This window comes from Giraffa tippelskirchi, chromosome X, assembly GCF_054371585.1.
Source record: "Giraffa tippelskirchi isolate mGirTip1 chromosome X, T2T-mGirTip1v1.2.pri, whole genome shotgun sequence".
Lineage (NCBI taxonomy): Eukaryota > Metazoa > Chordata > Mammalia > Artiodactyla > Giraffidae > Giraffa > Giraffa tippelskirchi.
This window is the reverse complement of record NC_137289.1, coordinates 74,534,486-74,606,574: the sequence shown is the minus strand read 5'-3', so window position 1 is coordinate 74,606,574 and position 72,089 is coordinate 74,534,486.

Below are 72,089 nucleotides of genomic sequence, written 5' to 3'. Positions count from 1 at the left end.
CATATTCATGAAGAGACTCTTTAGTTCCTCTTCACTTTTTGCCATTAGAGTGGTATCATTGGCATATCTGAGTTTGCTGATATTCTTCCCATCAATCTTTCTTGAAGAATGTGCATCATTGAGCCTGGCTGACAGTACCCAGCATTGACATACTCCTTTCCAAATTTTGAACCAGTCCATTGTTCCATGTCTGGTTCTAGTTTCTTTACCTGCATTTAGGTTTCTCGGGAGACAGGTAAGGTGGTCTGGTGTCCACATCTCTTGAAGAATTTTACACAATTTGTTGTGATCCACACAGTAAAAGGCTTTAGCATAGCCAATGAAGCAGAAGTAGATGTTTTCCTGGAATTCCCTTGCTTTTTATATGATCCAGAAGATGTTGGCAATTTGATGTCTGATTCCTCTGCCTATATTAAATCCAGCTTGTACATCTGGAATTTCTCAGTTCATAATGTTGAAGCCTTGTTGTTTTTCAGCCACCTAGTCTTGGCTGACTTTTCACAACTCCATGGACTGCAGCAGGCCAGGCACCCCTGTCCCTCACTGTCTCCTGGAGTTTGCCCAAGTTCGTGTCCATTGAATCAGTGATGTAATCCAACTATCTTATCCTCTGTTGTCCTCTTCTTCTTCTGCCTTCAATCTTTCCCAGGATCAGGGTCGTTTCCAATGAGTCAGCTGTTCTCATCAGGTGGCCAAAGTATTGGAACTTTAGCTTCAGTATCAGTCCTTCCAAAGTGTATTCAGGGTCGATTCCTTTAAGATTTAACAGTTTGATCTCCCTACATTCCGAGGGACTCTCAAAAGTCTTCCAGGACCATAGTACTGTTAGGTAGTTAGAATAGGAAAAAGTAGTGAAAAATGAGGTGGCTAACAGTCAAAGGGAAAAGCCCATGAAAAGGGAAGAAAGGGAAAATCCACAGACCAGAGTGAGAATGTCAGGTGAAACAAACATGCTCCCTACATGGTTAGCCTTAATTTGCATAGGGCAGGCTCAAGGGTGAGGAGGCAAAACATATGAAAAGAGGGAGCTAAGATGGGTTGAGGCCTCTCCTTTGGGGTCGGCCTGCCCTCACGCCTCGAGGGTGTACTATCTGTTGTTTGCCAAACAAAACTCTGAGCTGTAACCAACCTGTAACACTGGTCTGCCATTTCAAATCTTCGTTGAGGTGAGACAGAACTTAGGAAATTACACACTCTCCAGACAGTTCAATAACATCAATTCTTCGGGCTCTGCCTTCTTTATTGTCCAGCTATCACATCCATGTGTTACTAGTGGAAACACTATAACTTTAAGGACGTTTGTTGCCAAAGTGATGTCTTTGCTTCTTAACACTCTGTCTATGTTTGTCATAGCTTTCCTGCTGAGAAGCAATGGTTTTCTAATTTTATGGCTGTAGTTACCATCTGCAGTAATTTTAGAGCACATGAAGAGGAAATCCGTCACTGTTTCTGTTTAGCTCCGTTCAGTCACTTAGTCATGTCTGAGTCTTTGTGACCCCATGGACTGCAGCACATCAGGCTTCCTTATCCATCACCAACTCCTGGAGCATGCTCAAACTCATGTTCATCAAGTCAGTGATGCAATCCAACCATCTCACCCTCTGTCATCCCCTTCTCCCTCTGTCTTCAATCTTTCCCAGCATCAGGGTCTTTTCCAGTGAGTCAGTTCTTCTCATCAGGTGGCCAAATTATTGGAGTTCAGTTTCAGCATCAGCCCTTTCAATGAATATTCAGGATGGATTTCTTTTTTTTTTTTTTAATAAATTTATTTATTTTAGTTGGGGGCTAATTACTTTACAATATTGTAATAGTTTCTGCCATACATTGACACGAACCAGCCATGGGTCTACATGTGTTCCCCCTCCTGGAGCCCCCACCCACCTCCCTCCCCATCCCATCCCTCTGGGTCATCCCATTGCCCCAGTCCTGAGCATCTGTCTCATGCATCGAACATGGAATGGTGCTCTGCTTCACATATGATAATATACATGTTTCAATGCTATTCTCCCAGAACGTCTCACCCTCCCCTTCTCCCTCAGAGTCCATAAGACTGTTCTATGTATCTGTGTCTCTTATTCTGTCTCGCATATAGGGTTATCGTTACCACAGGATGGATTTCTTTAGGATGGACTGGTTTGATCTCCTTGCAGTCCAAGGGACTCTCAAGAGTCTTCTCCAACACCACAGTTCAAAAGCATCAATTCTTCTGCACTCAGGTTTCTTTATGGTCCAACTCTCACATCCATACCTGACTGCTGGGAAAACCATAGCTTTGACTAGATGGATCTTTGTCAGCAAAGTAATGTCTCTGCTTTTTAAAATGTAGTCTATGGTTGTCATAGCTTTTCTTCCAAGGAGCAAGCATCTTTTAATTTCATAGCTGCAGCCACCATCTGCACTGATTTTGGAGCCTAAGAAAATAAAGTCTCTCACGGTTTCCATCATTTCCTCATCTATTTGCCATGAAGTGATGGGACCAGATGCCATGATCTTCGTTTTTGAATGTTGAATTTTAAGCCAGCTTTTCCACTCTCCTGTTTTACTTTCCTCAAGAAACTCTTTAATTCCTTTTCACTTTCTGCATTAAATGTGGTGTCATCTGCATATCTGAGGTTATTGATATTTCTCTGACTCTGTAACATGAAGGAAAAGAACAAGGCACAACTTTTGAAAAAAGAATTGATATAACCCAAGGATGCAACATAAACTAATTGGAATCAAATTGTCCAAGATGGCAGACAAGTCAACTTTGACTAGACCTTGATCCTCAATTAGAAAGATATATGACACACCCAGAGGTCTCATGACAGTTCCAAAGCACTGCTAAAAGACAGAGGAGTTGGTGGTGGTCTAATTCCTACAAATCTCCTTCCCTTCAAAATAGTTGGAATAATACTTCCACTCATTAGCAATTTCATAAAATTGCTGAGCCCATAAAACCTAACCACACCACATTTGACAGCTGTACTCAAGCTCTTTGATGGCCCCATCCTTTCTGTGGAGTGTGCTTCTCTCTGAATCTGACTAAATCCACTTCTTACCTATCACTTTGTCTCTCACTGAATTCTTTCTGCAATGAGACATAAAGAACCTGAGCTTCATTAGGTCCTGAAACCAGGTACCATGGATTTTGGCTAGGTTCAAGTCTTGGTCAGGTGGGTTAGAGTCTCAAACCGGGTTTTGGCTGAGCTTAAGTCCCAGCACTTAATTAGGGCTTACCTGATAGCTCAGTTGGTAAAGAATCTGCCTGCAATGCAGGAGACCCAGGTTCAATCCCTAGGTTGGGAAGATCCCCTGGAGAAGGGAAAGGTACCCACTCCAGTACTCTGGCCTGGAGAATTCCATGGACTGTATAGTCCGTGGGGTCACAAAGAGTTGGAAATGACTGAGTGACTTTCACTTTCAAGTCCCAGCAAATTGGTTCAAGTCCCAGTCTGAGGTAAATGGTTTCACTTTCACATTTTCCCCTTCTATTGGCCATGAAGAGATGGGACCAATTGCCATGATCTTAATTTTTTAAATAGTGAGTTTTAAGCTGGTTTTTTCACTCTCTTCCTTCACCTTCATCGAGAGGTCTTTAGTTCCCCTTCACTTTCTGCCATTATCCTCTGCATATCTGAGGCTGTTGATATTTCTCCCATCAATCTTGATTCTAGCTTGTAACTCATCCAGCACGGCATTTCACATGATGTGTTCTGTGTATAAATTAAATAAACAGGGTGACAATAAGCAGCCTTGTTATACTCCTTTCTCAATCCTGAGCCAGTCATTTGCTCCATACAGTGATCTAATTGTTGCTTCCCCTTGGTATCTCTAATGTTCTTGAAGAGATCTCTAGTCATTTCTATTCTTTTGTTTTCCTCTATTTCTTTGCATTGGTCACTGAGGAAGGCTTTCCTTTATCTCCCTGGTATTCTCTGGAACTCTGCAATCCGGTGGATGTATCTTTCCTTTTCTCCTTTGCTTTTAGCTTCTCTTCTTTTCTCAGCTGTTTGTAAGGCATCCTTAGACAACCATTTTGCCTTTTTGCATTTCATTTTCTTGGGGATGGTCTTGATCACCGCCTCCTACACAATGTCTCAAACATCCATCCATAGTGCTTCAGGCACTCTGTCTATCAAATCTAATCCCTTGAATCTGTTTGTCATTTCCACTGTAAGGGATTTGATTTAGGTCATACCTGAATGGTCTAGTGATTTTCCCTATTTCTTTCAACTTAAGTCAGGATTTTGCAATTAGGAGTTTATGACCTGAGACACAGTCAGTTTCCGGTCTTGTTTTTGCTGACCATATAGAACTTCTTCAATTTCAGCTGCAAAGAATATAATCAATCTGATTTCATTATTGACCATCAGGTGATGTCCATGTGTAGAGTCATCTCATGTTTTTGGACAAGGGTGTTTGCTATGATCAGTGCATTCTCCTGGAAAAATTCTCTTAGCCTTTGCCCTGCTTCATTTTGTACTCCTAAGCCAAACTTGCCTGTTACTCCAAGTATCTCTTGACTTCCTACTTTTGCATTCCAGTCCCCTATGATTAAAAGGACACCTTTTTTTGGTGTTAGTCCTAGAAGATCTTGTAGGTCTTTATAGAACCATTCAACTTTAGCTTCTTTGGCATTAGTTGTTGGGACATAGTCTTGGATTACTGTGATATTGTATGGTTTGCCTTGGAAATGAACAGAGATCATTCTGTCATTTTTGAGACTGCACGCAAGTACTATATTTCAGACTCTTTTGTTGACTATGGGGGCTACTCCATTTCTTCTAAGGGATTCTTGCCCACAGTACCATATACAATGGTCACCTGAATTAAATTCACCCACCCATTTTCTGGTCCACTTTAGCTCACTGATTCCTAAAATGTTGTTCACTCTTGCCATCTCCTTCCTCTCTGATCACTTTCAGTTTACCTTGATTCATGGACCTAACATTCCATGTTCCTATGCAATGTTGTTGTTTACCTATTACCTAGGGTCAAAGCCATTTCCACAGTTTTAAGTATTTGTTATAATAGTACACCACTTATTGGTATCAAAATCTGCATTATTTTACTAAGACTGCTGCAACAAAATTATTATAGACCAGATGGTTTAAATGACAGAAATACATTTTCTCTGAATAGAACTTCAGGGCAATATTTTGTCAAGATTGGTATCTTCTGACGTCTCAATCTTTGTTTTGTAAATGATCATTTTGTTCCTCTGTCTTCATATGGTCTTTCTTCTGTATATGCCTGCCACCAAATTTCCTCTGGTCCTTTGGACACTGGTCATGTTGGATTAGGGCTCACCCTAATGACATCATTGTACCTTAATCACATTTTGGAATTAAATTAAGTCACATTCTGAGGTACCAAGATTTAGGATCTACCATATGAATTTGTGGAACAACTTACCCCATTATACTCATCTTCTGTCTAGTTGGTCTGTCCATTGACAGATGTAGAGTATTGAAGTCTTTCAAGTTATTATTGTAGAACTATCTATCCCTTTGATTCTGTCAATTTTCTTTACATATATATGGGTCTGTTATTTAGTGCATATGTACATGTAATTCTTATATTGTCTTACTGTATGGTACTTTTTATTAATATATAATTTACTTCTTGGGGTATATATTTTCTTATTTAAAGTCAATTTTATAACCATTAAGCTTTGGTTTCTAGAATATCTTTTTTTCATCCTTTCAATCTCTTTGTGTTTTTGGAGCTATGATTTTTTTTTCTTTCTTTAAACCCTTTCTGCCAATTTGTATTTTGATTGAAGTGTTTAATTCATTTACATTAAGTAATTACTACTTCAGAGAAGGCAATGGCACCTCACTCCAGTACTCTTGCCTGGAAAATCCCATGGACGGAGGAGCCTGGTAGGCTGCAGTCCATGGGGTCGCTACGAGTTGGACACGACTGAGCGACTTCACTTTCACTTTTCACTTTCATGCATTGGAGAAGGAAATGGCAACCCACTCCAGTATTCTTGCCTGGAGAATCCCAGGGACGGCGGAGCCTGATGGGCTTCCATCTATGGGGTTGCAGAGAGTCGGACACGACTGAAGCGACTTAGCAGCAGCAGCAGCAGCAGCAATTACTACTTCCCTGGTGGCTTGGATGATGAAGAATCTGCATGAAATGCAGATTGTTTTGCTTGATGGCTCTGTTTAAATTTTATTAATTCTTTTTTTCCTCTATTCCTAAGACTCAACCATTTTGTATTTATATTTTCAAGTTCACTATTTCTTCCACTTGTTCAAGTCTACTTTTGAATTTCTCTGTTTTTAATATCAGTGATTTTATTTTCAGGTTCAGGATTACTTTTTGATTCTTTTTTATAATTGATATCTCTTTAATGATATTCTTATTTTGTCCATACATTATTTTACTGCCATGTTCATATCTCCATTTAGCTCTTTGATATACTTTGTGAAAGATGTTTTAAAGCCTTTAGTAAGTCCAGGGTCTGCGTTGTATCAGATGTGTTTTCAATTAATTTAATTCCTTTGAATTCACCATATTTCCCTGCTTTGTTTCAGAGCCTGTGATTTTCTTGTTGAAGCCTAGAGCTTTGAATTGTATAATGTAGTAACACTTAAAAAATCAGCTTCTCCCTTTCCCTAGAGTTTACTGTTTTATGGTTGTTGTTATTGGTGTTGTTTTTGTCTTTGTTGTGAGGTTTCTCTGTTCCAAGGATATGTCTTCATTGAATATTTCAGGCTTTCTCAAATCTTTTCTGATATTGGCTTCCTACATTCCCCTGTATATATATATATATATATATATATATATATATATATATATATATATATTTAATCTCAGTACAGTGCCCCTATATTTCCAGGGCAACATCCTATAATCCACAATGAGTCCAGCATGATGTGCCAGAAATTTGAGTTACTATTAAGAGAGTTCCCTGCCACTGTAATGGTGGATTGGGCATATGCAGCTTTCAGTGCACTGATGCCTGAAATGTACTGAAATTAATTGCAACTTACCAAACAAACTGTTCTCAGTAGCTTCAAGCATCCAAATAAACTATGTCCAAAATAAATATTTGGAAATCTTCCATCAACACAATTGATGTCAAGGTGGAAAATTTGATTCCTGGTGCTTTCTACTCTCTCTTTCTCTCATGATATGTTAGCAACATTCCACAAAAAGATATAGCAAGATAAGAAATTTTTCATAAAACAACATATATTTAATTTGAAGGAATATCTTTTACTCTGAAAATTTTGTACTTTGCTATTTAAAAAATGTAGTATGAAAAATTTCAGAAAAACAGCAATATAGAGGATAATATAATGAATTTACATAAACATATTTGACATACACTACAATTATCAAGATTTTTCCACTCTTGTTTGTATATCCATTTTTCTCCTCTTTCTAAATTTGAATATTTTAAACTCCTAAATATTATCTCATTTTACCCCTGTATACTTCATACTTCAGTCTGAATTTCTTAAAAGAACAGACATTTAGTACATAACCATGATGTCATTATCACAGTAAAAATTTATAGTAATTCCTCAACCACACAGAGACTTGATACACACTAAATCACATTAATTAAACTCATGCATAGTAAACTTTCACCATTTGTCTCAAAATTTTCTTTTTGCATTTAATTGATTCAAATCAGGATCCAAGCAAGTCCTTATATTTGTTTGTCATTATGTCAAGTCTCTTTTATTCTAGAATAATTTCTTCTTCCTTTAATTATTTATACTTGGATTTTATTTTCAGAGCAGTTTTATGTGTACACAAAAATTGAGCAAAGTAAGAGGAGAGCTCTTTCCTTAAATTTTCATTTTTTAAGTTGGAGAAATTAGGTCAATTAATCTATACAATGCCTTGCACTCTGGATGTGTCTCTTTGCTTTCTTCTACTGTCATTTAACTTATTCCTTAGCTTCTATAACTCCTGTAAAGTAGAAGTGATCTCTAAATTCTTAATTAGATTAAGAATACTTGGTTAGATTAGAACACTTCTGTTTATTTATTTATTTTATTTTTTTTTTGCTTGTTTGTTTTATTTAAAGCATGTTAATTTTTTTTTTATAAATTTATTTATTTTAGTTGGGGGCTAATTACTTTACAATATTGTAATAGTTTTTGCCATACATTGACATGAATCAGCCATGGGTTTACATGTGTTCCCCATCCTGGACCCTGTTTATTTATTATTGCATTACATCAGAAGGCATATCTATATGTCCCAATTTTAGTACTCTTAAGATTGCTCTATGAATTTGTTTGTGACAGCCTGATCCCATCTTTGTAAAGCCCCTCAGTTAAACTTCCATCTAATTATTTTAACCATTGATAATTTTTTCAAGTTAATTCCTTTACTAAGATGTGCAAAAAGTTTATTTCTAATTCTATAATTCTTTGAGTGGTAAACAATAAGTTGTTTTGACTTTGTAATCCCTTTCTTGCTTAAAAGCATGCCCATATATCACCACTTTGTATTTTTCTGGGGCTGGGATCCTGAGCACTTGCCTAGTGTCAGATAACAAGGAAACTTTAGTACTTCCTTGCTTACATTGCTTCTGTATTTGTATTTGTGTACTATTATTCCATACAAGACCCTCAAAATTTTATAAGCCACTCAAAACTAAAGAACAAAGTAACAGGAAATGGTTACTGTGTGTTTCATCCCTCAAACTGACTTCTGTATCTGGGGATTGTAGAAAAAGAAGAAATATGTGAATTTTTATGGTCCAGCTAACTTCAATTTATTGAAATGTATCCAACTTATCCAAATTAAATCTCACTCACCCCTTTGTAAAGCAGCTTGGATTCTAAAAGGATGAAGTGTTACTTTCTGTCAACCAACTCTGTATTCATAAAAAGTGATGCCTAACAACCAATGACAAACAGATTATCATTGTTGAGTATTTACACCAACTTTATGCCACAAATATTAATTAACAAATAGTAGAATTTTGGAGTTAGCCTAAAGAATAACTAGATAACATTTTTTTCTGTCAAAAATATGAACATTCTTGAGATGATCCTCTTGACTATTGTGTGATATTGTGAAATGTTAAGAAATATATATTTTGGTTTTAATCCTTGGCTTCTAGCCAAGCTCTGAAAAAACTTTGTGATTCTCTAGATTATTTAAATTATAGGAAGTTTTGATATTTGGTCCTTGATCCCAGCTTCTGACAAGGAGCTCCTTAATTCATTGCAATGAGGTGACTGTGGTGGGCTCCAATATACCTTCAGAATGGGAATTTTTCACCTGAAACACCAAGCCATAATTAATACAAATTTCTATAAGTACTTTATCTTGGGGAAAAAAAAAGATTGTTCCTGTGGTCCCCCACTAAAGAGTATGCTAAATTATAAACAGGACGCTAGCATAGAGAACTTCCTACAGTTAATAAGTAATTAGATTTTAGCCATTGTAATAGTCGACTAATTTTCTATTTATAATACCATGATGAATAAGTTGATAAATGCAATCAAAACAGATTTTTTTCTAGGTTTTCTAATTCCACTTTCTACCTCTTTAGATGCATTTTCTTATGTCAGTAATTAAAATCCATGCCCCAAATTCCATATGGGTATATGTTATCCAAATGTGTTTATTAGCATGAAAAAAATATGGTGGCAGTTTGATTTAGGGAAACTTTATAATGTGATTTATTTTCAAATGCATGATTTAAAAGTTTGCATTACAAATATTAGAATCTAATATTGACTTTGAACCATGGCCATTACCCCACATTGTTTTACTCACATTCAGTCCAGTTCAGTCACTCAGTCATGTCCAACTGTTTGCGATCCCATGAACTACAGCACACCAGGCCTCTCTGTCCATCACCAACTCCCAGAGTTTACTCAAACTCATGTTCATTGAGTAGGTGATGCCATCCAATGATCTCATCCTCTGTTGTCCCCTTCTCCTTCTGCCTTCAATCTTTCCCAGCATCAGGGTCTTACTCACATTGTTTTTCTTAATTAAATATTTTTGTCTGAACATAGGCCCATCATAAATTAAACTATTTTTTTAAACCCAGGTCAGCTTTTACTTCTTTATGATTTACATATTCTATAATCCAACTTGTACTATAGAAATTAACACTAAAATATAATACACACTTCATTGCTTACTATTTTCAACTGTATATTAGTCTTACCACCTAATCTGCATTGCTAATTCTCTGGAATCTCAACATCTCACAATTCTATTACTGAAAAGGATTTAGATGATTTAGGTTTGTAAACCAAAATATTTTATTAAAAGTTATCTATTCTAAAGTGAAATTCATTTGACATTTTCAACCTGAAAAAGGTTGGGGGAATAATTTTGATTATCATGTTGTTCATTTGGAGGTCAGTGTTAAAGTTCATGTAAGTACCCATGGGCCACTTATGAGAACTGATGATATATATAATTAAAAACTAACTTTTATACATTTAAAGAGTAGAAATAATGCAAGATATAGTACATGTCTGCATGAAATAATTCAGGAAAAAAATAGCAGAACTTGAGCAGAAAATGCTCGTCTCTTAGATATTAACTTTTTGTCTGTTTTTATTGATTGCTTTTTATCTTGTTTATAGGTAAATGGTTTTCTTATTTTTAGTCTAGCTAGTGAATTTTGATTGGATATTGGACATTGTGAATATTACTTTGTTCAGTGTCTGGTTATTGTTGCTTTCTTTTTGAGAATCAGGTTTTCTACTGGAAAATAGTTAAATTGCAGTGTAGTTTAATCCATCCAAACTTGTTTTTCAGATTTTTAGGGTGGTAATAGAATAGTCTTTACTCTGGTTATACTGTAACCCCATGACTCTGGTAAGATCTCTATTGAATGTCCTGGGTGAGTGATCACTGAGTACACTCCTCTCCAACCAGTGAAAATTCTCTAGATTTATGCCAGCTCTAGAAACTATAAAACATAATCTCCAAATTGTTTTGTGCCCAGTCATGTGGGATGTTATCATATATATTTTTTATCTTAATATTCAGTAAAGGATCAAAGGGAAAATAGATAGTTTTATGAAGATTCTTTTCTGAATGTCTTCCACTTTCTGTATCTATGTTCCATAGCATCATGCTATATCAAATATTTTAAACTCTTTCCCAGACTCAGCAACACTGTTATCTTCTACTTATAGTAGACTTCCAGGCTCTATGATCCAGAATATCTCCCCAGTAGAAAAAGAAAAAAATCCAGAAAAATAATGAGGTTCACATGATTTTTATTCATCCATCTGAATATCATAATATTGTGCTTCATATTGTCTAATGTGTGAACAGTTGACTAATACAGGGTAAGCTGTATTCTGGTTGCTTAAGGTAGGAAGGTATATTCAAATACTCTTTCTTCATCATGGGCAAATAACAAACCTCCTACTTGGAAGAAAGTTGACTAGAATTATACTTAAAGAAATATCATTGAATTATGTTCTTTAGAAACAAAAAAAAAAGAAAATAAATTAAGGAAATGAAGTACCCAAATTAAAAATAAGACAATAACAATGATAACTAAACCTGTGAAATGCAAAATAAAGGAAAAATGAAGGCAGAAGTTAACAAATCAGAAAAAATAAAAGCAGCCAAATTTTAAAATAAAACAAAAACTGGTTATTAAAAACTATTAATAGAATTATGGATTAAAACAAAACTAGCTAGCATGAATAAAATTAAAATGGAGACCTACAGAGTAGGTATAGAAAAAACATATCTTAACATAATACAATCTACATGTGACAAAACCACAGCTAAAATCATATTACTAGTAAAAAGCTGAAAGTTTTTCCTTTAAGATCAGGAACAAGACAAAGATGCTCAGCCTAATAACTTTCATTCAACATAGTATTGGAATTCTAGCCAGAGTAATTAGGCAAAAAAAAGAAAAGAAATAAAAGGCACTCAAATTAGAAAGAGAGAATTAAATTTCTCACTGCTTAAAGATGACATGATATTCTTTTTTTTTTACTTTTTTTAAATTTTAAATTAGTTTATTTATCTATTTTTTAACTTTACAATATTGTATTGGTTTTTCCATACATTGCCATGAATCCACCATGGGTGTACATGTTTTCCCCTTCCAGAATCCCCCTCCCACGTCCCTCCCCATCCCATCCCTCCGGGTCATCCTGGTTCACCAGCCCTGAGCGCCCTGTATCATGCATCGAACCTGGACTGGTGATTCGTTTCACATATGATAATGTACATGCTTCAATGCCATTCTCCCATATCATCTCACCTTCGCCCTCTCCCATAGAGTCCATAATACTGTTCTATTTATCTGTGTCTCTTTTGATGTCTCGCATACAGGGGTATCTTTACCGTTTAACTAAATACCGTATGTATGTGTTAGTATACTGTATTGGTGTTTTTCTTTCTGGCTTACTTCACTCTGTATAATAGGCTCCAGTTTCATGTACCTCATTAGAACTGATTCAAATGTATTCTTTTTAATGGCTGAGTAATATTCCATTGTGTATATGTACCACAGCTTCCTTATCCATTCGTCTGCTGATGGGCATCTTGGCTGCTTCCATATCCTGGCTATTATAAACAGTGCTGCAATGAACATTGGGGTACACATGTCTCTTTCAAGTCTGGTTTCCTCAGTGTGTATGCCCAGCAGTGGGATTGCTGGGTCATATGGCAGCTCTATTTCCAGTTTTTTGAAGAATCTCCACTATGTTCTCCATAGTGGCTGTACTAGTTTGCATTCCCACCAACAGTGTAAGAGGGTTCCCTCTTCTCCACACCCTCTCCAGCATTTATTGCTTGTGTTCTTCTGGATAGCAGCCATTCTGACTGGCATGAAATGGTACCTCATTGTGGTTTTGATTTGCATTTCTCTGATAATGAGTGATGGTGAGCATCTTTTCATGTGCTTGTTAGCCATCTGTATGTCTTCTTTGGAGAAATATCTGTTTAGTTCTTTGGCCCATTTTTTGATTGGGTCATTTATTTTTCTGGAATTGAGCTGCAGGAGTTGCCTGTATATTTTTGAGATTAACTGTTTGTCTGTTACTTCCTTTGCTATTATTTTCTCCCATTCTGAAGGCTGTCTTCTCACCTTGCTTATAGTTTCCTTTGTTGTGCAAAAGCTTTTAATTTTAATTAGGTAACATTTGTTTATTTTTGCTTTTATTTCCAATATTCTGGAAAGTGGGTCATAGAGGATCCTGCTGTGATTTATGGCGGAGAGTGTTTTGCCTAGATTTTCTTCTAGGAGTTTTATAGTTTCTGGTTTTACATTTAAACCTTTAATCCATTTTGAGTTTATTTTTGTGTATGGTGTTAGAAAGTGTTTGAGCTTCATTCTTTTACAAGTGGTTGACGAGTTTTCCCAGCACCACTTGTTAAAGAGATTTTCTTTTCTCCATTGTATATTCTTGCCTCCTTTGTCAAAGATAAGGTGTCCATAGGTTTGTGGATTTATCTCTGGGCTTTCTATTTTGTTCCGTTGATCTATATTTCTGTCCTTGTGCCAGTACCATACTGTCTTGAGGACTGTGGCTTTGTAGTAGAGCCTGAAGTCAGGCAGGTTGATTCCTCCAGTTCCATTCTTCTTTCTCAAGATTGCTTTGGCTATTTGAGGTTTTTTGTATTTCCATACAAATTGTGACATTATTTTTTTCTAGTTCTATGAAGAATACCGTTGGTAACTTGATAGGGATTTCATTGAATCTATAGATTGCTTTGGGTAGTATACTCATTTTCACTATATTGATTCTTCTGATCCATGAACACGGCATATTTCTCCATCTTTTTGTGTCTTCTTTGATTTCTTTCATCAGTGTTTTATAGTTTTCTATATATAGGTTTTTAGGTTTTTTGTTTCTTTAGGTAGATATATTCCTAAGTATTTTATTCTTTTCATTGCAATGGTGAATGGAATTGTTTCCTTAATTTCTCTTTCTGTTTTCTCGTTGTTAGTGTATAGGAAGGCAGGGAATTTCTCTGTGTTAATTTATATCCTGCAACTTTACTATATTCATTGATTAGCTCTAGTATTTTTCTGGTGAAGTTTTTAGAGTCTTCTATGTAGAGGATCATGTCATCTGCAAACAGTGAGAGGTTTACTTCTTCTTTTCCAATCTGTATTCCTTTTATTTCTTTTTCTGCTCTGATTGCCCTGCCCAAAACTTCCAAAAGTATGTTGAATAGTAGTGGTGAGAGTGGGCACCCTTGTCTTGTTCCTGACTTTAGGGGAAATGCTTTCAGTTTTTCACCATTTAGGATAATGTTTGCTGTGGGTTTGGATCACATGATATTCTATGTAGAAAATGCTAAAAGACTCCACCAAAAGTGTCAGAAACAATGATTTCAACAAAGTCACAAGATAAAAAACCAGTATAAAGCAATCTGTGGCATTTATTTTCTCTAACAACAAACTATGAGAAAGAGAAATTAAGGAAGTAATCAACTTAAAATTGCATCATAAATAATAAAATGCCTAGGAATAAATTTGCCATAGAGGTTAAAGACCTATTAACTGATAACTGAAAGACATTGATAAAATAATGGAAGAGAGGTTGAAGACCTATTAACTGATAACTAAAAGAGATTGATAAAATAATGGAAGAAGACAAAATTTAATAGAAAGATATTTCATGTTCATGGATTGTAAAAATTAATATTGTTAATAAAACCATATAAAGCAATCTACATATTCAGTGCATTTGTTATCCAAATTCCAATGGCATATTTCCAAATTTTGCAAGAAAACAAAAAGAGATCATGGATAGTTAAAGCAGTCTTGAGAAAGAAAAACAAATCTAGAGTTATCACACTCCCTGATTTCAAAGTATATTACAAAGCTATAGTAATCAAAACAATATGGTTCTGGAACTAAAACCTTCAGCTTACAGAGCAATAACTAGAATCACAGAAAGTTAGACAAAGTGAAATGTCATAGGATTATGTCCCAAGTGAAGGAACAGGATGAAATCCCAGAAAAACAACTAAGCGAAATGGAGAGAGAAAAAATAATTCAGAATAATATTAATGAGTATGATCCAGGATTTTAGAAAAAGAATGGAGGTAAGGATGGAGAAGATGCAATAAATGTTTAACAAAGGCCTAGAAGAACTAAAGAACAAACAGAGATGAACAATATGATGATTGAAATAAAAAATACATTGGAAGGAATCAATAGCAAAACAAATGAGGCAGAAAAACAGTTAAATGATCTGGAGGACAGAATGGTGAAAATCTCTGCTGCTGAAGAGAATAAATAAAAAAGAATGAAAAGAAATGAATACAGTATAAGAGATCTCTAGGAGAATATTAAATGCACCAACATTTGAATTATAGGGCATGTAGGAAAATAGAGAATGATCTGAAAAAATATTTGAAGAAATAATAGCTGAAACTTCCCTAACATGGGAAAGGAAACAGTCTCCCAACTCCACGAAGTAAAGGGATTCCAAGACAGAATAAACTAAGGAAGAACATGCTGAAATGCATAGCAATCAAATTATATATTTTTTTAAAAGACAATATTAAAAACAACACAGAAAAATTACAAATAACATACAAGGGAACTCTCAGAAGGTTATCAGCTAATTTATCAGCAGAAACTCTGCAGGCCAGAAGGGAGTGGCATGATATATTTAAAGTGATGAAAGGGAAGAACCTACAACCAAGAATACTGTACCCAGCAGAGCTCTCATTCAAATTTGAAGGAGAAATCAAATATTTTACAAAGAAGCAAAAATAATTCAGCACTGACAAATCAGCTTTGCAATAATTAAAGGAACAATTCTAAGTGGGAAAGAGACCAGCAGCTTAAAACAATCTTGTACAAATATAGAGTGCTATATAAAAACGTCATGAGAACAGCAAAAAAAAAAACAAACAAACAAACAAAAAAAGCAACCCAAACACAACTACAAAGATGGTGATCAAACCAATAGAGAACAAAAGAGGAAGAAGAGAATAAAGACCAACAAATACAAACCCCAAACAATTAAGAAAATGGCAATAGAAACATGCATATCGATAATTGCCATAATGGCTTCTGGTCCCATCACTTCATGGCAAATACATGGTGAAAAAATGAAAACAGTGGCAGACTTTATTTTCTAGGGCTCCAAAATCACTGCAGATGGTGACTGCAGCCATGAATTTAAAAGACACTTGCTCCTTGGAAGAAAAGCTATGACAAACCTAGACAGCATATTAAAAAGCAGAGACATAACTTTACTGACAAAGGTCCATCTAGTGAAAGCTAGTTTTTCCAGTAGCCACGTATGGATGTGAGAGTTGAGCCATAAAGAAAGCTGAGCACTGAAGAAGTGATGCTTTTGAACTGTGGTGTTGGAAAAGACTCTTAAGAGTCCTTTGGACTGCAAGGAGATCAAACCAGTCAATTCTAAGGGAAATCCATCCTGAATATTGATTGGAAGGACTGACTCTGAATCTGAAGCTCCAATACTTTGGCCATCTGATGCAAATAACTAACTCATTGGAAAAGACCATGATGCTGGGAAAGATTGAAGGCAGGAAGAGAAGGGGACAACAGAGGATGAGATGTTTAGATAGTATCACTGACTTGATGGAGAGGAGTTTCAGCATGCTCCAGGAGTTGATGATGGACAGAGAAGCCTGGCATGCTATAGTCCATGGGGTCACAAACAGTCTGACACCACTGAACTGAAATGCATTAAATGCACCAAGCAAAAGACACAGACTGGCTAAATGGATACAAAAACAAGAGCTATATACGTGATGTCTATCAGAGACCTACTTTAGACCTATTGACACCTACAAACTGAAAACAAGGAGATGATAAATGGTATTACATGCAAATGGAAGTCAAAGTAAAGCTACAGTTACAATATTCATATGAGAAAAATATCCAATTAAAAAAAAATCCTAGGAGACAATGAAGGCTACTACATAAAGAGCACAAAATCAATACAAGAGGAAAATATAAAATTTGTAAATATTCATGCACCCAGCATGGGAGCACTTCAATATATAAGGCAAGGTGGCACCAGTGGTAAGGAATCCACCTGCCAATGCATGAGACACAAAAGACATAGCTTTGATCCTTGGGTTGGGAAGATCCTCTGAAGTAGGAAACGGCAACCCAGTTCAGTATTCTTTCCTGGAAAATTCCATGGACAGAGGAGCCTGTTGGGTTACAGTCCATAAGAGTCGCAAAGAGTCGGACATGACTGAGCACGTACACAAACACACACAGCAATCATAAAGGGAGAAATCAAATGTAACACCACAATAGTGGGGGAATTTAACACCCTACTTGCATCAATAGACAGATGTTAGGGAGATTAAATAAATAGTCTTGTTTAGGCTTCAGAGACAAAGTAGAGCAGGCCTCTGATCTTGCTGCAAACTTGCCTGGACACTGCCCTGACTGTGAGTGCCCTGATTGCCTGCTATGAGTACAAGCCTTGCAGCACCATAGAAAAGATAGAGGATGAATCTTGAGACTGTTGAGCCCCTGGAGGGGGTCTTAAAAGCCAAGCCCCAGGCTTAACAATATTCCAAATTTTACAAGAATAAACAAACAGCATTAACATGAAATTAGAGCTGCAATTTGCTTACTGACTGTTGATGATATCAGTTTGCATCCTGGGATTATAAGTGGGAACCCAAAACTGTAATTTTTGAAGTCTCATCAATGGAGTGGACACGCTGCCTGGAACCTTGTCCTAACTGGTCTCCAGGTGTGCTGTGTCACAGGTCTTCCCAGCACTGTTTAAGTCTGGATGTTGGTTAAAACCCAATTTGGTGATGTATTCTCTGCTACTTCTATTTCTCCTTTCTTTTAATATTATTATTCCAAAGTTAGCTAGATAATTCTCTAATAAATGTTGGTATTGGTTTTTTTTTTTTTTGTATATAATGAGTGGTCTATTTTGTTAACATATCTTTTGAACCTGAGACAAAACTGAAAACTTTCTGCAAAACAACAGATCATCCAGACAGAAAATCAACGAGGAAATAAAAGCCTTAAATGACACATGGGACCAGATAGATTTAGTTGATACTCATAGAACATTTCCTCCAAAAGCAGCAGAATGCACATTTTTCTCACATGCATGCAGAGTATTATCTCATGATGATCAGATGCTGGGCCACAAAGCAAGCCTCGGTAAATTTAATAAAACTGAAATCATACCAAGCATCTTTTCTCACCACAACGCTATGAGAAAAGAAATAAACTATAAGAAAAAAAGAAACAAACTAAAAAACACAAACGTGTGGAGGCTAAACAGTATGCTACTAAGCAACGAAAGGATCACTGAAGAAATCAAAGAGGACATTAAAAAAAGTACCTAAAGACCAATGTAAATGTAAACACTATGATCTAAAACCAATGGAATACAGCAAAAGCTGTTCTTAGAGGAAAGTATATAGCAATAGAATCTTAACTCAGAAAAGTGAAAGTGAAAGTGAAAGCCACTAAATCTTGTCCAACTCTTTGCAACCCCATGGATTATACAGTCCATGGAATTTTCTAGGCCAGAATACTGGAGTGGGTAACCTTTCCCTTCTCCAAGGGATCTTTCCAATCCAGGGATCTGACCCAGGTCTGCCTTCATTGCATGCAGATTTTTTACCAGCTGAGCCACAAGGGAAGCCCTAACTCAGGAAGCAAAATCTCAAATAAACAACCTAATATTATACCTAAAGCAACTAGAGAAAGAAGAACAAACCTAAACAAAGCCTAAAGTTAATAGAAGGAAAAAAATCATAAAGATCAGAGCAGAAATAAATGAAATAGAGACAAAGAAACAATAGCACAGATGAATGAAATTAAAGCTGATTCTTTGAAGAGATAAGCAAAAATGATAAACCTTTAGCTAGACTCATCAAGGAAAAAAGACAACTAAAATCAAGAGAAGTAGAAATGAAAAATGAGTTACAACCAGCTCCAAAGAAATGCAAAAGTCACAAGAATCTACTACCAGGAACTGCATTCCAATAAATTGGACAACGTAGAAGCAACAGACCAATTCTTAGAATGGTACAATATCTGAAGGCTGAACCAGGAAGTTAAAGAAAATATGAATATATCAATCATAAGTACTGAAGTTGAAACTCAGTCAGTCACTTCAGTCGCTCAGTTGTGTCCGACTCTTTGCGACCCAATGAACCGAAGCATGCAAGGCCTCCCTGTCCATGACCAAATCCCGGAGTTTACCCAAATTCATGTCCATTGAGTCTGTGATGCCATCTAACCATCTCATCCTCTGTCATCCCCTTCTCTTCCTGACTTCAATCCTTCCCAACATCAGGGTCTTTTCAAATGAGTCAGCTCTTTGCATCAGGTGGTCAAGATATTGGAGTTGCAGCTTCAACATCAGTCCTTCCGAAGAACACCCAGAACTGATTTCCTTTAGGATAGACTGGTTGGATCTCCTTGTGGTCCAAGGGACTCTCAAGAGTCTTCTCCAACACCAGGGTTCAAAAGCATCAATTCTTTGGCACTCAGATTTCTTTATACTCCAACTCTCACAACCATACATGACTACTGGAAAAAACATAGTCTTGACTAGACGGACCTTTGTTGACAAAGTAATATCTCTGCTTTTTAATATGCTGTCTAGATTGGTCATAACTTTGCTTCCAAGGAGTAAGCATCTTTTAATTTCAAGGCTGCAATCACCATCAACAGTGATTGAAACTAATAAATAATTTTTTAAAAAACCCAACAAACTAATATCCAGGACCTGTTGGCTTCACAGGAGAATTCTGTCAACCATATAGAGAAGAGCTAACACATATCCTTCAATATTACAGAGGAAGTTAATCTCCCAAACTCATTTTGTGAGGCCAAATCAGCCTAATACCAAAACCAGAAAAAGATCCCCCCCACACACAAATTAAGGCCAATATCACCGATGAATAAAGACTCAAAAATCCTCAACAAATTCTAGCAGTCCAAAACAAACACTTTAATATGTCCATACACCATGATTAAGTGGGATTTATCCCATGGATGCAAGGATTCTTCGTTATCTGCAAATCAATCCATATGATACATCACATCAACAAGTTGAAGAATAAAAGTAAAATATAATCCTCATAATAAATGCAGAAAAACTTTTGACAAAATTCAGCACATTTTTTTAAATTGATTTATTTTAGTTGGGGGCTAATTACTTTACAATATTGTAGTGGTTTTTGCCATACATTGACATGAGTCAGCCATGGGTTTACATGTGTTCCCCATCCTGAACCCCCCTTCCACCTCCCTCCCCATCCCATCCTTCTGGGTCATCCCATTGCCCCAGCCCTGAGCATTTGTCTCATGCATCGAACCTGCAATGGTGTTCTGTTTCACTTATGATAATATACATGTTTCAACGCTATTCTCTCAGAACATCCCACCCTCACCTTCTCCCTCAGAGTCCATAAGACTGTTCTATGCATCTGTGTCTCTTATTCTGTCTCGCATATAGGGTTATCATTACCATCTTTCAAATTCCATATATATGTATTAGTATACTGTATTGGTGTTTTCCTTCCTGGCTTATGTATAACGGGCTCCAGTTTCATCCATCTCAATAGAACTGATTCAAATATATTCTTTTTAATGGCTGAGTAATATTCCATTGTATATATGTACCACAGCTTCCTTATCCATTCGTCTGATGATGGACATCATTCAGCACATATTTATGATAAAATATTTCCAGAATTTGGGCATGCAGGGAACATAATTCAACACAGTAAAAGCTATATATGACAAACTTACAGCTAATATTGTACACAACATTTAAAATATGAAAGCATTTCCTCAAAGATCAGGAATAAAACAAAGATGTTCACTATTGCCACATTTATTCAACATGTATTGGAAGTACTGGCTATGCCAATCAGAGAAGAAAAAAAAATAAATGGAGTCCAAATTGGAAAAGAAAAAGTAGAATTGTCATTCTTGGAGATGACATGATACCGAACACAGAAAATACTAAAGGCATGACCAGAAAACTGCTATATCTCATCAATGAATTTGACACAGTTGCAAATTACAAAATGAGTACACAGAAATCTGTTGCATTTCTATACACTAACAATGAAACATAAGAAAGAGAAATACAAAAAACAGTCCTATTTTCTATGACATCAAACATTATAAAATATCTAGGAATAACCCTACCCAAGGAGGCAAAAGACCTGTACTTCAAAAACTATAAGGTGATGGTGAAAGAAATCATAAACAAGAGAATCATATGGAATGATGTAAAAGTAAAAAGTATGGTGGAGTGAGTATATAAAAAGCACTGGGACATAATACAGCCAAAAGGTAGATTTTACATAATTGTTCTTAAAATGTATCTAATAAATTCTATAAACACAAAAACTTTTTTTTTTCTAAAATCAGGATGCATTGATCAATTTGCCTTCAGTTTATCCACCTTTTAAACCGCCCTTTTTAAGATGCTCAACATCACTCATTATTAGAGAAACGCAAATCAAAACCACAATGAGGTACCATTTCACACCAGTCAGAATGGCTGCTATCCAAAAGTCTACAAGCAACAAATGCTCGAGAGGGTGTGGAGAAAAGGGAACCCTCCTACACTGTTGGTGGGAATGCAAACTAGTACAGCCACTATGCAGAACAGTGTGGAGATTCCTTAAAAAACTGGGAATAGAACTGCCATATGACCCAGCAATCCCACTGCTGGGCATACACACCAAGGAAACCAGAATTGAAAGAGACACATGTACCCCAATGTTCATCGCAACACTGTTTACAATAGCCAGGACATGGAAGTAACCTAGATGTCCATCAGCAGATGAATGGATAAGGAAGCTGTGGTACATATACACAATGGAATATTACTCAACCATTAAAAAAAAAATACATTTGAATCAGTTCTATTGAGATGGATGAAACTGGAGCCCATAATACAGAGTGAAGTAAGCCAGAAAGAAAAACACCAATACAGTATACTAATGCATATATATGGAATTTGAAAAATGGTAACGATAACCCTATATGCGAGACAGAATAAGAGACACAGATGCATAGAACAATCTTATGGACTCTGAGGGAGAAGGTGAGGGTAGGACGTTCTGAGAGAATAGCATTGAAACATGTATATTGTATGTGAAACAGAACACCATTCCATGTTCGATGCATGAGACAAATGCTCAGGACCGGGGCAATGGGATGACTCAGAGGGATGGGATGGGGAGGGAGGTGGGAGGGGGGTCCAGGAAGGGGAACACATGTAAACCCATGGCTGATTCATGTCAATGTATGGCAAAAACTACTACAATATTGTAAAGTAATTAGCCCCCAACTAAAATAAAGAAATTTATTAAAAAAAATGCCCTTTTTAGTAAATGGCTAGTTTTAATAATAGGAGAAAATTTGCATAAAAAAGAGAGTTATCTCTTCTTGTAACAGGAGAGAAAACTGCAAAAAAATATGTTTTATTTATTTTCACAAAGTTATTAGAATAGGAGTTTCTGAAAAAATAAATTATAGCAAGCATTTATCCTCAGTTTAAGCAGAATAGCAAAGGGTGAAGTTGTGTAGATAATAAAGAACATTTTATATCTGTAAGTAAAAAACATCATAAGAGTTACTTTTAACTTGAACAAAAATGACTACTTAAAGATAAGTGATGACAGTTTGTGGGCCTTGGGGATTGAAATCTTTAGAACTTTCTCAAAGCAAGCTTTTACTGCTAGTGGTTAAGTAGTTGAACCACAAATCTACAAGTATTTAATTTATTTTTATATTGCAAGTGTATAGGTTGCAGTTTATCACAATGATGGCCAAATTTATCATCCTCTATTTAAAGCTATAACAAGTGTGTGCTCAAATCAATAAGACTTTCCTTCAGAGTAAGTCAACTGTAACTTGCCCTTGACCAGTCAAACAAATAAATAACAGCCTTCCTGTTAATATGCTGAAGATAAACAGTTTACTGTCTTTCATCTTTAGAGGGAGGATGTCAATAGTAACGATGCTTTTTATGCCACGTGCCTCAAGCAATGCCATCGTATTATTGCTCAACAGCTTAGTGAGATGTTAAGAAATGGCATACAATATACTTCTCTTATTCTCCTATTAATATGATATATGATTTTTTAACATTAAAACATTTCATGATTGAATTAGGAAATATATATTAAAAAGAAAATCAAATGCATGTCACCAAAGAAGGTAAAAACAACAACAACAAAATCAATGAAGGATACTTCTATGTGATTGAGAGATCTCGATCACTACTATTCTAAGCTATTTCCTATATCCAAACACACATACAAACACACAACATTTGCAGAAATTGTGAACATTTTAAAACAATCTCAGCATGATAGTTCAGAAACTGTAATTTTGCAATGTTTTGAGTACATGTTGAAAAGACAGGTAGACTCGAACAGATAAAGGAAAAGATAAAAGAAAGTAGGACAAACATTTTTGGCCTAAATATTTAAAAACCTTTAAAAGGATTTAAATCACTGTTTCCTTTTTAGTTTCTTAAGAAACTTCCATAGTGTTTTCCACAGTGACTGTACCAATTTACATTCCAACCAACAGTGTAAGAGGGTTCCCTTCTCTCCACATCCTCTTCAGCATTTACTGTTTGTAGATTTTTTGACTTGTGTAAGGTGATATCTCTTTGTACATTTTGATTTGCATTTCTCTAATAATTAGTAGTGTTGAACATCTTTTCATATGCCTGTTGTCCATCTCTACGTCTTCTTTGGAGAAATGTCTATCTAGGTCTTCTTTTTATTTTTTGCTTTTTTTTGTTGTTGTTGAGTCACATGAGCTATTTGTAAATTTTAGTGATCTACAAATTGTAAATCCCATGTCAGAATCATTGCTTGCAAATATTTTCTCCCATTCTGGGGTTGTCTTTTCATTTTGTTTATGATTTCTTTTGCTGTGCAAAAGCTTTTTAGTTTACTTAGGTCTCATTTGTTTACCTTTATTTCCATTATTTTGGGAGGCAAATTGAAAATGATATTGCTGAGATTTATGAAAAAAGATTGTTCTGCCTATGTTTACCTTTAAGATTTTTATAGTCTCTGTCCTATATTTAGTTCTTTAATCCAGTTTGAGTTTGTTTTTATGTATCATGTTAAAGAATGCTTGATCTAGCAATCCACTCCTGTGCATTTATCTGGAAAAACACATGGTTCAAAGGGATACATGCACCCAAATATTCTCTGCAGCATTGTTTACAATGCCCAAGACATGGAAGCAATCTAAATGTCCATTGACAGATGAATGGATAAAGAAGATGTGGTACATATATACAATGGAATATTACTCTGCCAATAAAGAATTAAATAATGCCAATTGCTGTGAAATGTATGAACCTGGAGGTTATCATACTAAGTGAACTAAGTTAGTGATATTGTTTATATGTGAAATCTAGAAGAAATAATATAAATGAACTTATTTACAAACCAGAGATAGACTCACAGACTTAGAGAATGAATTTATGGTTACTAGTACTGTGTGTGCTTTGTCACTCAGTTGTGTTTGACTCTTTGCAATCCTGTGGACTCTAGCCCGCCTGGCTCCGCTGTCCTTGGGAGTTTTCAGGCAAGAATAGTGGAGTGGTTTGCAATTTCCTCCTCCAAGCAATCTTCCTGACCCAGGAATCGAACCTGCGTCTCCTGTGTTTCCTGCACTGGAGGCAGATTCTTTACCCACTGAGCCATTGAGGAAGCCCGTTACAAAATATTGAGTTACTAGAGGGAATAGCTTGTGAGTTTGGGGTTGACATGTACTGCTATATTGAAAATAGATAACCAACAAAGACTTACTCTATAGCACAGGAAATGCTACTAAATATTTTGCAATAACCTAAATGAGAAAATAATTTGATAAAGGTTAGATAAATGTGTATATGTAACAATTACTTTATCGTATATCTGAAAGTCACACAACATTGCTAATCAACTACGCTCCAATGTAAAATATTAAAAAAAGAATCACTGTTTTAAATCCAAAGGCTGATTTTTCTGCAGTGGAAATATTAAATTAAAATCAGTGTATTCTTTTCTATCACTAAGTATAAATACTTGCTGATGCCAATGGACTTCAGTCTCTCTATAAGACTCTGGAGATAGATCACACGATGGACTCAATATAAGTATCTTTTATAAAAGTTTCAAGAAGTAACCCTAGCTAGTTAGGGAGTTCCTGGTACAAATATTGCTTTATGTTAGAAATTGAAATATTTGTTTATTCCATAGCTTGAACAAATGCCTGCTCGTTTTGATATGGCTCATGGGATACAAACCCTGTCCTAGGGCTTGTGAAATAAAGTACCTCCAGAACTTGCTATAGCCATATGATGTTTTCTAGATCTATTGATTTTTATACAGAAATTCATTGTCCAGCTAGTATTTTTTAGCATCATTTTCTGTTTATTATCAGACTTCCCTGATGGCTCAGATGGTAAAGAATCTGCCTGCTATGCAGGAGACCTGGGTTTGATCTCTTGGTCGAGAAGATTCCCTGGAGAAGGGAATGGCAACTCACTTCAGTATTTTTGCCTGGAGAATTCCATGGACAGAGGAGCCTGGCAGGCTACCATCCTTGGGGTCGCAAAGAGTCAGATATGACGGAGTGACTAACACACACATATACATATTTATTATTAAACAAAGAGAGTCAACAAATTGCCTCAGAAGTTTAACCTAGGATATATGAACTATGTACATATAATATGGCCTTTAAAGCTAAAAAGTTTTTACATATATGCAAGGCTGTTTTTTCTAAAATTGTTTTTAGCAGTTATTGCACAAATAGGTCACAAAACATTGGTTGCTACACTCTTACACAGTATTCTTGAGAAAGTTTAATAAGAAACAAATATTGTGGGTTTGTCCCTGTAAACTAAGAATGCATTTAGTACTACAAAAATGTAAGGCTTCTGGGAAGATATTCAGGAGCCATAAGGGCCTGAAACCCTGAGGTTGTATAATAGTAGGCATTCAGGACACTATTGTCAAATAGCTGAGATTAACTGGATATGTTATCAGATAGCTGGGATTTCAGAAACATTCAGATGATGGATTTTTTTTCATTTTTTATCAGTATGTTTAGACATAATCTTAATATCCTTAACAATTTATACTATTTTTTAAGTTCATTGCTTTTACATAAAAGAACCATTTCAGTTCTCTCTGTCCTCTTCATTATAAAAGCCTTAAAGGATAAATGATAATATTGGAAATAAATCACTAGCATCCCCAAGGCACAGAATAATGCACTAAAACCATAATGAATTTCTTTTACCTCATAATTTCAGTAAGATTAATTAAATCACAATTACATTTGTCTAAGCTTTCTGCTGAAATCTTTTCATAGTATCTTGAGTTTGTTTAGACCAATACTCAGGATGAAGTCTATGCTACCTGACCAGAACGCTCTGTATTTTTAGGTTATCCCATGGAACCAGTTTTGATGATTGAGCTATAGCATGAAGGTTAAATGGATTCTACTTTGCTTAATCCTTGGTTTTCAATTCTCAGCATTATTCTGTTCACAAATAAAATATTGTAAAGTTAAAAAATAGATAGATAAACTAATTAAAAAAATAACTGATTTCCAAAGTAGGGCCACATGTTGGTCTCTGGGGACTTGTTAGAATAACTGTTGTATTCTAAGACCACATTCTTGCACTTTTCAAGTGACAAATACTTAAGCTTTTTGTTTTCTTTAAACATTGACTGACACACAGCATAGTCATTTTTCATTCCTGGCTCTGAATGCATACTATACAGTATGGACAAGCAGAACAGAAAGAGAACCACAGATCTGTTGAGTATTGCTAAATAATGCATGTAACTTGAGTGAGATAGCTAATTCAAAGAGTGGCAAACCTTAAATCAAGCACATACTGGGTTTTCTTATTCAAATTAACTTTAAGCTGTACAAATCTTACCCCTCCTCCCTCCCCCCACCTCCTATCATACTTACCAAATAAGCACTCCTTGAAAGTGACCAATAAAAATGCTGACATATCTTATTATGCATTACTATTACTTGAATATCATCCATCACTTTGCATTACTTTGATGTAACACAGGATTTTAATGAAATTTGATGTGACAGCCACTGAACAATGTCATTTACAAAAAGTTTTCTCAGTTAAATCTCTTCATCTTAAACCTATTTTTGCATGATATAGCATCAAAACTTTAGCAATATTATTTAAAAATAAATGTATCTATTCCTCACTTACTGGAATATTTAAAGTGGCAGATTATATGTTCCATGAAATAGGATGGGTGGCTGACAGGGGCATAGATGTATTGCTATATAAATAGATTATAAATGCAACATTTTACAGCTGCTTCATCTCTATTCAGAATATTCAAAGGTTCCTGGGTCAACTGATTCCTATTTACTCAAATTTATATTGACTAGCTTCAGAAAGCAAATCTGACAAAGTGATTAATTAGACTTTATAGCTCATTGGCAGGCTGTAGTTTAATACAATTAGCAGAGCTCAAGTTCACCTTTAAATACCATTATGGTCTTCATATTAAAAATGTCAAATTATATTTTTCCATTGTTACAAAATCCAAGATGACTTACTTTCCAAACTTACAGCAATGACAATGAAAACTCAACAGGATACCTTATTTAATACAAAATTTTCACAGCAATAAAAATTTTTCAGAAACCTATTCAGTGGCTCCTGATGTATAAATTTGCATTTTAAACATAAAATGTTTCTGAATGCTCTATGATAATAAAACAAAATTATCAATGCAATACATTTATCTCCAAAAAACTGAAAAAAGTGATATAAAGAGCCAAAACTAAAAGTTACGTATATCTAACCTTTCTTATTGTACCAGATGTTTCCAAAAGTCTAAAGGAATATCTTGTATGACATATTATATTCATAATAATATCTGAGTTATATTCTTTTATGAATTCTTATAGCAAAACAAATTGGATTAAATATACACATGATGGTGTGATCACTCACCTATAGCCAGACATCCTGGAATGTGAAGTCAAGTGGGCCTTAGAAAGCATCACTACGAACAAAGCTAGTGGAGGTGATGGAATTCCAGTTGAGCTATTTCAAATCCTGAAAGATGATGATGTGAAAGTACTGCACTTATTATGCCAGCAAATTTGGAAAACTCAGCAGTGGCCACAGGACTGGAAAAGGTCAGTTTTCATCCCAATCCCAAAGAAAGGCAATACCAAAGAATGCTCAAACTACCGCACAGTTGCATTCATCTCACATGCTAGTTAAGTAATGCTCAAAATTCTCCAAGCCAGGCTTCAGCAATACGTGAACCGTGAACTTTCAGATGTTCAAGCTGGTTTTAGAAAAGGCAGAGGAACCAGAGATCAAATTGCCAACATCTGCTGGATCATTGAAAAAGCAAAAGAGTTCCAGAAAAACATCTATTTTTGCTTTATTGACTATGCCAAAGCCTTTGACTGTGTGGATCACAATAAACTGTGGAAAATTCTGAAAGAGATGGGAATACCAGACCACCTGACCTGCCTCTTGAGAAACCTGTAAGCAGGTTAGGAAGCAACAGTTAGAACTAGACATGGAAAAATAGTCTGGTTCTAAATAGGAAAAGGAGTACATCAAGGCTGTATATTGTCACCCTGCTTATTTAACTTATATGCAGAGAACATTATGAGAAATGTTGGGCTGGAAGAAGCACAAGCTGGAATCAAGATTGCTGGGAGAAATATCAATGACCTCAGATATGCAGATGACACCACCCTTATGGCAGAAAGTGAAGAGGAACTAAAATGTCTCTTGATGAAAGTGAGAGAGGAGAGTGAAAAAGTTGGCTTAAAGCTCAACATTCAGAAAACTAAGAGCATGGCATCTGGTCCCATCACTTCATGGGAAATAGATGGGGAAACAGTGGAAACAGTGTGAGACTTTATTCTTTTGGGCTCCAAAATCACTGCAGATTGTGACTGCAGCCATTAAATTAAAAGACACTTACCCCTTGGAGGGAAAGTTATGACCAACCTATACAGCATATTAAAAAACAGAGACATTACTTTGCCAACAAAGGTCCGTCTAGTCAAGGCTATGGCTTTTCCAGTGGTCATGTATGGATGTGAGAGTTGGACTGTGAAGAAAGCTGAGTGCCGAAGAATTGATGCTTTTGAACTGTGGTGTTGGAGAAGACTCTTGAGAGTCCCTTGGACTGCAAGGAGATCCAACCAGTCCATCCTAAAGGAGATTAGTCCTGGGTGTTCATTGGAAGGACTGATGTTGAAGCTGAAACTCCAATAGTTTGGCCACCTCATGTGAAGAGTTGACTCATTGGATAAGACCCTGATGCTGGAAAATATTGACGGCAGGGTAAGGGGACGACAGAGGATGAGATGGCTGGATGGCATCACCGACTCGATGGACATGAGTTTGGGTAAACTCCAGGAGTTGGTGATGGAGAGGGAGGCCTGGTGTGCTGCGATTCATGGGGTCACAAAGAGTCGGACACAACTGAGCGACTAAACTGAACTGAATGAAGTGATTCTTTATATCAGAGTGATAAAATCAATATATTTAATAGGCATCTTATATTAAGGATGGTCAAAACTGAATTCTTGATCTCTTTTTACCTTATAACTTACTTCTCCCACAACTTTCTACATCTCGTTTTATGATGACTCTGTCCTTCTCATTGCTCAGGCTGAGCATCTTTGTATCATTTTTGACTCTATTTTCTTTCACATTAGTGTACATTGCAATAAGAATCTTGTTCAGTTCAGTTCAGTTCAGTCGCTAAGTTGTGTCCAACTCTTTGTGACCCCATGAACTGCAGCACGCCAGGCCTCCCTGTCCATCACCAACTGCCAGAGTCTACACAAACCCATGTCCACTGAGTCGATAATGCCATCTAACCATCTCATCCTCTGTCATCCCCTTCTCCTCCTGCCCTCAATCTTTCCCAGCATCAAGGTCTTATCAAATGAGTCAACCCTTCACATCAGGTGGCCAAAGTATTGGAGCTTCATCTTTAACATCAGTCCTTCCAATGAATACCTTGTTAGTTATACATTCAAAACATTTCTTGAATCAAAACATTTCTCACTGCCTCCATTTGTTCTTTTTCTTTGGTCTAAATTACCATCATCCTTCATCTGAAACCTGTTATAGCTTTCTTGTTTATATATTTATTCCCCTATAGCATACACCACACCATAGAGTAATTGTTTTAATAAGTCAGATTGTGTCATTTCTTTCCTCAAAATCCATTTTATTCAGAGTAAAATACTATGGCCTTGCAATGGCCTATTTTGAGTTTATAAGCTTAGTATATTTCATTCTATATATTTATTATTGTTCATACACACATTCATAAGCATATATACACTTATTATTATTTTGCTTGTACTGAAATAGAAACCGTCTCATAAACAGTACTCTGGAATATTTTAAACTTAATTTATCATATTTAAGTCTTCAGGACAATATAAAATGAGGAACAGGGGAAATTTTTTACAAATTCCCTTATACACTTTCCTTTAAAGAACAAGTCCACTATTAAAATCGAAAGGACTTGTATGTAGATCATAACATAGATCAGGTAACAAGAGAGTTTATTGAGCTCTAACTATGTGGTGTAATATTTGCTAAAACCTTTACATATATTGTTACTTTATTACTCAAAACAATCTTGTGAAGAAGGCATTACTATCCCTTTTACAAATGAGAACATTTAGGGCATTGAGGTTAAATAATTTGAACAAGGTCATACATCAACTTAATATCAGAGTTATGGATATAATCTATAGATAAACGTTTGATAATGTATAAAGTGATTATGCATTATACCTCAATAATTTCATGTCTAATGGAATAAATAATACATTTATTACATGTGCTCCTTCCTTTGACAGAACTCTTCAGAAAATGATCTTGGAGATGTAAACCCTAGACCAATATTTATGTTTTAAAGAGTAAGAGAAAAGAAAAGCCCCAAGTTTGCTTTTGGTTTAATTAAAGTTTGTGATAGGAATCAAGAACAGTTCCTATCATAAAAAGGTACTATACAACTAAAACTAGGCTTTCATCCATAAGGGAAGTTAGTAGGAACTAGAACTATTATGTATATGTTGTTACTGTAAAACATATGTGCTTATTATTAAATGATGTATACCATAGAACCATTTGAAGTTGGAATTATAAATATTAAAGCTTCGAAGAGTGATTCATCCCTATATATATTACCTAAAGGAAATTCATTATCTCAGTTGCTTGGACAACTTTATATAGAAAGAATTTGCACACACACACACAGACACACACACACATACACACATATGTCGATATATTTAGAGAAGGAGAAAATCAATCTATACCGGATTAGTTAACCATATCTATAAAGGAGTCTGGTTTTATTCTGCCCAAGCCATGTAAAATACTTTTGTTAAATCTTTGAATAACGTTTAACTTGTCCCAGATCAAATACATGGCTCTTACAGTGTGTGAGCAGAATCGTTTTCCTTATTAATTTTGACATTTGGTGACATACAACTTATCTTCCTCCTCTCAAATCCTAATCCTTAAATCTTAATGAAATTGCTGCTATGCTTTCAGAAAGCTTCTCAAGAGTTAATTTAAAAAAATCTTGCTTTTTAATTTTAGCAAATATTTGCTGTTGTTGTTCAGTCACTAAGTCATGTCCAACTCTTTGTAACTCCAAGGACTGCAGCACGACAGCCTTCCCTATCCTTCACTGTCTCTTAGAATTCACTAAAACTCATGTCCATTGAGTCAGTGATGCCATCCAACCATCTCATCCCCTGTTGCCCTCTCCCCCTCCTGCCCTCAGTCTTCCAGAGTCAGGGTCTTTTCCATTAAATTGGCTCTTCTCATCAAGAGGCCAAAGTATTGGAGCTTCAGCTTCAGCAAGAGTCCTTCCAATGAATATTCAGGGTTGACTTCCTTTAGGATTGATTGGTTTGATCTCCTTGCAGTCCAAGAGACTCTCAAGAGTCTTCTCCAGGACCACAATTCAAAAGCATCAATTCTGCAGCGCTCAGCCTTCTCTATGGCCCAACTCTCATCTGTACATGGATACTGGAAAAGCCATAGCTTGACCACACAGACCTTTATTAGCAAAGTAATGTCTCTGCTTTTTAATATCCTGTCTAGGTTTGTCATCGCATTCCTTCCAAGCAGCAAGCATCTTTTATTTTCATGGCTACAATCATGGTCCACAGTGATTTTAGAGCCCAAGAAAATAAAACCTGTCACCATATCCACTTTTCCCCTTTAATTTGCTATGAAGTGATGGGACCAGATGCCATGATCTTAGTTTCTTGAATGTTGAGTTTCATGCCAGTTTCTTCACTCTTCTCTTTCACCTTCATCAAGAGTCTATTTGGCTCCTCTTCACTTTCTGCTATTAGAGTAGTATCATCTGTATATCTGAGGTTGTCGATATTTCCATCGGCAGTCTTGATTCCAGCTTGTGAGTCATCCATACTGGCATTTCATAACATGTACTCTGCATATAAGTTGAATAATCAAGGTGCCAATATACAGCTTTGTCATACTCCTTTCCTAACTTATAGGGATTTCCTCTTGGCTCAGCTGGTAAAGAGTCCCCCTGCAATGCGGGAGACCCTAGTTCGATCCCTGGGTCAGGAAGATCCCCTGAAGAAGGAAATGACAACCCACTCCAATATTCTTGCATGGAAAATCCCATGGATGGAGGAGCCTGGTAGGCTACCTTCCATAGGGTCGCAAAGAGTTGGACATGACTGAGCGACTTCACCTCACCTTTTCCTAACTTCTATCCAGTCCGTTGCTCTGTGGCTGGTTCTGTTTCTTTTTGATCTGCATACAGGTTTCTCAGGAGGCAGGTAAGGTGATCTGGTATTCCCATCTCTTGAAGAATTTTCCACAGTTTGTTGTGATCCACACAGTTGAAGGCTTTAGTGTAGTCAATAAAGCAGAAATACATATCTTCCTGGAACTTTCTTGCTTTCTCCATGATCCAACGAATGTTGTCAATTTGATTTCTGGTTCCTCTGCTTCTTCAAAACCCAGCTTGTATATTTGGAAGTTCTCAATTCACATACTGCTGAAGCTTATCTTGAAGATTTTGTGCATAACTTTGTTAATATGTGAATGAGTGCAATTGTACAGTAGTTTGAATATTTTTGTCTTTGCCCTTCTTGGGATTGGAATGAAAATTGACCTTTTCCAGTCCCATGTCCACTGCTGGGTTTTCCCATTTTGCTGACATATTGAGTGCAGGAAGAGGAACAAGTATATGAAGTCTCATTAAAGAAGAAAAGGTGACACTAACTGGAAGATTTTCTTACAATGTTGCATCTGTACCTCAATAATTTACTAGTGTTTTAGTTCAAAACTAGCTATCGTATATTTCAATCAGAAACGCTATACAATTTATCACCTATGTTAATAAAAAAAGTAATTTCTATCATGCTTTTTCTAAATTTATGAGTGAGAGGTGGGCCTGAATAGCTGCCACTTTGAAATCTGAGAAGGAAAATATTTTAATGAGATACAAACTGAAATCAAGATTGTGGGGAGAAATATCAATAACCTCAGATACACAGATGATATCACCTTTATGGAAGAAAGCGAAGAGGAATTAAAGAACCACTTGATGAAGGTGAAAGAAGAGTGTGAAAAATTTGGCTTAAAACTCAACATTCAAAAAATGAAGATCACAGCATCTGGTTCTATCACTTCATAGAAAATAGATGGGGAAACAATGGAAACAGTGATAAACTTTATTTTCTTGGGCTCCAAAATCACTGTGGAGGGTGACTGCAGCCATGAAATTAAAAACGCTTGCTCCTTGGAAGAAAAGGTATGACAAACCTAGACAGCGTTTTAAAAAGAAGAGACATCACTTTGCCACCAAAGGTCCATATAGTCAGAGCTATGGTTTTTCCAGTAGCCACGTATGGATCTCAGAGCTGGACAATAAAAAAGACTGAGCGCAAAAGAATTGATGCGTCTGAATTGTGGTGCTGGAGAAAACTCTTGAGAGTCCCTTGGGCTGCAAGGAGATCCAACCAGTCAATCCTAAAGGAAATCAATCCTGAATATATATTGGAAGGACTGATGATGAAGCTGAAGCTCCACTACTTTGGCTGCCTGATACGAAGAGCCCATTCAATGGTAAAGACCTTGATGCTGAGAAAGATTGAAGGCAGGAGGAGAAGGGGATGACAGAGAATAAGATGGTTTAATGACATCACTGACTCAATGGACATGAGTTTGAGCAAACTCCAAGAGATGATTAAGGACAGGGAAGCCTGGTGTCCTGCAGTTGGAAAGAGTCAGACATGACTGAGAGACTGAACAACAATGTTACAAGCATTAAAAGAGAGATGAGACAAAGAGGAGAATCATACTTCTAGCAATAATCAACATCTTAGGTTACTCTGGAACTCACAATTTGCGAATTCAGCAGCCTACAGACCAAGGCTTCCCTGGTAGCTCAGTTGGTAAAGAATCTGCCTGTAAAGCAGGAGGTCCCAGTTCAATTCCTGGGTTAGGAAGATCCGATGGAGAGGGGAGGGTAGGCTACCCACTCCAGTATTCTTGATCTTCTCTGGTGGCTCAGCTGGTAAAGAATCTGCCTGCAATGCAGGAGACCTGGGTTCGATCCCTGGGTTTGGAGGATGCCTGGGGAAAGGAAAGGGTACCCACTCTAGTATTCTGGCCTGGAGAATTCCATGGGCTGTATAGTCCATGGCATCACAAAGAGTAGGACACAGCTGAGCGACTTTCACTTTCACAGACCAGGAATTAAAAGTCAAATAGTCTCTAAGAGTTGAGATGCAATAGGGAACTGTGTGCTCTGAGGGAAAGTGAGAGCATGTGCCTTTCTAATAGGGACTCAAGCTTCCCACCTTAACTTGATTTTTGCCACTAGGGATTGTTGCCTGCACTTCTGCTTTTTTCATAAGTCAAAAATCTAAATTTGTATATGAAATTCCCTGATATTTATATATTCAGTCAGTTCAGTTGCTCAGTAGTGTCCAACTCTTTGTGACCCCATGGAGTGCAGCACAACAGGCCTCCCTGTCCATCATCAACTCCTGGAGTTTACTCACTCATATCCATTGAGTAGGTGATGCCATCCAACGAGCTCATCCTCTGTCGTCCCCTTCTCTTCCTGCCTTCAATCTTTCCCAGCATTAGGGACTTTTCAAATGAGTCAGTCCTTTGCATCAGGTGGCCAAAGTATTGGAGTTTCAGCCTCAGCATCAGTCCTTCCAATGAATATTCAGGACTGATTTCCTTTAGGATGGACTGGTTGGATCTCCTTGCAGTCCAAGGGACACTCAAGAGTCTTCTCCAACACCACAGTTCAAAAACATCAATTCTCCCATATCATCACACCCTCACCCTCTCCCATAGAGTCCATAATACTGTTCTATTTATCTGTGTCTCTTTTGATGTGTCGCATACAGGGTTATCTTTACCAATTAACTAAATACCATATGTATGAGTTAGTGTACTGTATTGGTGTTTTTCTTTCTGGCTTACTTCACTCTGTATAATAGGCTCCAGTTTCATCCACCTCATTCGAACTGATTCGAATGCAGCATGTAAATTATCATATGTGAATTGAATCACCAGTCCAGGTTCAATGCATGATACAGGGTGCTCAGGGCTGGTGCACCGGAATGACCCAGAGGGATGGGATGGGGAGGGAGGTGGGAGGGGGGTTCTGGAAGGGGAAAACATGTACACCCATGGTGGATTCATGTCAATGTATGTCAAAACAAATACAATATTGTAAAGTTAAAAAATAGATAAATAAACTAATTTTTTTTTTTAAAAAGCATCAATTCTTCGGGTTCAGCTTTCTTTATAATCAGACTGTCACATCCATACATGACTACTGGAAAAGCCATAGCTTCGACTAGACGGACCTTTGTTGGCACAGTAATGTTTCTGCTTTTTAATATGCTCTCTAGGTTGGTCATAACTTTTCTTCCAAGGAGCAAGCGTCTTTTCATGGCTGCAGTCACCATCTGCAGTGATTTTGGATTTTTATTTCGGATTTATATATTAGTCACCAGTAAAATTAAGGAAAAAGAAAACAGGATTGGCTAGAAATAAACACAACCATAGGATCAATTTGTACTATTAATCTTAAATTTCTGATCTCTAGAGTAGGAACATGAAAATTCCAATGATTCTGCAATGAAATAAAGCAATGTAACCTTCTGCTTACCTCTTAGAAAGAGTGTGTTTAACAACTGCAACTCACACAGATACACATATCTCTGTTCTCACAGTTGAGGAACACCTGTCAAAAATTCATATAATTCATATGCTGCCATTTTCCTACGCGGTAAGACTCAATGAGTATAGGTAGCCTCATTAAGTCCGCTGTAAAACTTTGAAGTTTGATCACCCTTGACTTTGGGAAACAAAGCTAGCAGTTTGATAATATATGCAGAGTCTGTAGCCCAATATTTACCTCACTGTATTTATTCTACTAATGCTCATTTGATTTCCATTCTAGGTTATGATCAAGAGTTAACTACCACTCTAAGTGTATTTATTGCACAAGGAAATCATGTTAATTTATTTCTTCAGTTGAATAATTGACACTCTTTCATAAAGACTGTGATGTTAATATAATCAATTATCAAAATGCACACAATCAGGTTCCTAGATAAGGAATGTGTGTGCAGTCATTCTTATGACTTTTGTAATGGGCTATACATTTGCTGAGCACTTTTTCCCATCCCAGATCTTTAATATTTAGATCCTACACGTCTATAGCATCAGAGATAAAAAAGATGAAGTGAAAGGATGAAAGATCATTGTTCTCTAGTAGTGCCCTCTGATCTGACACACAATGGAAAGTGGAAGAGTAGAAATGATTTGGTACCATTATTTTATGAAAAAAATAGGTCTAAGAGTTAGGGGATCCAAGTTCTACTTAAATGATGGGTCCTTAAGCAACAACTTTTACTTAACTTTCAGTTTCCTCATATACTAAAGCTGTGGGTTGGGGAACTAGAAACAACCCTGGCCTTACCTACTTTGTGGGACTGTTTAGAGAGGGTAAAAGTGTTTTAATAGATGGTATGCTTCTTCAGAAATCTGAGATGTCATATTATTTTTTTTTGTAGTTTATTTTTTTAATTTAAATTAGTTTATTTCCTATTTTTAACTTTACAATATTGGATTTGTTTTGCCATACATTGACAAAATGTCATATTATAAAAGCAGAGAACTATTATTATTATTTTTGGAACCTTTATCTTTTCCAAAGCCTCATCTAGCTCTCAGTGGGACACTGTCTATGCATATATGCCTGTTGCTTTTTCAGTATATACATATGATACATTCAATCAAAACATCTTTACTTTGGGTATAGTAGTCTAAGAGTGATTTTCAATCAGGTGTGTTTTTCCCTCTCTACTGACCTGGGTACCTGTGTAAATATCTTGAGACATTTTTGATTATCACAACTAGGTTGAGGTGTGCTAGTGTTACTAGCATAAAATGGATAGAGACAAAGAATGCTGCTAGACATTCTACAATATACAGGACCATTCCTTCCAATGATGTATTATGTGATTAAAAACTGCAAAATTGGGAGAGGGCCTGTACAGGCACTTTTCCAAAGAAGGCATTCCAGAGGCCCACAGACACATGAAAAGATGTTCAACTTCATTAATCATTAAAAATGCAAATCAAAAACACAATGAGATATTACTTTACATCCATAAGAATGAAGTCACCAAAAAGATAAAAAATATTAACTGCTGGTGAAGATGTTGATAAAAGGGAACACTAGTACATGGTGGAAATGCAAACTGGTACTGTCACTATGGAAAATAGTATCGAAGCTTCTCAAAAAATTAAAAATTGAACTATCAAATGATCCAGCAATTCCACTCTTGGGTATATATCTGAATAAAATGAAAATAACTAATTGGAAAAGATATATAAAACTCCAATCTTTATAGCAGCATTATTTAAAGTGCTGCTATGAATATGTATGTGCTATACTGTGCTGTGTTCAGTATTTTTGTCATGCCCAACACTTTTGACCCTTTGGACTGTAGCCCATCAGACTCTTCTGTTCATGGGCTTTTTCAGGCAAGAATACTGGAACGGGTTGCCATTTCCTCCTCCAGGGGATTTTCCCAACCGAGGGATTGAACCCACATCTCCTGTGTCTCTTGCATTGCAGGTGGACAGATGGGCTCTAACACTGAGCCATCAGGGAAACCCTATGAATGTGTGTGTGTGTGTGTGTGTGTGTGTGTGTGTATGAATATATGTATCCAATGGAATATTACTTAGCTATGAAATTAATGAAAATTTGCCGTTTGCAACATGCTAGACTTGAAGAGTATTGTACTTAGTGGAATAAGTCACAGAAAGACAAATACTGCATGTTTTCACTTATATACAAAATTTGAAAAATAAAGCAAATGAATGAGTATAACAAAACAGACTCACAGTTACAGAAAACAAACCAGTTGGGGGAAGGGTGGCCAGAGGGGCAAGATAGGAGAAAGGTAGATTTTTGTTGTTGTTGTTCAGTCGCTCAGTTATATCCGACTCTGTGACCCCATGGTCTGCAGCACGCCAGACTTCCATGTCCTTTACCAACTCCTGGAGCTTCCTCAAACTCATGTCCATCGAGTTGGTGATGCCATCCAACAATCTCATCCTCTGTCGTCCTCTTCTCCTGCCTTCAATCTTTCCCAGCATCAGGGTCTTTTCAAATGAGTCAGTCCTTTGCATCAGGTAGACAAAGTATTGGAGTTTCAGCCTCAGCATCAGTCCTTCCAATGAATATTCAGGACTGATTACCTGCCCTTGGCAGGTGGGGGAACGGAAGCAGAGGTCAGATCCCCACAATGGGGCAATTGGGACAGAGGAGAAGCACTTCAGACTGTTGGAGAGTGAGCCAGTTGATCTGTGAGTCTGAATGGAATGAGAATCACACAGATAATCCTTGCCGCAGCCCTACTTACCCTGGACAGGGATGAAGGTCCCCTGGAATGTGTGGCAGATAGGATCTGGAATATAGGGATTAGAGAGCAATCCCAGGGAGAGGTTTGCTGTTTACTATGGGGAGATGGCCCGAGGGGATGTGAAGGAGGAAATCATGGTGGGAAATACCTTTGGTGGAAAGCCGGGCTGCCATGGAGGCAAGGCGATACTACAGAGTCACACTCAGGGAGTGGAGCCATCACTGTGGCCTCTTTCACCCTACACATCAGCACTGGCAGCTGAACGATAGAGAAAGATCCCCAGAGGGGGTGGTCCTTTAAATGCCTTACATGCCAAGCAATAGAGATTTACCACAGCCAGACATGCCTTTTAAATGTGTGAATGGGCCAAGCAACAGAGAAGGACCAGCCAAAGAGGCCCTCTGATTGCCAGCTGCTAGAGGCTTGATAAAGACCCTGATAAGGCCATAGCTCCTGCAGCTGAGGCAGTCAGTGTCTTGAACACTTGGGACCATCAACATCCCCACAATCCAAGCAGTTGCACCACCTCCATGCTCAATCCTCACTGGGGCAGAGCTGCCAGAGACTAGAAAAAGCCCTTATAGCATCATATCTCCTGTGACAATAACAACTGTCACCCCTGTGTACCCAGCATTGCCACAGTACCTGTAATCCAAGCATCCATGCCATCTCCATGCTCATTATTCACTGAGACAGAGTTGCCAGAGGCTGGAAAACACCCTAAGAGCCCCATATTTCCTGCTGCCCTCACCAATGGCTCACCTGAGTACCTGGTGCTACCAGAGCTCCTGCAACCCAAGCAGCTGCCTCACCTCCACCCCTGGTTCTAACTGGAGCATATGCAAGTCCTAAGGGCAGCCTCAGGAGCAAACCCCTGTGGACAACATACATGTAGAGGTGGAGATAAAGCCACATTTGAAACCCAGGAAAAGTGTGGCTAAGGAAGAGGACCCAAAACCTTCCCACCAGCTGCACAAGCTGCAGATTAAATCCACACAGTTGACTAGACAGACTCTGTGTCTATGGTATATATAAAAGAACAGTGAGAGCTCACACACACACACACACACACACAAATGCTGTAGCTATGACAGCTGTGGACACTGGAGGCAAGAACACACAGGAGTAGGAATAGAGTCTGAGCTCCCTCCACAGCAGGTCCAGCCCAGTATTGGAGGGAATCCTACGGAGGTGAGGTAGACTGTGACTCACAGTGAGGGAAAGGACATTGAGAGCTGAAATCCAATAAAGACATTTATCATTATTCTTATATTTTGACATGTTCTATAGTTGCTTCTGGATTTTTTCTTCTTTTTTCCCCTCTTGCTGTAGTTATTGAATTTATTAGTACTATTAAATCTATTTAAGCCTTTGAGGATATTTTATAACGCTTTTTATTTCCTTACATCTTCTGCCTCTACACTGGCATTTTGCATTTCTGTGGGGGGTTTTTTCTTTTAATTTTTAAAACTTATTATTATTATTTTATATTTATTCTTTTGTTTGCTTTTCTTATTATTATTTTCCTGCTGTATTATTTAAAATACATAAATCTTTTTATCTACCTTTGCTTTTCTATTCTTTCTTTTCTTCCTTTCCTTTCTTTTCTCACCATGTTTCTTAGTTTGTTTCATTTTTGTTGCTTTATTCTCCAGTTGGCACCTTGCTTTGATTGTGTTTTCCAGTTTGTGCTTTCAGTTCAGTTCAACTGCTCAGTCGTGTCTGACTCTTTGTCATGAACCCATGAACCCATGAACCCATTAACCGCAGCATGCCAGACCTCCCTGTCCATCACCAGCTCCCGGAGTCCACCTAAACCCATGCTCATTGAGTCGGTGATGCCATCCAACCATTTCATCCTCTGTCATCCCCTTCTTTTCCTGCCCTCAATCTTTCCCAGCATCAGGGTCTTTTCCAATGAGTCAGCTCTTAGCGTCAGGTGGCCAAAGTATTGGAGTTTCAGCTTCAGCATCAGTCCTTCCAATGAACACCCAGGACTGATCTCCTTTAGAATGGACTGGTTGGATATCCTTGCAGCCCAAGAGACTCTCAAGTCTTCTCCAACAGCACAGTTAGCTTTATTTTTAAATTTTTGGTATCATTTTTGGTTTCTTTTACTCACTGGGTCAATCTCTTATAATTTTTTTTCTGAACTCTTGTGGTTTTGTTTATGTATGTGTTCCATTATTTTGTTATTTGTTTGCTTGAACTTGCATTTAACAATTTTCTGGGGTTCGTCTTTTGTTTCTTGTTTTGTTTTTTGTGTGTTTGTTTTAATCCTCTATAATGCTATAACAAACTACTTGTGCAATCTAAATTCCCTGACCAGAGATCAGACCCTGAGCCATTGGAATGTGAGAGCTGACTCCAAAACTCTAGACTGCTAGAGAACTCCTAACTCCCGGGAGTACCAATTAGTGAGAACTCTCACAAAGGCCTCCACCTGTATACAAGACCTGGCATCACCCAACTGCCAACAGCACCCAGTTCAGGATGCCTCACCCAAACAACAAACAAAAGCACAAACAAAATCATCAGCAGACAGGATTACCACCTCACACAGCTCTGCCCATCAGAGGGGGGAAAAACTCACCTCCTCCTACCAGAACGTAAGCACAAGTCACACCCAACACAAAGCTTGCATAAAACACTGGAGCGACATTATCCACAGGGGGACAGAAATGAAAAGCAAGAAGGAATTCAATCTTGAAGTCTGGGAAAAGGAGACCTCAAACACAATAAATTAAAAAAAAATGAAAAGGCAAAAAAATATTGTGTAAAGGGACAAGCTAAAAATACAAAAGACCAAATAAATGAAGAGGAAATAAGCAAGCTACCTGAAAAAGTATTCAGAATAATGACAGTAAAGATGATCCAAAACTTTGAAAATAGAATGGAGATAATGCAATACTCAATTAACACATTTAACAAGGACCTAAAAGATATAAAGAATAAACAAACAGAGATATACAACAAAATCACTGAAGTTAAAAATTCTCTAGAAGGAATCAATAGCAGAATATCTGAGATAGAAGAATGGTAAGTGAGCTAGAAGACAGGATGGTGGAAATAACTGCCAAAGAGCAGAATAAAGGGGAAAAAATGAGAAGAACTGAAGGTAGTCTCAAAGAATGTCTAGGACAATATTAAGCACAGAAACATTCAAAGTATAGGGGTCCCAGAAGAAGAAAAGGAAAAGAAAGGGTCTGAGAAAAAATTTGAAGAGATGATAGTCGAAAATTTCCACAAAATGGGAAAAGAAATAGCCAAGTCCAAGAAGCACAGAGAGCCCCATACAGGGAGAACCCAAGGAGAAACACACCAAGCCACATATTAATCAAACTAAAAGACAATTAACACAAAGAAAGAATATTAGGGAAAAGAATTTGGGATAGGGAAAATAAAAATATATATAGCAGAAAGGGAAAAGCAACAAGTGACATACAAGGGAAACCTCACACAATTAACAGCTAATCTTCCAGCAGAAACTCTGCAGACCAGAAGAGAATGGCAGGGTATATTTAAAGTATTGAAAGGGAATAATCCACAACAAATATTATTCTACCCAGCTATGATCTCATTCAGACTTGATGGAGAAATCAAAAGCTTTACAGGCAAGAAAAAGTTAAGAGAATTTAGTACCACCAAACAAGCTTTACAATAAATATTAATGGGACTTATATAGACAGGACACACAAGAGAAGGAAAATATCTACAAAAACAAGCCCCAAACAATTAAGACAAAGGCAGTAGGAACATATATATCAAAAATTACTTTAAATGTAAATAGATTAAAATTCCAACCAAAAGACACAGACTGGCTGAATGGATACAAAAGCAAGGCCCAAATATATGCTGTCTTCAAGAGACCCACTTCAGATCTAGAGACACATACATACTGAAAGTGAGAGGATGGAAAAAGATATTCCATGCAAATGGAGATCAAAAGAAATCCACAGTAACAAACCTCATATCAGACAAAACAGACCTTAAGATAAAGAATAATACAAAAGATAAGGAAGGACATTACATAATTATCAGTGGGTCAATTCAAAAGGAAGACATAACAATTGTTAATATTTATGCACCAAACATGGGAGCACCTCAATACCTAAGAAAAACAGTAACAGACATTAAAGGAGAAATCGACAGTAGTACAATAATAGTAGGGGACTTTAACACCCCACTTACATAAATTGACAGATCATAAAAACAGAAAATTAATAAGCAAACACAAGCCTTAAATGACACATTAGTTTAGATGGACTTAATTGATATATTTAAGATATTCCATACAAAATTAGAAGAATAAAATTCCTCCTCACGTTCACATGGAACATTCTCCAAGATAGACCATATCTTGAAATTTTTTTCATAGTTTCATATGTCACAAATCAAACCTAAATAAAATTAAGAAAATGGAAATAATTTCAAGCATTTTTTCTGAAATGAAACTAGATATCAGTTACAGGGGAAAAAAACTGTAAAAACACAAACACATGGAGATCAAAAAATATGTTCCTAAATAGTGGACAGATTACTGAAAAAATTAAAAAGGAAGTAAAAACAAATGACAAAAAAAGAGACAATGTAGCAACTCAAAATGTATGGGATGCAGAAAAAAGCAGTTCTAAGAAGGAAGTTTACAGCAACACAATCCTACTCAAAGAACAAGACAGTACAGTAAAAATAGCCACCATCAAAAAAATCTACAAATAATAAATACTGGAGAGGGTATGGAGAAAAGGGAACTCTCTTGTGCTGGTGGTGGGAATGTAAATTGACACAGCCATTATAGAAGACAGTATGAAGAGTAAAAAACTAGGAAAGAAACCACCATCTGACCTAGCAATTCCATTACTAGGCCTACACCTTGAGAAGACCAAAATTGAAAAACACACATGTAAGCCAATGTTCATTGCATCATTTACATTAGCTAGGACATGGAACAATCTAGAGGTCCATTGTCAGATCAATGGATAAGGAAGCTGCGGTACATATATACAATGGAATATTACTCAGCCATAGAAAGGATAACATTTGTGTTAGTTCTAATGAGGAGGATGAAACTAGAGCCTATCATACAGAGTGAAATAAGGAAGAGAAAAAAAATCGTATCTTAATGCATACATATGGCACCTATATATACCCCACTTCCAAGGTAAGAGAAACCCAAGTAAGACGGTAGGTGTTGCGAGAGGGCATCAGAGGGCAAACACGCTGAAATTTTAATCACATAAAACTACCCAATCTGATCACATGGACCACGGCCTTGTCTATCTCATAAACTAAGCCATGCCGTGTGGGGCCTCCCAAGACGGACTGATCATGATGGAGAGGTCTGACAGAATGTGGTCCACTGGAGAAGGGCATAGCAACCCACTTCAGTATTCTTGCCTTGAGAACTCCATGAACAGTATGAAAAGGCAAAAGGATAGGACACTGAAAGATGAACTCCCCAGGTCGGTAGGTACCCAATATGCTACTGGAGATCAGTGGAGAAATAACTCCAGAAAGAATGGAGGGATGGAGGCAAAACAAAAACAATACTCAGCTGTGGATATGACTGGTGATAGAAGCAGAGTCCAATGCTGTAAAAAGCAATACTGCATAGGAACCTGGAATGTTAGGTCCATGAATCAAGGCAAATTGGAAGTGGTCAAACAAGAGATGGCAAGAGTGAATATCAACATTCTAGGAATCAGTGAACAAAGATGGACTGGAATGAGTGATTTAAACTCAGATGACCATTATATCTACTACTGTGGGCAGGAATCCCTTAGAAGAAATGGAGTAGCCATCATGGTCAACAAAAGAGTCCGAAATGCAGTACTTGGATGCAATCTCAAAAACGACAGAATGATCTCTGTTCGTTTCCAAGGCAAACCATTCAATATCACGGTAATCCAAGTCTATGCCCCGACCAGTAACACTGAAGAAGGTGAACTTGAACGGTTCTATGAAGACCTACAAGACCTTCTAGAACTAACACCCAAAAAAGATGCCCTTTTCATTATAAGGGACTAGAATGCAAAAGTAGGAAGTCAGGAAACACCTGGCATAACAGGCAAATTTGGCCTTGGAGTACAAAATAAAGCAGGGCAAAGGCTAATAGAGTTTTGCCAAGAGAACGCACTGGTCATACCAAATACCCTTTTCCAACAACACCAGAGAAGACTCTACACGTGGACATCACCCAATGGTCAACACCAAAATCAGATTGATTATATTCTTTGCAGCCAAAGATGGAGAAGCTCTATACAGTCAGCAAAAATAAGACCGGGAGCGGACTGTGGCTCAGATCATGGACTCCTTATTGCCAAATTCAGACTTAAATTGAAGAAAGTAGGGAAAACCACTAGACCATTCAGGTATGACCTAAATCAAATCCCTAATGATTATACAGTGGAAGTGACAAATAGATTTAAGGGACTAGATCTGATAGTCAGAGTGCCTGATGAACTATGGGCAGAGGTTCATGACATTGTACAGGAGACAGGGATCAAGACCATCCCCATGGAAAAGAAATGCAAAAAACCAAAATGGGTGTCTGAGGAGGCCTTACAAATAACTGTGAAAAGAAGAGAAGTGAAAAGCAAAGGAGAAAAGGAAAGATATTCCTATCTAAATGCAGAGTTCCAAAGAATAACAAAGAGAGTAAGAAAGCCTTCCTCAGTGATCAATGCAAAGAAATAGAGGAAAACAACAGAATGGGAAAGACTAGAGATCTCTTCAAGAAAATTAGAGATACCAAGGGAACATTTCATGCAACAATAGGCTCGATAAAGGACAGAAATGGTATGGACCTAACAGAAGCAGAAGATATTAAGAAGAGGTGGCAAGAATACACAGAAGAACTGTGCAAAAATAGTCTGCACGACTCAGATAATCACGATGGTGTGATCACCTAGAGCCAGACATCCTGGAATGTGAAGTCAAGTGGGCCTTAGAAGGCATCACTACGAACAAAGCTAGTGGAGGTGATGGAATTCCAGTTAAGCTATTTCAAATCCTGAAAGATGATGCTGTCAATGTGCTGCACTCGATATGCCAGCAAATCTGGAAAACTCAGCAGTGGCCACAGGACTGGAAAAGGTCAGTTTTCATTCCAATCCCAAACTAAGGCAATGCCAAAGAAAGTTCAAACTACCGCACAATTGCACTCATCTCACATACTAATAAAGTAATGCTCAAAATTCTCCAAGCCAGGCTTCAGCAATACGTGAACTGTGAACTTCCAGATGTTCAAGCTGGTTTTAGAAAAGGCAGAGGAACCAGAGATCAAGTTGTCAACATCCGCTGGATCATCGAAAAAGCAAGAGAGTTCCAGAAAAACATCTATTTCTGCTTTATTGACTATGCCAAAGCCTTTGACTGTGTGGATCACAATAAACTGTGGAAAATTCTTCAAGAGATGGGAATACCAGACCATCTGACCTGTCTCTTGAGAAACCTGTATGCAGGTCAGGAAGCAACAGTTAGAACTGGACATGGAACAACAGATTGGTTCCGAATAGGAAAAGGAGTACGTCAAGGCTGTATATTGTTACCCTGCTTATTTACCTTATATGCAGAGTACATCATGAGAAACACTGGGCTGGAAGAAACACAAGCTGGAATCAAGATTACCGGGAGAAATATCAATAACCTCAGATATGCAGATGACACCACCTTATGGCAGACAGTGAAGAAGAACTAAAGAACTTCTTGATGAAAGTGAGAGAGGAGAGTGAAAAAGTTGGCTTAAAGCTCAACATTCAGAAAACTAAGATTATGGCATCTGGTCTCATCACTTTATGGGAAATAGATGGGGAAACAGTGTCAGACTTTATTTTTCGGGGCTCCAAAATCACTGCTGATGGTGACTGCAGCCATGAAATTAAAAGACGCTTACTCCTTGGAAGGAAGGTTATGACCAACCTAGATAGCATATTCAAAAGCAGAGACATTACTCTGCCAACAAAGGTCCATCTAGTCAAGGCTCTGGTTTTTCCAGTAGTCATGTATGGATGTGAGATTTGGACAGTGAAGAAAGCTGAGCACCGAAGAATTGATGCTTCTGAACTGTGATGTTGGAGAAGACTCTTGAGGGTCCCTTGGACTGCAAGGAGATCCAACCAGTCCATCTTAAAGAAGATCAGTCCTGGGTGTTCATTGGAAGGACTGATGCTGAAGCTGAAACTCCAATACTTTGGCCACCTGACACAAAGAGCTGACTCACTGGAAAAGACCCTAATGTTGGGAAAGGTCAAGGGCAGGAGGAGAAGGGGATGACAGAGGGTGAGATTGTTGGATGGCATCACCGACTCAATGGACATGGGTTTGGGTGAACTCCATGATTTGGTGATGGACAGGGAGGCCTGATGTGCTAAGGTTCATGGCATCGCAAAGAGTCGGACACAACTGAGAGACTGAAGTAAACTGTAAGATCACTGTTAATTAAGATTAGTTATCTTAATTAATTAAGATAACTGTTAATCTTCCAGTGTCATATCTTTTTGCATTTTCGTATTGTTCATTGATTTCTCAAGGCAAGAATAATGGAGTGATTTTAATTCCTTCTCCAGTGGACCATTTTTTCAGAATACTCTGCCATGACCTGCCTTTCTTGGGTGGTCCTGCAGGGTAGGAGATGACAAGAGAGAACATCAAAATTTTGGAAGTCAGTGAATTAAAATAGATGGGAAAAGGGGAAATTAAAGCAGATGACCGTTATATGTGCTACTCTGGGCCAAAATCCCTTAAAATAAATGGAGTAGATTTGCTTCTTCTCTCTTTTTTTCTTGGTTAGTTTGGCTAAAAGTTTGTCAATCTTGTTTATCTTCTCAAAGATCCAGTTTTTAGTTTTATTAATTTTTACTACTGTTTCTTTCATTTCTTTTTCAATTATTTCTGCCTGGATCTTTATTTCATTCCTTCTACTAATTTTGGGGTATTTTGTTCTTCTTTATCCAGTTGTTTTAGTTGTAAATTTAGGTTGTCTTTTCTATATTTTGTTTGTTTGTTTGTTTCTTTAGGTAGGATTGTACTGATGTAAAATTCCCTCTTAGTACTGACTTTGCTGCATCCTACAGGTTTTGAGTTGTCGTGTTTTCATTGTCATTTGTTTCTAGAAACTTTTTGATTTCCCTTTTGATTTCTTCCCTAGCCTGTTGGTTATTTAGAAATGAATTGCTTAATCTTCATGTGTTCGTGTTTCTTACACTTTTTATTTCCCTGACAGTGTTCTCTATTCTCACAACATTGTGGTCAGAGAAGATGCTTGATATGATTTCAATTTTCTTAAATTTACTGAAGTTTGATTTGTGCCCCAAGACTCCTAGGCATATACCCTGAGGAAACCAAAATTGAAAAAGACACATGTATCACATTGTTCATTGCAGCACTATTTACAATAGCTAGAACATGGAATCAACCTAAATGTCCATCTACAGAGGAATGGATAAAGAAGTTGTGGTACATATATGCAATGGAACATTACTCAACCATAAAATGGAACACATTTGAGTCAGTTCTAATGAGGTGGATGAACCTAGAACCTATTATAGAGTGAAGTAAGTCGGAAAGATAAAGATAAATATCATATTCTAACATATATATATATATGTATATACATATATATATAGAATCTAGAAAAAATAGTACTGAAAAATTCATTTCCAGGGAAACAATGGAGAAACAGAAATAGAGAATAGACTTCTGGACATGGGGAGAGGGGAGGAGAGGGTGAGATGGATGGAAAGAGTTACATGTAAACTTACAATATCATATGTAAGAGAGATGACCAACGGGAATTTGCTGTATGTCTCAGGAAACTCAAACAAGGGCTCTGTATCAACCTAGAGGGGTGGGATGTGGATGGAAATGGGAGGGAGGTTCAAAAGGGAGGGGATATATGTGTACCTATGGCTGATTCATGTTGAGGTTTGACAGAAAACAGCAAAATTCTGTAACGTAATTATACTTCAATAAAAAATGAAAAAAAAAAAAAAGATATGAAGTAGCGCACATAGGAAACAAAAGAGTCTGAAATGCAATCAGTCCAGTTCAGTTGCTCAGTGGTGTCCGACTCTTTGTTACTCCATGGACTGCAGCATGCCATGCTTCCCTGGCCATTACCAACACCTGGAGCTTGCTCAAACTCATGTCCATTGAATCGGTGATGCCATCCAACCATCTCATCCTCTGTTGTCCCCTTCTCCTACTGCCTTCAATCTTTCTCAGAATCAAGGTCTTTTCCAAAGAGTCAGTTCTTCCCATCAGGTGGCAATAGTATTGGAGCTTCAGATTCAGCTTCAGTACTGCTAATGAATATTCAGGACTGATTTCCTTTAGGATTGACTGGTTTGATCTTCTTGTAGTCCAAGGGACTCTCAAGAGTCCATACCACAGTTCAAAAGTGTCAATTCATTGGCACTCAGCTTTCTTTATACTACAACTCTCACATCCATAAATGGTTACTGGAAAAACCGTAACTGTGACTAGAAGGACCTTTGTTGGCTAAGTAAGGTCTCTGCTTTTTAATATGCTGTCTAGGTTGGACATAGTTTTCCATCCAAGGAGCAAGCGTCTTTTAATTTCATGGCTGAAGTCACCATCTGCAGTGATTTTGAACCCCCACCCCCAAAAAAACCCAATAAAAGTCTCTCACTGATGGGACTGGTTGCCATGATCTTAGTATTCTGAATGTTGAATTTTAAGCCAGTTTTTTCACTCTCCTCTTTCACTTTCTCATTAGGCTCTTTAGTGCTTCTTTGCTCTCTGCCATAAGGGTGGTGTCATCTGCAAATCTGAGGTTACTGATATTTCTCTCGCAATCTTGATTCCAACTTGTGCCTCATCCAGCCTGGCTTTTCACATGATGTACTCTGCATATAAGTTAACTAAGCAAGGTGACAATAAACAGCCTTGATGTACTCCTCTATTGATTTGGAGCCAGTCTGTTTTTCCATGTCCAGTTCAAACTGTTGCTGCTTGACCAGCATACATATTTCTCAGGAAGCAGGTAAGTTGGTCTGATATTCCCATATCTTGAAGAATGTTCTACAGTTTGTTGTGATCTACACAGTCAAAGTCTTTGGCCTGGTCAATAAAGCAGAAGTAGAAGTTTTTCTGGAACTCCCTTGATTTTGCAATGATCCAATGGCTGTTGGCAATTTGATTTCTGGTTCTGCTGCCTTTTCTAAGTGCACCTTGAACATCTGGAAGTTCACAGTTCACATACTGTTGAAGCCTGGCTTGGAGAATTTTGTGCATTAATTTTCTAGTGCATGAGATGAGTGCAACTGTGTGATAGATTGAACATCCTTTAGCATTGCCTTTCTTCAGGATTGGAATGAAAACTGACTTTTGAGTCCTGTGGCCACTGCTGAGTTTTCCAAATTTGCTGTCATATTGAGTACAGCACTTTAACAGAATCATCTTTTAGGATTTGAATTAGCTCAGCTGGAATTCTATCGCTGCCACTAGCTTTGTTTGTAGTGATGCTTCTTAAAGCCCACTTGACTTTGCATTCCAGGATTTCTGGATTAGGTGACTGATCACACCATCATGGGTTATTTGGGTAATGAAGATCTTTTTTGTATAGTTCCTCTGTGTATTCTTGCCACTTCATCTTTGTTGGGAGCCGTTCTGAATCTACTGCCGGATGACAAAGTTACGGCACCACTCAAGAAGAAACTGCACAGTGGTTTCTCTCAAGGATCGGAACCTTCACTCCTTCCTGTTTCTAGGCTTCTGTTGTGGCTAGCTGTGTTTCTTTCTTTCTGTTGGGAGCCGTTCTGGATCTACTGCCAGATGAAAAAGTCACAGCTCCACTCAAGAAGAAAGTGCAAAGCAGTTTCTCTCAAGGACCGGGACCTTCACTCCTTTCTGTTTCTATGCTTTTGTTGTGACTAACTGTTTCATTCTTTCATGGCTGGAGTTGTAGGGGCTTCCATTACGAGGTCACAGGAGTCCAGGGAAAAGAAAAATGATCCCTTGCCCCAGAGAAACATTCCAAAAATGATTAAGCCTACCGGGGCCCCTGGCTGTTGGGTCCTTAACACTCAGCCAGGGAATAAGGCCATGTTCATTTGGAAAACAAGCCTTAAGCTTATTGTGACCTGGCCTCATGAGGAGATTATTATTGATGACTGGAAAACTTGGGTCATGTATCAGGGAAAATTACAGAAACTAACCCAATTACCTTTTCTTATAAAAACTGGGACGCTAGAGATATTCGTGCCCCTTAGAATCTAAGTGCAAACAGAAAGAAATATATCAATTGTATTTTATTTTATTTTATTTTTTTATTTTTTTATAAATTTATTTATTTTAGTTGGGGGCTAATTACTTTACAATATTGTAATAGTTTTTGCCAAACATTGACATGAATCAGCCATGGGTTTACATGTGTTCCCCTTCCTGGACCCCCCACCTACCTCCCTCCCCATCCCATCCTTCTGGATCATCCCATTGCTCCGGCCCTGAGCCCTTGTCACATGCATCGAACATGGAATGGTGTTCTGTTTCACATATGATAATATACATGTTTCAATGCTATTCTCCCAGAACGTCCCACCCTCACCTTCTCCCTCAGAGTCCATAAAATTGTTCTATGCATCTGTGTCTCTTATTCTGTCTCGCATATAGGGTTATCGTTACCATCTTTCAAATTCCATATATATGCATTAGTATACTGTATTGTTGTTTTTCTTTCTGGCTTACTTCACTCTGTATAATGGGCTCCAGTTTCATCCATCTCAGTAGAACCGATTCAAATGTATTTTTTTTAATGGCTGAGTAATATTCCATTGTGTATATGTACCACAGCTTCCTTATCCATTCGTCTGCTGATGGACATCTAGGTTGCTTCCATGTCCTGGCTATTATAAACAGTGCTGCGATGAACATTGGGGTACACGCGTCTCTTTCAATTCTGGTTTCCTCGGTGTATATGCCCAGCAGTGGGATTGCTGGGTCATATGGCAGTTCTATTCCCAGTTTTTTAAGGAATCTCCACACTGTTCTCCATAGTGGCTGTACTAGTTTGCATTCCCACCAACAGTGTAAGAGGGTTCCCTTTTCTCCACACCCTCTTCAGCATTTATTGCTTGTAGACTTTTGGATAGCAGCCATTCTGACTGGTGTGAAATGATACCTCATTGTGGTTTTGATTTGCATTTCTCTAATAATGAGTGATGTTGAGCATCTTTTCATGTGTTTGTTAGCCATCTGTATGTCTTTGGAGAAATGTCTGTTTAGTTCTTTGGCCCATTTTTTGATTGGGTCTTTTATTTTTCTGCAATTCAGCTGCAGAAGTTGCTTGTATATTTTTGAGATTAATTGTTTGTCTGTTGCTTCATTTGCTATTATTTTCTCCCTTTCTGAAGGCTGTCTTTTCACCTTGCTTATAGTTTCCTTTGTTGTGCAAAAACTTTTAATTTTAATTAGGTCCCATTTGTTTATTTTTGCTTTTATTTCCAATATTCTGGGAGGTGGGTCATGGAGGATCCTGCTGTGATTTATGTCGGAGAGTGTTTTGCCTATGTTTTCCTCTAGGAGTTTTATAGTTTCTGGTCTTACGTTTAGATCTTTAATCCATTTTGAGTTTATTTTTGTGTACGGTGTTAGGAAGTGTTCTAGTTTCATTCTTTTACAAGTGGTTGACCTGTTTTCCCAGCACCACTTGTTACAGAGATTGTCTTTTCTCCATTGTAAGTAGAGTCTTTAGGGTTTTCTATGTAGAGGATCATGTCATCTGCAAACAGTGAGAGTTTTACTTCTTCTTTTCCTATCTGGATTCCTTTTATTTCTTTTTCAGCTCTGATTGCTGTGGCCAAAACTTCCAAAACTATGTTGAATAGTAGTGGTGAAAGTGGGCATCCTTGCCTTGTTCCTGACTTTAGCGGAAATGCTTTCAATTTTTCACCATTGAGGATAATGTTTGCTGTGGGTTTGTCATATATAGCTTTTATTATGTTGAGATATGTTCCTTCTATTCCTGCTTTCTGGAGGGTTTTAATCATAAATGGATGCTGAATTTTGTCAAAGGCTTTTTCTGCATCTATTGAGATAACCATATGGTTTTTTTCTTTCAATTTGTTAATGTGGTGTATTACATTGATTGATTTGCGGATGTTAAAAAAACCTTGCATTCCTGGGATAAAGCCCACTTGGTCATGATGTATGATCTTTTTAATATGATGTTGGATTCTGTTTGCTAGAATTTTATTAAGGATTTTTGCATCTATGTTCATCAGTGATATTGGCCTGTAGTTTTCCTTTTTTGTGACATCTTTGTCTGGTTTTGGAATTAGGGTGATGGTGGCCTCATAGAATGAGTTTGGAAGTTTACCATCTTCTGCAATTTTCTGGAAGAGTTTGAGTAGGATAGGTGTTAGCTCTCCTCTAAATTTTTGGTAGAATTCCACTGTGAAGCCGTCTGGTCCTGGGCTTTTGTTTGCGGGAAGATTTCTGATTACAGTTTCGATTTCTGTGCTTGTGATGGGTCTGTTAAGATCTTCTATTTCTTCCTGGTTCAGTTTTGGAAAGTTATACTTTTCTAAGAATTTGTCCATTTCTTCCAAGTTGTCCATTTTATTGGCATATAGCTCTTGGTAGTAGTCTCTTATGATCCTTTGTATTTCTGTGGAGTCTGTTGTGATCTCTCCATTTTCATTTCTAATTTTGTTGATCTGATTCTTCTCCCTTTGTTTCTTGATGAGTCTGGCTAATGGCTTGTCAATTTTGTTTATCTTCTCGAAAAACCAGCTTTTAGTTTTGTTGATTTTTGCTATGGTCTCTTTTGTTTCTTTTGCATTTATTTCTGCCCTAATTTTTAAGATTTCTTTCCTTCCACTGACCCTGGGGTTCTTCATTTCTTCCTTCTCTAGTTGCTTTAGGTGTAGAGTTAGTTGATTTATTTGATTTTTTTCTTGTTTCTTGAGGTACGCCTGTATTGCTATGAACCTTCCCCTTAGTATTGCTTTTACAGTGTCCCATAGGTTTTGGGTTGTTGTGTTTTCATTCTCATTCGTTTCTATGCATTATTTGATTTCTTTTTTGATTTCTTCTGTGATTTGTTGGTTATTCAGAAGCGTGTTGTTTAGCCTCCATATGTTGGAATTTTTAATAGTTTTTTTCCTGTAATTGAGGTCTAATCTTACTGCATTGTGGTCAGAGAAGATGGCTGGGATGATTTCAATTTTTTTGAATTTACCAAGGCTAGATTTATGGCCCAGGATGTGGTCTATCCTGGAGAAAGTTCCATGTGCACTTGAGAAAAAGGTAAAATTGATTGTTTTGGGGTGGAAACTCCTGTAAATATCAATTAAATCTAATTAGTCTATTGTATCATTTAAAGTTTGTGTTTCCTTGTCAATTTTCTGTTTAGTTGATCTATCCATAGGCGTGAGTGGAGTATTAAAGTCTCCCACTATTATTGTGTTATTGTTAATTTCCCCTTTCATACTTGTTAGTATTTGCCTTATATATTGTGGTGCTCCTATGTTGGGTGCATATATATTTATGATTGTTATGTCTTCTTCTTGAATTGATCCTTTGATCTTTATGTAGTGTCCTTCTTTGTCCCTCTTCACATCCTTTATTTTAAAGTCTATTTTATCTGAAACGAGTATTGCGACTCCTGCTTTCTTTTGGTCTCCGTTTGCATGGAATATGTTTTTCCATCCTTTCACTTTCAGCCTGTGTGTGTCCCTAGTTTTGAGGTGGGTCTCTTGTAGACAGCATATATAGGGGTCTTGTTTTTGTATCCATTCAGCAAGCCTTTGTCTTTTGGTTGGGGCATTCAACCCATTTACATTTAAGGTAATTATTGATAAGTATGATCCCGTTGCCATTTACTTTGTTGTTTTGAGTTTGTGTTGAAACATCCTTTCTGTGTTTCCTGTTTAGAGAAGATCCTTTAGCATTTGCTGGAGAGCTGGTTTGGTAGTGCTGAATTCCCTCAGCTCTTGCTTGTCTGTAAAGCTTTTGAATTCTCCTTCATATCTGAATGAGATCCTTGCTGGGTACAGTAATCTGGGTTGTAGATTATTCTCTTCCATTACTTTAAGTATGTCCTGCCATTCCCTTCTAGCCTGAAGGGTTTCTATTGAAAGATCAGCTGTTATCCTTATGGGGATCCCCTTGTGTGTTATTTGTTGTTTTTCCCTTGCTGCTTTTAATATTTGTTCTTTGTGTTTGATCTTTGTTAATTTGATTAATATGTGTCTTGGGGTGTTTCGCCTTGGGTTTATCCTGTTTGGAACTCTCTGGGTTTCTTGGACTTCTGTGACTATTTCTTTCCTCAATTTAGGGAAATTCTCAACTATTATCTCCTCGAGTATTTTTTCATGGCCTTTCCTTTTATCTTCTTCTTCTGGGACTCCTATGATTCGAATGTTGGGGCGTTTCATATTGTCCCAGAGGTCCCGGAGGTTTTCCTCATTTCTTTTGATTCTTTTTTCTTTTTTCCTCTCTGCTTCGTTTATTTTCATCATTCTATCTTCTACCTCACTTATCCTATCTTCTGCCTCCGTTATTCTACTGTTGGTTCCCTCCAGAGTGTCTTTTATCTCCTTTATTTCATTATTCATTCTATATTGACTCCTTTTTATTTCTTCTAAGTCCTTGATAAACATTTCTTGCATCTTCTCAATCTTTGTCTCCAGGCTATTTATCTGTAATTCCATTTTGCTTTCAAGATTTTGGATCATTTTTATTATCATTATTCTAAATTCTTTTTCAGATAGATTCCCTATCTCCTCCTCTTTTGTTTGGCTTTGTGGGCATTTCTCATTTTCCTTTACTTGCTGAGTATTTCTCTGCCTTTTCATCTTGTTTAGATTGCTGTGTTAGGCGTGGCCCTTCTGTATTCTGGTAGTATGAAGTTCCTCTTTGTTGTGGAGGTTCCTCACTGTGGTTGGGGTTGGACAGGTGGCTTGTCAAGGCTTCCTGGTTGGGGGAGCTTGTGTCGGTGTTCTGGTGGGTGGAGCTGGATTTCTGCTCTCTAGAGTGCAATGGAGTGACCAGTATTAACTTTTGAGATGTCTATGGATTTGGTGTGCCTCTGGGCAGCCTGTATATTGATGCTCAGGTCTATGTTCCTGCGTTGCTGGAGAATTTGCGTGGTATGTCTTGCTCTGGAACTTATTGTCTCTTGGGTGGAGCTTGGTTTCAGTGTATTTATGGAGGCTATTGGATGGTCTCTTATTCAATTGTATTTTAAATGGTTTCAAGGTAAACTGCAAAAGACTTGTCCCTGCCAGAAATAGTCTTGTGGTATGTGGGTAGATGGTAAACAAACCACCGACAATAGCTATACTATGAGGAACTCTTGACCTTAGATGCCGTTATAGTACTTATTCACTGAAGCAAGACGCTGTACTCACTGTAGTAGCAGGCTGTACAGAATAACTATATGGAATAATATGATTCTTAGACTATGTTTTAGTAGAATAAACATAGGTTTCGGGATAAACGTAACCAAAATATGACAAAGGACTAGGAAAAAACTTTTAACACATCTTAGAATCAGGGGATGCTGATTTGAACAAAAAATATTGTAAGAGTCATTAAGTGGAAGAACATATGCTATATAAGTAGAAACTGAAAGCAATAAAGATTATGGTCCTTGGGCCATCAAAAAAAACTCTGTTTCTTTCTTTCTTCTCGCCGATGCCGTTCATCCCTTGGGTACTCCTGGACCAGCTGGAGCAGGACTCCGACACTGCTTATTATTTTCTGCTTATGTTAGGTCCACGCCATTTCTGTCCTTTATTGTGTCCATTTTTACATGAAATATTCCCTTGGTATCACTAGTTTTCTTGAAGTGATCTCTAGTCTTTCCCATTCTATTGTTTACTGTATTTCTTTGCGTTGATCACTGAGGAAGGCTTTCTTGTCTCTCCTTGCTATTCTTTGGAACTCTGCATTCTAATTGGCATATCTTTCCTTTTCTCCTTTTCCTTTAGCTTCTCTTCTTTTCTCAGCTATTTGTAAGACCTCATCAGACAACCGTTTTGCCTTTTTGCACTTCTTTTTCTTGGGGATGGTCTTGACCACTGCCTCCTGTACAATGTCAAGAGCCTCCATCCATAGTTCTCAGGCACTGTGTTTATCAGATCTAATCCCGTGAATCTATTTGTCACTACCACTGTATAATCATAAAGGATGTGATTTAGGTCATACCTGAGTAGTCTAGTGGTTTCCCCTACTTTCTTCAAGTTCAGTCTGAATTTGGCAATAAGGAGTTCATGATCTGAGCCACAGTCAGCTCCTTGTCTTGTTTTTGCTGACTGAATAGAGCTTCTCCATCTTTGGCTTCATAGAATATAATCAATCTGATTTTGGTATTGTCCATATAGTGATGTCCATGTATAGAGCCTCCTCTTGTGTTGTTAATAGAGAGTGTTTTCTACGGCCAGTGCATTCTCCTGGCAAAACGTTGTTAGACTTTGCTCTGCTTCATTTTTTTTTTAAATTTTTGATTAACATTTTATTACATTTTATTTATTTATTTATTTTTAAGTAAATTTATTTATTTTAGTTGGGGGCTAATTACTTTACAATATTGTAGTAGTTTTTGCCATACATTGACATGAATCAGCCATGGGTTTACATGTGTTCCCCTTCCTGGACCCCCCTCCCACCTCCCTCCCCATCCCATCCCTCTGGGTCATCCCATTGCCCCAGCCCTGAGCATTTGTCTCATGCATCGAACATGGAATGGTGTTCTGTTTCACATATGATAATATACATGTTTCAATGCTATTCTCCCAGAACGTCCCACCCTCACCTACTTCATTTTGTACTCCAATGCCAAACTTGACTACTGCTCCATGTATCTCTTGACTTGCTACTTTTGCATTCCAGTCCCCTATAATGAAAGGATATATTTTTTGGGTGTTAGTTCTAAAAGTTCTTGTAGGTCTTCATAGAACCATTCAACTTCAGCTTCTTCAGCATTACTGGTTGGGGCACAGACTTGGATTACTGTGATACTAAATGGTTTGCCTTGGAAATGAACAGAGATCATTCTGTCGTTTTTGAGATTCCGCCAAAGTACTGCATTTTGGACTCTTTTGTTGACTATGAGGGCTACTCCATTTCTTCAAGGGATTCTTGCCCACAGTAGTTGATATAATGGTCATCTGAATTAAATTCTCCCATTCCAGTCCATTTTAGTTCACTGATTCCTAAAATGTCGATGTTCAGTCTTGCCACCTCCTGTTTTACCACTTCCAATTTACTTTGATTCATGGATCTAACATTCCAGGCTCTTATGTAATATTGTTCTTTACAGAATCGGACTTTACTTCCATCACCAGTCACATCAACAACTGGAAGTTGTTTTTGCTTTGGCTCCATCTCTTCATTTTTTCTGGAGTTATTTCTCCACTCTTCTCCAGTAGCATATTGGGCACCTACCGACCTGGGGAGTTCATCTTTCAGTGTCCTATCTTTTTGCCTTTTCATACTGTTCATGGAATTCTGAAGGCAAGAATACTGAAGTGGTTTACCATTCCCTTCTCCAGTGGGCCACATTTTGTCAGAAATGCAGTACTTGGGAGCAATTTCAAAAGCAACAGAATGATCTCTTTTCATTTTCAAGGCAAACCCTCAAACATCACAGCAATCAAAATCTATGTCCAAACCTCTAATGCCAAAGATACTGAACTTGACTGAGCCTATGAAGGCTTGTAAGATCTTCTGGAACTAACACCTTTTCATCATAGGGGCATGCATGTATGAAAAGCTTCTTCAGTTATGTCTGACTCTTTGTGACCCTAGGAGTGTAGCCTGCCAGGCTCCTCTGTCCATGGGATTCTCCAGTCAAGAATAGTGGAGTGGGTTGCCATGCTCTACTCCAGGGGATCTTCCCATTCCAGGGATCACACCTGTGTTTTTCATGGCTCCTGCATTGCAGGTGGATTCTTTACCACTGAGCCACCTGGGAATCCCTCATCATAGGGGATTGGAAAGCAAAAGTAGGAAGTCAAAAGATACCTGGGGTAACAGGCAAATTTTGCCTTGGAGTATAAATTGTAGCAGGGCAAAGGCTAACAGAGTTTTGCCAAGAGAACAAACACACTGGTCATAGAAAACAACCTCTTCCAACAACAGGAGGGATGATTCTACACATGGACACCACCAGATGGTCAATACCAAAATCAGATTGATTATATTATTTGCAGCTGATGATGGAAAAACTCTATACCATCAGCAAAAACAAACCTGGACCTGACTGTGGCTCAGATCATGACTTCCTTATTGCAAAATCCAGGCTTAAATAGAAGAAAGTTGGGAAAACCACTAGGACATTCAGGCATGACCTAAATCAAATTCCTTGTGATTATTCAGTGGATTCTATGAATAGATTCAAGGGATTAGATCTTGTAGGCAGAGCACTTGAAGAACTATGGATTGAGGTTGGTAACATTGTGCAGGAGGCAGTGATTAAAACCATCCCAAAGAAAAAGAAATACAGGAAGCAAAGTGGTTTTATGAAGAGGCCTTACTAATAACTGAGAATACAAGCTTTCCCTGAGAAAGGGAAAGATATACCCAATTGAATCAGAATTCCAGAGAATAGCAGGGACAGATAAGAAGGCTTTCTTAAGTGAACAAAGCAAAGAAATAGAGGGAAACAGTACAATGGGAAAGACTAGAGAACTCTTCAAGAAAATTAGATATATCAAAGCAATATCTCATGCAAAGATGGGCACAACAAAGACAGAAATGGCAAGGATCTAACTGAAGCAGAAGAGACCAAGATGAGGTGACAAGAATACACAGAAGAACTATACAAAAAAAAAAAAGTCTTAATGTCCTGGATAACCATGATGGTGTGGGCATTCACCTAGAGCCAGATATTCTGGAATGTGAAGTCAAGTGGGCCTTAGTAAGCATTCACATGAACAAAGTTAATGGAGGTGATGGAATTCCTGCTGAGCTATTTAAAATCCTAAACGCTGGTGCTGTTAAAATGCTGCACTCAGTAAGGCAACACATTTGGAAATTTCAGCAGTGGCCACAGGACTGGAAGTCAGTTAGCATTTCAATCTCCAAAAAAGGCAATTCCAAAGAAAGTGCAAACTACCATACAACTGTGTTCATTTCACTTGCTAGCAAGGTAATGCTCATAATCCTTCCAGCTAGGCTTCAGAAGTACATGAGCCAAGAATGGCCAGATGTACAAATCGGATTTAGATAAAGCAAGGGAAGCAGGGATCAAATTACCAACATCTGTTGGCTCATAGAAAAAGTAATACCAGGAAAAAAAAATCTACTTCTGTTTCATTGACTACGCTAAAGTCTTTCACTGTGTGAATCACAACAAACTGTGGAAAATTCTTTTTTTTTTTTTAATAAATTTATTTATTTTAGTTGGGGGTTAATTACTTTACAATATTGTAATGATTTTTGCCATACATTGCCATGAATCAGCCATGGGTTTACATGTGTTCCCCATCCTGAACCCCCCTCCCACCTCCCTCCCCATCCCATCCCTCTGGGTCATCCCATTGCCCCAGCCCTGAGCATTTGTCTCATGCATTGAACATGGAATGGTGTTTGGTTTCACATATGATAATATACATGTTTCAAAGCTATTCTCTCAGAACGTCCCACCCTCACCTTCTCCCTCAGAGTCCATAAGACTGTTCTATGCATCTGTGTCTCTTATTCTGTCTCGCATATAGGGTTATCGTTACCATCTTTCAAATTCCATATATATGCATTAGTATACTATACTGATGTTTTTCTTTCTGGCTTACTTCACTCTGTATAATGGGCTCCAGTTTCATCCATCTCAATAGAACTGGTTCAAATGTATTCTTCTTAATGGCTGAGTAATATTCCATTGTGTATATGTACCAAAGCTGCCTTATCCATTCGTCTGCTGATGGACATTTAGGTTGCTTCCATGTCCTGGCTATTGTAAACAGTGCTGCGATGAACATTGGGGTACACGCGTCTCTTTCAATTCTGGTTTCCTCAGTGTGTATGCCCAGCAGTGGGATTGCTGGGTCATATGGCAGTTCTATTCCCAGTTTTTTAAGGAATCTCCACACTGTTCTCCATAGTGGCTGTACTAGTTTGCATTCCCACCAACAGTGTAAGAGGGTTCCCTTTTCTCCACACCCTCTCCAGCATTTATTGCTTGTAGACTTTTGGATAGCAGCCATTCTGACTGGTGTGAAATGATACCTCATTGTGGTTTTGATTTGCATTTCTCTAATAATGAGTGATGTTGAGCATCTTTTCATGTGTTTGTTAGCCATCTGTATGTCTTTGGAGAAATGTCTGTTTAGTTCTTTGGCCCATTTTTTGATTGGGTCGTTTATTTTTCTGGAATTCAGCTGCAGAAGTTGCTTGTATATTTTTGAGATTAATTGTTTGTCTGTTGCTTCGTTTGCTATTATTTTCTCCCATTCTGAAGGCTGTCTTTTCACCTTGCTTATACTTTCCTTTGTTTTGCAAAAGCTTTTAAGTTTAACTAGGTCCCATTTGTTTATTTTTGCTTTTATTTCCAATATTCTGGGAGGTGGGTCATGGAGGATTCTGCTGTGATTTATGTCGGAGAGTGTTTTGCCTGTTTTCCTCTAGGAGCTTTATAGTTTCTGGTCTTACGTTTAGACCTTTAATCCATTTTGAGTTTATTTTTGTGTATGGTGTTAGAAAGAGTTCTAATTTCATTCTTTGGCCACCATCACCCTAATTCCAAAACCAGACAAAGATGCCACACACAAAAAAAACTACAGTCCAATATCACTGATGAACATAGATGCAAAAATCCTTAATAAAATTTTAGGAAACAGAATCCAACATCATTTTAAAAAGATCATACATCATGACCAATTGGGCTTTATCCCAGGAATGCAAGGTTTCTTTAATATCCGCCAATCAATCAGTGTAATACACCACATTAACAAAGTGAAAAATAAAAACCATATGATTATCTCGGAGGCAGGGCTAAGATGGCAGAGGAATAGGATGGGGAGACCACTCTCTCCTCCACAAATGTATCGAAAGAACATCTGAACGCTGAGCAAACTTCACAGAACTACTTCTGAAGGCTGGCAGAGGACGTCAGGCATCCACAAAGACAGCACATTATCTTCAAAAGATGTAGGAGAAATTATAATCGATAAAAAGAGAGACAAAAGAGTTAGGGACGGAGACCCGTCCCAGGGAGGGAGTAGTAAAAGACGAGAAATTTCCAAGCACCAGGAAACCCTCTAACCGGCGGGTGTGGGGGAAGATTTCCTATCTCGGAGGGCAACATAACTGGGAGAAAAAATAAATAAAACCCACAGATTACGTGCCTAAAGGCAACTCCCAGGAAAGAACCCCAGACGCTTGCATCATCCGCCACCAGCAAGTGGGGGCTGAATGGAGAGGAACAGGCGGCACTGCCTAGGGTAAGGACTGGGCCCGAACGCCCTGAGGGCAATCTGAGGGAGCTAACATCAGACAGCAACCTAAACTGTGGGACAGCCAGAGAGAGAGAACTATCCCGCGAAAAGCCCAACTCTAAGGCACTGCCGGCCCACTCACAGAACAAAGGACTGAGCGATACCAGAGGAGAGCTAGCCGGCTGCGGACCTCCCCATCCCCCGCCAGACATAGCAGGCAGGCGGGGCCCGCCAGAGCCGGAAAGGGGCAAACTCGGCCCCAGAGAGGGCACCCCCTACCAAACTGCAAACAGGCTCCCAGTTTCTAAGCAAAGACTGCCTGAGATCCTGGAGGGTCGACAGCCGCCGGGAGGGTCGCAGCCAGAGACCAGCTCCCCATAACCGACACAAAGCACACCGGAGCCGGGCGTGCCCGTAACCCGAGGCGGGGACCAGGGAGGTGATAAGCCGCACTGCCCCAACAGGGGAGAGTGCGTTCGCCAAACTCCTGGCCGCCTGAGCAGCTCCGACCGGGAACGGCACAAGCCGTGGGCGAAACCGAGTCTGCGCCTTTGTGGAGTAACCGGGAGCCTGAACCTGAGTGGCTTAGACCTGGGAAGTGCACGCATCTCAGGGCCCACTCCCTGGCCCACTCCCCGGCCGAGTAACCTGAAGCCCGAGGAGGGTAGACAGGGAAAGCACACACCGTGAGCGGGGGCGAAACCAGTGAGGCCGAGACACTGCGAGCTCACCACACACACACCAGGTTTGCAGTGTTCCTTCCTCCCCACAGCACGATTGAACAAGCGAACCTAAAGAGACCACCTCCACCCCTTTGTTGCAGGGCGGAAATTAGATACTGAAGAGACTTCCAAACAGAAGCCAAATAAAGAGAGGGAAGCGCCTTGGAAGTGACAGGCCAACAGATTAAAATCCCTGTAGTTAATACCGACTGCATTGAAAGGGACCTATAGATCTTGAAAAGTATAAGCAGAAACAAGGATCTGTCTGCAACTGAGCAGACCCCACACTGCTCACAACAGCTCCAGAGAAATTCCGGGATATATATATTTTTTACTATTATTATTTATATTTTTTTATTTTTTTTTAAATTTTTTTCTCTTCTTTCCTTTTTCTTCAGGTCCTCTACTACACCTTTAACTTTCATTTTCATAACCCACTATTAACTTGCAAAAAAATAAACCCTATTTTTGAAGCAAACTGCATACATATATCTTATACCTTTTGTGTTTTCTTTTTTTACTGTTTTTTTCCTGTTTTACTTTTTTTACTGTTTTACTGTTTTTTTTTCTTTTTACACTGTTTCCTTTTTTCTTTTTTTTTATATTGTAAGTTTTATAAGAGTCTACCCTCTACTCTAGATTTTTAATCTTTGTTTTACATATTTGATATCAATTTTGTACATTTAAGAACCCAATCTTTAGGACCCATTTTTACTCAGGAGTGTGATCACTGGCCTGATTACTCTCTCCCCCTATTGATGCTCTTTCTTCTCCCCCAGGAAACCTCTATCTCCCACCCTCCTCCTTCTCTTCTCAACCCAATTCTGTGAATCTCTGAGGGTGATCTGGGTACCGGAGAACACTTCAGGAACAGGATACTGCCCAGATCTCTCTCTTCCCTCTTGATTCCTCCCTTTCTACTCATGCTCACCTCTATTACCTTCCTCCCCCCTCTCTATGTATCTCTGTGAACTACTCTGAGGGTTCCAGACTGTGGAAAGCACAGAGGGAAGTGCTTACTGGCTAGATTGCTCTCTCCACATTTGAATTCCCCTCTTCCCCTCCTGGTCACCTTAACCCCTCCCCCCTCACCTCATCTCTCCATGTAACTCAGTGAACCTCTCTGGGTATCCCTCACTGTGGAGAATCTTTTCACCATTAACCTAAAAGTTTTATTATTGATGCTGTATGGATGGAGAAGTCTTGAGGCTACTGCAAGTATAAGACTGAAAGCCAGGGGAAACATTAATTAATAAGAGACCATCCAATAGCCTCCACATATACACTGAAACCAAGCTCCACCCAAGAGCCAATAAGTTCCAGAGCAAGACATACCACACAAATTTTCCAGCAACACAGGAACATAGACCTGAGCATCAATATACAGGCTGCCCAGAGGCACACCAAATCCATAGACATCTCAAAAATTAATACTGGTCACTCCATTGCACTCTAGAGAGCAGAAATCCAGCTCCACCCACCAGAACACCGACACAAGCTCCCCCAACCAGGAAGCCTTGACAAGCCACCTGTCCAACCCCACCCACAGTGAGGAACCTCCACAATAAAGAGGAACTTCATACTACCAGAATACAGAAAGGCCATGCCTAACACAGCAATCTAAACAAGATGAAAAGGAAGAGAAATACTCAGCAAGTAAAGGAAAATGAGAAATGCCCACAAAACCAAACAAAAGAGGAGGAGATAGGGAATCTATCTGAAAAAGAATTTAGAATAATGATAATAAAAATGATCCAAAATCTTGAAAGCAAAATGGAGTTACAGATAAATAGCCTGGAGACAAGGATTGAGAAGATGCAACAAATGTTTATCAAGGACTTAGAAGAAATAAAAAGGAGTCAATATATAACGAATAATGAATTAAAGGAGATAAAAGACACTCTGGAGGGAACCAACAGTAGAATAACTGAGGCAGAAGATAGAATATGTGAGGTAGAAGATAGAATGATGGAAATAAATGAAGCAGAGAGGAAAAAGAAAAAAGAATGAAAAGAAATGAGGAAAACCTCAGGGACCTCTGGGACAATATGAAACGCCCCAACATTCGAATCATAGGAGTCCCAGAAGAAGAAGATAAAAGGAAAGGCCATGAAAAAATACTCGAGGAGATAATAGTTGAAAATTTCCCTAAAATGAAGAAAGAAATAGTCACAGAAGTCCAAGAAACCCAGAGAGTTCCAAACAGGATAAACCCAAGGTGAAACACCCCAAGACACATATTAATCAAATTAACAAAGATCAAACACAAAGAACAAATATTAAAAGCAGCAAGGGAAAAACAACAAATAACACACAAGGGGATCCCCATAAGGATAACAGCTGATCTTTCAATAGAAATCCTTCAGGCTAGAAGGGAATGGCAGGACATATTTAAAGTAATGAAAGAGAATAATCTACAACCCAGATTACTGTACCCAGCAAGGATCTCATTCAGATATGAAGGAGAATTCAAAAGCTTTACAGACAAGCAAGAGCTGAGGGAATTCAGCACTACCAAACCAGCTCTCCAGCAAATGCTAAAGGATCTTTTCTAAACAGGAAACACAGAAAGGATGTTTCAACACGAACTCAAAACAACAAAGTAAATGGCAACGGGATCATACTTATCAATAATTACCTTAAATGTAAATGGGTTGAATGTCCCAACCAAAATACAAAGGCTGGCTGAATGGATACAAAAGCAAGACCGCTATATATGCTGTCTACAAGAGACCCACCTCAAATCTAGGGACACACACAGGCTGAAAGTTAAGGGATGGAAAAACATATTTCATGCAAACGGAGACCAAAAGAAAGCAGGAGTCGCAATACTCGTTTTAGATAAAATAGACTTTAAAATAAAGGCTGTGAAAAGGGACAAAGAAGGACACTACATAAAGATCAAAGGATCAATCCAAGAAGAGGACATAACAATCATAAATATATATGCACCCAACATAGGAGCACCACAATATATAAGGCAAATACTAACAAGTATGAAAGGGGAAATTAACAATAACACAATAATAGTGGGATACTTTAATACTCCACTCACGCATATGGATAGATCAACTAAACAGAAAATTAACAAGGAAACACAAACTTTAAATGATACAATAGACAAATTAGATTTAATTGATATTTACAGGAGTTTCCACCCCAAAACAATCAATTTTACCTTTTTCTCAAGTGCACACGGAACTTTCTCCAGGATAGATCACATCCTGGGGCATAAATCTAGCCTTGGTAAATTCAAAAAAATTGAAATCATCCCAGCCATCTTCTCTGACCATAATGCAGTAAGATTAGACCTCAATTACAGGAAAAAACAACTATTAAAAATTCCAACATATGGAGGCTAAACAACACGCTTCTGAATAACCAACAAATCACAGAAGAAATCAAAAAAGAAATCAAATAATGCATAGAAACGAATGAAAATGAAAACACGACAACCCAAAACCTATGGGACACTGTAAAAGCAATGCTAAGGGGAAGGTTCATAGCAATACAGGCGTACCTCAAGAAATAAGAAAAAAATCAAATAAATCAACTAACTCTACACCTAAAGCAACTAGAGAAGGAAGAAATGAAGAACCCCAGGGTCAGTAGAAGGAAAGAAATCTTAAAAATTAGGGCAGAAATAAATGCAAAAGAAACAAAAGAGACCATAGCAAAAATCAACAAAACTAAAAGCTGGTTTTTCGAGAAGATAAACAAAATTGACAAGCCATTAGCCAGACTCATCAAGAAACAAAGGGAGAAGAATCAGATCAACAAAATTAGAAATGAAAATGGAGAGATCACAACAGACTCCACAGAAATACAAAGGATCATAAGAGACTACTACCAAGAGCTATATGCCAATAAAATGGACAACTCGGAAAGAATGGACAAATTCTTAGAAAAGTATAACTTTCCAAAACTGAACCAGGAAGAAATAGAAGATCTTAACAGACCCATCACAAGCATGGAAATCGAAACTGTAATCAGAAATCTTGCAGCAAACAAAAGCCCAGGACCAGACGGCTTCACAGTGGAATTCTACCAAAAATTTAGAGGAGAGCTAACACCTATCCTACTCAAACTCTTCCAGAAAATTGCAGAAGATGGTAAACTTCCAAACTCATTCTATGAGGCCACCATCACCCTAATTCCAAAACCAGACAAAGATGTCACAAAAAAGGAAAACTACAGGCCAATATCACTGATGAACATAGATGCAAAAATCCTTAATAAAATTCCAGCAAACAGAATCCAACATCATATTAAAAAGATCATACATCATGACCAAGTGGGCTTTATCCCAGGAATGCAAGGTTTTTTTAACATTCGCAAATCAACCAATGTAATACAGCCCATTAACAAATTGAAAGATAAAAACCATATGGTTATCTCAATAGATGCAGAAAAAGCCTTTGACAAAATTCAGCATCCATTTATGATAAAAACCCTCCAGAAAGCAGGAATAGAAGGAACATATCTCAACATAATAAAAGCTATATATGACAAACCCACAGCAAACATTATCCTCAATGGTGAAAAATTGAAAGCATTTCCCCTAAAGTCAGGAACAAGGCAAGGATGCCCACTTTCACCACTACTATTCAACATGGTTTTGGAAGTTTTGGCCACAGCAATCAGAGCTGAAAAAGAAATAAAAGAATAGAGATAGGAGAAGAAGAATTAAAACTCTCACTGTTAGCAGATGCCACGATCCTCTACATAGAAAACCCTAAAGACTCTACTAGAAAATTACTAGATTTAATCAATGAATACAGTAAAGTTGCAGGATATAAAATTAACACACAGAAATCCCTTGCATTTCTATACTCCAATAATGAGAAAACAGAAAGAGAAATTAAGGAAACAATACCATTCACCATTGCAACAAAAAGAATAAAATACTTAGGAATATATCTACCTAAAGAAACAAAAGACTTATATATAGAAAACTATAAAACACTGAAGAAAGAAATCAAAGAGGACACAAACAGATGGAGAAATATACCGTGTTCATGGATTGGAAGAATTAATATAGTGAAAATGAGTATACTACCCAAAGCAATCTATAGATTAAATGGAAAATTCTTAAAGAGATGGGAATGCCAGACCACCTTACTTTTTTACTTAGAAATCTGTATGTATGTCAAGAAACGACATTTAGGACCAGACATGGAATAACTGAGTAGTTCAAAATTGGGAAAGGTATGCATGTTGTATACCGTCACCCTGCTTATCTAACTTATATGCAGAGTGCATCATGTGAAATGTTGGGCTGGATGAATCACAAGCTGGAATCAGGATTGCTGGGAGAAATATCACATCTTCAGATATGCAGATGACACAACCTTTATGAGAGGAAGAGAAGAGGAACTAAAGAGCTTCTTGATGAAAGTGAAAGAGGAGAGTGAAAAAGCTGGCTTAAAACTCAACATTCCAAAAATAAATATCATGACATCTGGTCCCATCACTTCATGGCAAATAGATGGGGAAAAAGTGGAAGAGTGACATTTTATTTTATTTTATTTTTTATTTTCTTGGGCTCCAAAATCACTGCTGATGGTGACTGCAGCCATAAAATTAAAAGTCACTTGCTTCTTGGAGGAAAAGTTATGACAAACCTAGTGCTTGTTTGCTAAGTCACTTCAGTTGTGTCCAACTCTATGTGCCCAAATGGACTGCCACTCAACAGGCTCCATGGAATTTTTCAAATAAGAATACTGGAGTGGGTTTCCATTTCCTTCTCCAGGGGATCTTCCTGACCCAGGTATTGAACCTGCCTCTCCTGCATTGGCAGGCAGATTCTTTACCACTGAGCCACCTGGGAATATATATATATTCCAAGATAATTCTAATTTCTAAGATAAAATTAAGTTTGAAATATATATTAAGTTTTCTATCCTGTCATTTTTACCACGAATATTCACATTTAAGTTTACATTTTGATTCATTAATTTGGAAAATATTTATTAGAATTTATCATATGCCAGGCTCTGTGCTGGTTGCTGAAGAATTTAACAAAAATGTGATAAAAACTCCAGATTATATTTTAGTGGGGAAGTGAAGCATGTAATGAGCCAATCCTAACTTAGTGTAGTTTTGAAAAAAAACTTTTTTTCTCTGTGTCTTCCATATTATTGTACTCTATAAATTAATCTTGCTTTTTTTTAAATTGGGGGTTTATATGAACATTTATATGGTTCTTAATGTATGTGATAAAACAGCCATGCAGAAAATCAGAATTATTTAATGATTTCATGAACAGTGTTTTAAAATGGCTTGGAAAATTTGAGCATTAAACTTTTTAAAAAACTCACTAATTTGCTGGAAAATTGCATCTCATCAGTATTTCAATATTCACTGTTCACTACTAGCATTAAACATTTTTTCACAAGCCTATGGCCATTTGCTTTTTCTCAGTGATATTCCTTTTCATGCCTTTTACTTATTTGTATATGAGAATGTTTCTGTCTTGCATAATATGTTGCTTGCTAGAACACTATATCAGTTCTATCAAAGTTTTCTTTTTCCTTAATATGTGTCCCATATTTTCATTTGTCATTTCTCTTTTGATATTGTATATGAGCTTGCTTCTTTCTTATTTACATTCAGAATATTTAAATTTTTATGAAGTCAAATAGATCATCCTTCTCTATTTTTGGTAGTGCTGAATTTTTGTTTCTGTGTGTGGGCTTTCTCTCATTGCAGCAAGTGTGGGTCTTACCAGACTAGAGATCAAACCTGTATCCCTTGCATTGGCAGGCAGGTTCTTGTCACTATGTAACCAGGGAAGTCCCTGATCAATATTTTATGCCTTATATATCGTGTTTAGTAAAAGTTTTGCAAACCCTCAAATCATATAAATATTCACCAATGTCTTCTTCCAAAATATTTCATTTTATCTTAGAAAATTTAATTATTTATACCATTAAAAAATAGAGTTTGGGGGTGTTACGGGAACATTGTAATTACCCTGGGGATCAGTCAATTACACCAACACTTTCATACTGACTTGAAATGCCATTGGCATCATATGCTAAGTGCTTATTTGTTCCTCAGTATGGAGGTGAGTTTCATATTTCACTACACACAGTACAGTGGTTCAGAGTGCAGATTTTGAGTCATAAATATCATTTACTAGCTTTGAGCCTTAGAAGTTACTTTTTGAGTTTTGACATTACCTTTCATAAAATTGGGATAATAATGAGGTCTAATTCTTAGGATTATGAAAGGGTTTAATGAGATAGTATGAGTTGTTGTTCAGTCACTCAGTCTGTCCAACTCTTTGCGATGTCATAGACCACAGCATGCCAGGCTTCCCTGTCCTTCACCATCTCCCGGAGTTTCCTCTAACTCATGTCCCTTGAGTCAGTGACGCCATCCAACCATCTTGTCGTCTGCTGTCCCTTTCGCCTCCTGCCTTCAAACTTTCCCAGCATCAGGGTCTTTTGTAAGGAGTCAACTCTTCGCATCAGGTGGCCAAAGTATTGGAGTTTCAGCCTCAGCATCGGTCCTTTAATGAATATTTAGGATTCATTTCCTTTAGAACTGACTGGTTGGATCTCCTTGCAGTCCAAGGGACTCTCAAAAGTCTTCAACACCACAGTTCAAAAACATCAATTCTTCGGCACTCAGCTTTCTTTATAGTCCAACTCTCACATCCATACATGACTACTGGAAAAGCCATAGCTTTTACTAGATGGACCTTTGTTGGCAAAGTAATGTCTCTGCTTTTTAATGTACTGTCTAAATTGGTCATAGCTTTTCTTCCAAGAGCAAGTGTCTTTTAATTTCATGGGTGCAGTCATTATCAGCAGTGATTTTGGAGCCCAAGAAAATAAAGTCTGTCACTGTTTCCATTGTTTCCCCATCTATTTCCCATGAAGTGATGGGGCTAGATGCCATGGTCTAAGTTTTATGAATGTTGAGTTTTAAGTCAGCTTTATCACTCTCCTCTTTCACCTTCATCAAGAGGCTCTTTATTTCATCTTCACTGGCTTACATGGGAAAAAAATATTTACATGGAAACTATTTAAAGCAGTGCTTGATACAGAATGAATAATTGATCAATTCTGGTAATCACTGTATCTGTTTTCTGGTTCCTGTGCCATAACATAGACTCATTTCTAATAGTTTTAAAATACATTTTAATAAGTGGTGTGGTATTCTCTTTTAATTGTTCTTTCTCATAGTATTTTTTGATAATTTTAGCCATTTATTCTCCCTGATGAACTTTGAATGTGACCTAGCAATTTTTAAAAACATTTCCATAATGATGCTCACCGAATTTGAATACTATTCATTATTTATTTTTCAAGTATTAAATGTATTTCAATGAAGCTTAATTGTTTCTTCATAGAAAGCTTATACATTTCATCTTACATTTATGTCATTGTGTTGTGTTTTTAATTGAATTTGTTAGTGGAAAATTTTATAATTTGTATTTTATTTTGGAATATAGATTATTAAGAATGTTGTGTTAGTTTCAAGTGTACAGCAAAGTAAATCAGTTATACATAAGTTTGTTCTCTAAGCCTGTGAGTCTGGTTCTGTTTGTAAATAATTTCATTTGTATCATTTTTTTAAAGTTTCTACATATAAACAATATCATATTATATTTGTCTTTTCTGACTTACTTCACTCAGTATGATAATCTCTGGGTCCATCCATGTTGCTGCAAATGGCACTATTTCCTGAATTTTAATGGTTGAGTTATATTCCATTTTATATATGTACCACATCTTCTTTATCCATTCACCTGCTGATGGACATTTAAGTTGCTTCCTTGTCTTAGCTATTTCAAAATTGCATTTGCTGCTTCAATACTTGAATTAAACAATAAGGAATCAAATCCTGGCTCTTCCATTTTCTAGCCGTGTAGCTTTGAGGAAATTATTCATTCTCTCTGTGATTTTGTTTTCTCATATGCAAAATAGCAAATGTATCAGACCTTATCCCATAGGATTGTTATGAGTATGTTTATGTGAATTTCTTCTAATA